Here is a 72089-nt window from a genome sequence, read left to right as displayed (position 1 = left end):
ACAGTACACTAAGTCTCTATCAAGCGAGACGAACCCATTGTGATACTAATCACTTCCCACGTACCCGAAGTATTCGAACCCGGTACGCTCTGATACCAAGTTGTAACGCCCTCAAAATAAACCCATAATATATAACATTAACATGCATTAATAAAATAAAACAAATCATTAAATTATCCATCAGAGTACTTTTATTGAAAGACATCACATGTAACATCAAAAGTAAATGCCCTAAGAGCTTACATCTTTCCAAGCCAACACTTGGACACAAAATGGTGAGTACTAACTAAATTACAAATTTAGCCCTTGGCTTGAATATTTACATGTAATCTCAAATAAAAACAAACAACTAAAGACAAGTCTTCAAAGTCAAAATCCTTCCAAGCTAAGTCCTTAGAGGTAGCATATCACCTGGACCTGAAAATGATGTTCCCGTATAGGGTGAACCACAGCCCAGTAGAAATATACTAAACCAACCATAAGCATTGAATAAAGCAATAGCATTCAATAGATGGTTGAAACACAATATCAGTTTCACTTTCCATTATTTGTTCAACTTTCCATTATTTGTTCAACTTTCCATTTTTATCAATATGGCTCAGAACCTGGCCAAACTATAACGGTGAACTACATGTCACACTAACATTATTTCCAATATCAACAAAACAAATGAGACTAAGGCTCATATCAAAACACTTCGATACTTCTCATTTGATACACATTTTAGTGCTGTATCAACAACATGTAAAAACACTTCCATAAATCAATAAGCACACATAATAGTGATGCTAATGGAGTCCATCCCCTATCTCCTCCCAAACAATATCCGGTTTAGAGGTCCATCCCCTATCTTCCCCTAAACCGTGGAGTATATCCCCTATCTCCTCCCAAACAAAATGCATATGCAATGAATCAAACACTTGTCATATACAACACACAATCAATACACGTATTTTCTGTATTAATTCAACAGTCAAAATCAATGACTTAACCAATATGGTTAGTTTCAGTTTTCCCTAATCCACATGCAATGTCTACAACAATCACGATTATTCTCCACCGATAGCCTAAAACAGTTATTTCTAAACAGGAAATAAATGTATTAACTAATACAATTTCAACATTTTCATAAGTGAGTAATTAAACTAACCAACTACACCATTAAATCAAGAAATTCCTCAATTCCATGAATTCAACTAATTTCCCCAATTTTCCTTAAATTAATTATACAAATTAATTTATTAAAACGATTAGGGTTTTCCAAAATTACCAAATAACCCCCAACATATCAAAGTACCAAAACTTAGAACAAAACTTATAATATGGAGTAGGAAATCCCTACCTCGAAGAAAATAACCCAGATGGAGAAGACTGAGATGATGACCCAAAAACCAAAGTGCTCCAAATCCACAAACTCTCAGATTAAAACGAAGCTCTCGACTCACTCTATCTTTTTAATAAAGCAACTAGGGTAGAAACACTCTACAAGGTGATGAAACCTAAGAGAGAAGGTGAGTAGAGGAAGAGAGAATTCGGAACTAGGGTTTTAGGATCAAAAGAATGTGAAAAAACGTTTTAAAAACCGTTGCTGCGTATTTAAACCCGACAGGCTCGCTCGAGCGAAGGACTGGTCGCTCGAGCGACCAGAAACAAGAAATACTCGCTCGAGCGAAGAAAGTCCCGCTCGAGCCAAAAACTCGATGCTTCAGGTCTGCAACCCAGAAGCTTGCTCGAGCTACATAATTCTCGCTCGAGCGAAGAACTTGAAAACATACACCTCGCTCGCTCGAGCGAAGAAAATCTTGCTCGAGCGAAGAAACACAGCTCTCAGGTCTACACCAGACGCAATCTCTCGCTCGAGCGAAGAAACCCTGGCTCGAGCCACCAGACACAAAACTCAAATCTCGCTCGAGCGACCAAACCCTGGCTCGAGCGAAGGTCCAAAAATCTGGACAGCAACACTTGGTTTCTAAACCCAACCAACCTGCAACAAACCTGCCCAACACATCCTATAACTCAAAAATAAGAAATTAAAGGACGACAACAACAATTGTATAACAACGGCATCTATGGAACATAAGTCCGAATACAACAACCGAATGGGAAAAGACCAGGTCGCTATAGATTCTGCCCAAATAATAAGAGAAAATGCATAACCCAAATAAATCATAGACAAATCCAAAGCTCAAGAAAACACAAAATATTCAATATATCAGATATACATATACACGCACTTCAGCATTGAGGGGATCTTTGCCGTAGGCGATTGCGGCAATCTTGCGAGCATATTGGAAAAAGAGCATTGAATCGAAATCGTTTGATTACAGACACAATATTGAAATTTTTGCAGTGTAAACACACTACGAATAAGGGGTTTAGGGTTTCGATGAGACAAGAGAATGTAACGAAATCAGGGAGGCAAGTGAGAGGCGGTTCTTCCCGTAAGAAAGAAATAAAAGACCGAACTGGTTGTGACAGCCCACCTAGGCTGTTTTCATTTACCAATAGTATTCACTTTTGATTTCAGTTTTTTGAATTTAATTTTCTAAAAATTGAGTTTTTGATTTTTTATAATATTTTGTTTTTAGTGAATATTTTTAAAATTTTAAATATTTTTTTTATATTTTTTTTACATACATCTTACCTAGATGTATCTACATAGTAAAATATTTGTAAAAAAATATTTTAAAAAATTAATAAATACACAAAAATATGATAAATATACTGAATTTTCGTATTTTTTTTGTATTATTGATATTTAGTGAATTTTTTAAAGATTTTTTTTACAAATATTATACTTTTTAAGTGTATTTATATTAGGCATATGTAAAAATTAAAAAAATTGCTGAAAATATTAAAAAAACTCAATGAAAAAAAATACGAAAAACGAAAAAGTGAAAATTTCTGAAATGTGAATTTTGAAAACTGAAACCAAACAGAATGATTATTTTCAAGAATTTTTTAACTTAAAATTTTATTTGATAAAAATTTAAATACGAAAGCTAAATTTTCAAGAGATATTTACCAATAAATCTCATCTTACAAACAAGTACTCTAATTAGTTTCAAATTTTTTCTATTGATCTGTTAAGTTTTATTAGTGGAGAGTTTTGTTCAGTGTGGTCCTATTTTCGATTTTGGTAGTGTTTTGGTGGACAAATGTACTCCTTTATTTTTGTAACAGGTATGATATGACACTCCAATGTGACGAATATGATATGACACTCCAAAAAATTAAAAAAACTCCTTAGTCTACTTTTTCTAAATGTAACGTGGTGAGTATGAAGTGACATCCTAAAAAAATAAAAATAAAAATTTAGTATACTTTTTTTTCCAAATATAACATGTGACACTCTAACTTAGTGAGTATAATGCGACACTCCAAAAAAATTAAAAATTTCTCAATATACTTTTCCTAAGTTTGACGACGTGACGGGTATGATGTGACAACTAAAAATTCCTTAGTGTATTTTTTTCAAATATGACGATGTGACGAGTATGGTGTGATACTCCAAAAAAATTAAAAACACTTTAGTATAATTTTCCAAATGTAACATGTGATACTCTAACGTGGCAGGTATAATATAACACTCTAAAAAAACATGTGATACTCCAAAAAAACTAACAACTCCCTAGTATACTTTTTTCAAATGTGACAACATGGCAGATATAATGTGACACTCTAAAAAATTAAAAATTTCTTAGTGTATTTTTTCCAAATGTAGCATGTGGCACTCCAACGTGACGTGTATGATGTGACACTCCAAAAAAATTAAAAACTCATTAGTGTACTTTTTTCAAATGTGACACTAAAAAATTCCTTAGTATACTTTTTTCAAATGTGACACTCCATTATGGCAGGCAAATGAGTTATTACACATTCAAAAGGATTAAATAAATTATAAGAAAAAATATGACACTAAACTTATTTTTTTGTCATTTAATGTAGTAGTTCTATTTTTTCAAAGGGAAATATACAGCATGAGTGAGAATACTAGATTGCAATTATGGTGGTTACATTCCAATAGGGTTCCTCAGGAACTATACTTATCTTCCTCTTCTTATCCAAAAATACAACATAAAATGCAAGTAATATTAACCAAAAAAAAAAAGAAAAAGAAGTGGATCTCACATAATTGAAATTCTAGTTTATTTATTATGAAACCGTAAAAATTAAATTTGAGAGAAAAAATATTATTGACTTATTTATTGATTACGTACAATTGGACTTTCTGAATAGCAAATTGAAGGGTGGGTTAGTGTGATAATTTATTAATTAATATTTCATTGCATGTGAATGAATTTTATGTTAAAAATAAATGCAAGGAATTGCATAAGATATTTAATTTTTATGTGAAAAATTAAATAACAAAAAGTTAATTTTTAGTTGAATGCACTCGTTAAGTCCACAAAATGACTAAGGCATAACTAACTAAGCCTAGTTAACCATGCTAGCTTTATTGACCATTTTTTTTTAATCAGGATCCCCTCCTTACCTACCCTCTTTGACTTCCTACTTGCTGGGTAATTGGGTCCACTTTTATGCCTAATTTCGATGATCCAAACCGTTTTAAACTTGTAAAAAATCAAGTTGATCGGATATCAAAAAATATGTTTTCGAAAAATTGTTTATTAAATTTTTTAAAAAATGATTTTTAATTCGATGATCGGAACACATACTTTCTGATATCTGATTAATTTGATTTTTTACAGGTATGATATAATTAACAAATCTTAAAATATAACGGTTCGAATTATAAAAATTGGGCCTAAAAGTGGACCCAATAGCCCCGCAAGTAGGAAGTCAAGGAGAAAAGTTAAGGTGAGGATCTTCACTCATTTTTTTCACACTTCTATTTAGAAAATTAGGGGGTTAATTTTTATCAAAAACTAGTGTTGTTTCTATCATGGGTTTTTTATTATGATATTTGTTGAGCTCGAGTCGTTTTGCATATATCAAATAGACTATCAGCCTAACAAGAACTAGACAATCAACAACTACCAAACCTAACACAACCAATCCCAAGCTCAACAACTACTGTCTACATTCAACTCCTATAATAGAGGACAAACAAACACCATCACAAAAGATTTCAAACTCCTCTCCATAAGAATTGAACCTGAAATCTCACACCACAAAAGATACCACATAATCACTAAGTAAAATGTTAATTAATCATTTATCAATTGGTAAAATATAAAATAAAATAACTAAGGTAAGCTAACTATTAGAGACTCGAAATTTTCCAATAAAATTGTCGGCGCAAAAATAAAACTAGACTTTTTTCTGCTTAATTCTATTTACCCATTTTTTATCACTCTATTTGTTTTAAGTTATTTGTTTATTTTCATTATTTCAGACATCATAAAAAAATCATATATATTTTTTAATCTATTTATTTTCAATAAATTTGAAAAATCTATCTACAAGAACTAATTGAGATATTTTAATTTGTGGGAAAAAAAATTACAAACCCACTTTGAGGCCCCGTTTGGTAATTTGACTTTTTTAGTAACTTTTTAATTTTTCAGTGCAGTGAAAAAATTATTAGTTTGGAATGATTTTTTAATTAAATAGATAATTGTAAATGAAAAAGTAAATAATTAATATGTATATTGTGACGTCTCAGCTTTTTTGGCTTTTATTTTTTTTCAACTTCTTTACCTTCTTAACTAAAAAAAATAGTAACCAATTAAGGAATTTAAAATAATAAAATTCATTAAATATTTCTCTACCAAGTTTATGCAAGTCATAGTGGAGATACTCATAGTAGTAACGGAATTGGGAGACATGCTAAAAAGATGCAATTAGGTTGATGAACTAGAAATTCGCGAAAATGCATGATAATAATATCAAGGGCAAATTACACAAGTAGTCTCTGTAGTTTACCCCGTGTGTCATTTTAGTTCCTATCATTTCAATTTGCTCGATTTTGCTCCTGAATTTAACGAGTTGTGTCAAATTCGTCCAATAATTGACGCCAGTTTGAAATTGTGGACGGAGCACACTCGTCGTTTCACTTTAAACCCTACATCAATTAATTGAGGTACTGGTTACAATCAATGCTCACACTCTTTCTCATATCTAGCCACATACAAAATCAATCAATCCATGGCTCATATCTATAGTTACACACACATACATAGTCCACATACAGTCCAAATTTAAAAGAATATATTACACCAAAACCCAGTTCCCATCAAGAACATCAGTGGCCTCTGTTGGCACCAGAGTTGGATTCGCTGCCTCCAACTGATTAATCAGCTCCAAAACCTCCGCTCTAACCTCTGCCAACGCCCGAAACCCTAAATCAGTCCCATAAACACTATCCGCAAAGCACCTCTTCAGCTCCATCAGCTTATCATCATCATCATCATCACCATCATCAATCACTTCAGCTTTTTCCCCACTCATCCTCATCCTTTAGCAGATCAAACTCTGACAACTTCGTCAACGGCTCGGTGTTCGGCTCGGCTCTCTCTCCCCACTCGTCCACGACCCCGGCTTAAGTCCCAATAGCGACTCTGCCCCACTCGTCTTCATTTTGGGGTGAATCGATGTCGAACAACTTCATCAACGACTTGGATTCTGGCTCGGAGATATCGCCCCACTCGTCGACGGAGAAGTTATAAAGGGTGTCGGAGGTGAGGGGTTCGCAAGAGAGAGGGTTGGGGGTAGAGAAGCGGGCGATGGTGATGGTTTTGGAGAGGAGAGAGAAAGAGAGAGAATGGGGATTGGTGGGGAGGAAGAGGAGAGTGGGGTTAGGATTTTTGGAAAGGAGAGTGCAACATCCCGAAATTTATAACATCATACAAGTACATCAACCAACATCCATTATAAGAAAAAGTGTAATTCTTCAACCTTTACATCATTGATCATTAAGGTTTATACAAGATAGTTTCACATGCGAATTATACATTCAACGATATCAGATACATGAATTTATAGCATGTAGAACATCAAATCCAAAAATAAATAAAATGCCTTCAAGGGCTAACAAATTCCAACGCTTAAGCCCGGTTACACAAAAATGGTCTGTCGAACCCAAACAGTCATAACCCTTGGGCAACAAAAATATACCACAACAAAAATAAGAGCCCTATGCTCTCAACACATACGTCCATGCCCTAACTTGGCGGGATCACTACGTCTTTTCCTCCACCAAAATCCCATAAGAGTGAGCATAAAGTCCAGTAGGAAATTCTTAACAAAGTATATACATTTTATACAAGCTTCACAAATACAATGTACATGCCATGCCATGCCTTTTTGAAGAAAATCACATTTTATATCTTTCGGGAAACAAAAATCATGCTCAATGATAACTTGAAATCTCAACAATTCAAAAATATTAATTTAATTCAAAGGACGGTAAATACAACACAGGTAATCCCTAAGTGTCTGCAAGTAGACATAACTATCACTACCAAAACCTCACTTTACCGATAGCTAACCGGAAGGCTCGTGGTACCTCCTCCGCGTGTGTTTTCTATTTTTCACCCCGGACACTCAAGCCAAAACTTAATCAATTTCATCTACACCTCCTATCTGGACTTACCAACGTATTTACCCAAAAACATTACAACAAAACCCATTTCACAATATTCCTTCTCAACGTAAAAAATTTCCAATTCTCAATTCAAAATGTGTAATAACCAATTGAATAGATATGCAATGCAACAATTATCAATGCCACATGATATTTCTCCACTTTCAAATGTCTCTAACAACAATTCCCTAATAATCAAAATTCACATTTCTCCTTTCAATGCTATTTTACAATATAGCCATATATTCGATTAAATCTATCAATAAATAACAACATTTTCATATTTCGCACATTTCTCAACAACTTAGTCATTTCAAGACTATATCAACATCTTTGTACAACATGTGACGCCCCGAATGTACACTATTGGTTGCAGTCAAGGGAAAGTTACTAATGAGTCCTAAGGTCAATAAACAAGTAAGATCCCAGATCGTTGGAGTTGTCAAATTAGTCTCCCTTCTAAGTCCGGCTTTCTTAGGCAGCGCACTACCCTTTTGACAGATCTTAAAAGGTATTGACACAAGGTCTCATAAGCAACGGTAAGGTGTATACATATAAATATTAGAATATAAGTACATAACAACCACGAATATTCTTAATTTCAAAAGCTTGTTCCATTACATTACATCCCAAAACAAAATTTAATCTTCACATGAACCTTGCAAAAAATCAAAAGGGAAATTTCTAATTTTTCTAAGACAGCCAAAAGTCTTCGAAGGTTTCAGGCTCGTCGTCTCTAGCTATAAGTTCCTCTTCGGCACTTGGCATGATACGCCGTGAGCTTTGAATGCCCAGTAAACACACACACACCCCGTCCCTTTTTCTCCAATCCAATACACAATCACAAATATAACATCAAGTAGTAAAACATGATACTCAAATAAATAAATAAAGGGTTACAAGTTAGATGTTAGTAAACTAAAAATTCCCCAAAGAGATTTCGTCCTCTCAACCACAAGAATCGGACGCGGATTATTCGGTATGACCCCTCCTTTGCTGCTTTATTGCAGAACTAACTTCGGATGCCTACCAATGATTATATACCGCATAGCGCCAACCGCAGGGCCTCAAAAGATACGGTAATAATGGACCTTGCCCAAATCCCTCCTCACACCAAACCACCTAGGGTCCGAATACAACCGCTCCGTTCAAGGGTTCTGAAAACCACTTGCGCAAGACTTAGCTTCCAAATAGGGAACGCATCCCAATAATCCATACGTCACACATTATCATCTTTTCATTACTCAAGTGATCGAAAACCCAATACCATCCCAATTAAGTTTTCCATTGAGTTAAATGTTTTAAATCAGGGTTAGACCAACTTAACAAGATAATAATATCCACATAAGCATGCATCATTAAGATGAAGAAGATAAAAAACATAACCATAACACATATAATATCATGCCAAGATATGATCATAAGCTAATAAGCATTGTCATGAATACAGGAGCATAAAACATCCATGCACAACAGAATTTCCAGATTCAAAATCACATAAGGATTAGAATAAAAAGGGCTATTTTAGAATTTTTACCGGACTCGGCCTTCCTATGGTTCGTAGAGAATTTAATCTAGTTTCCAGAACATATTTCAGAAATTGGATAGCTTTTCTAGACTTAAGTTATTTAGAAAACACTCCAGCTCTGTCCAGATTCGTCAACCGTTACGAAAATTTGATTTTCTTGCAAACCGCTGACTATTTTTCCATGAAACCAATTTTAGTTGAAAGCTAACTCCTTAAGGAAGATTTTGACATAAAATAGATATCCAGAATAATTTTCTACATTTTTCTAGAATTTTTTAAGTTGGCTGCGAAACAGATTCTAAGGCACAATACCCAAAACAAAAAGATTTGTGAGAAAAGGGATCCACTAAGGGAAAATTTTTGTTTCTTTTGTGATGAAAACATGCTAACTAACATATATTAAACTCAGAAAATTTGCTTGAATGTGTGTCTTTGGAAAGTTTGAGAGATTGGTATGAAAATGATAGTTTTGTACCGAAATAAGGAAAACTACAAGAGAGGTAGAATCATGGCTCAACCCTTATCAATTTTAACACAAGTAACTCATCAATAACACATCTGAAAACATTGCTTAGAACCCTTAAGAACATGTATTTGAAAAAGGAAAATGAAAGAGAAGGTTGTGTTGTGGCTTACTTGCTAAGCTTTGAACAAGATGGCTCTCCTTTTCCTTCCTCTTCCTCTCAAGACTTCTCTCTTGCTCTCCTTCCTCTCCTCTAGGCCGAATGTGTGTGTGAGTATGTTGTTTGTGTTTGCCATGCTAGGGAGTGGTGGTATTTATAGGCAAATTTTGGTGTAAAAAGACATAAAGGCCCACTAGTTGGAATTGGATGGAAAAGTTAGGATTTACTTGGAGCCTAATGGAATAGGAGTGATTAGGGAGCTTAATCATGGGATTAGGCAATATCTAGTTGGTCCCTAGTTGAAATAAAACTAGTATTGGAAACAAAACCCTAGGTTTAGGGGTACTAGGTGCTAGGATCATAATTGCAATTCTTGAAAATAGGTTCCTCACATCTTCCTAGGGTGGCCGGCCACTGGGAAGGGTGATGGGGCTTATTTTTTATTCAATTTAGGTACTAGGGACACATCTCTTAATGTATATATATATATATAGATCTCAATTTGATTGATGGTACCTATAATATAAAAGTACATGTACTAGTTTTTGGGGTAATTCTTGAATTTGAATAAAAAGTGAGGGCTTGGAATTAAACCCATGTATTGGAATTTTACTTATGTAGAATTTAATTAAATTAGGCTAAGGAACCTAATTTGGCTAGGATATTCCTGTTTCAATTTAAAAAAAAAAAATGCTTAACCGACAAGATTCGAAATAATTCAAGAAACTGAGGGGCTTTAAGAAAATAATTCAAACATTAGAGTTTTTAAAGAGAATACATTTTTCAGGGGCTTCACACAACAATTTCCAACATTTAACACTTCTCATTATTTCATGAGATTCATCATTTATATATAGAGATGAAAATTTCCTCCATCACTTATTCATTTTGGCACAAAAGAATAATATAATATTTAATGTCAACCATGAGTTCTCAACAACTTTTTAAAACCCCCAAATCTCTAGGTTTTCTCACCACAACTATACACACCCAAATCATTTGAAAAGATTTCTTCAAAAACATTCTTTTTCTCAATCAATGTAGTTCAAAACTCTCAAGAAATTATTTTTAAAGGAGCTAGGAGGAAAACCCCTCTCAACTACCCACAATCTTGAGTTAACTATCAAGTTTCAAAGCTATCAAAAGGGATTTCGAAATTTAACTAAATCTCGCAAAAATATATATATAACTCTAAGAAGATCCCTACCTCAAGTTCTTGGAAGAAAAAGAGATGAAAGCCCAAATCCAATGGTGTTAAAATTCGATCTCCACCGCACACAATGTAGCCCTCGAAAAGTTCTTCAACTTTGATGAAGGAACTATGGGCAAAACTCTAATAGATTTAAAGAAATCAAAGTTTTGATCTTGTTTGGTGTAGGAAAATGTAGAGAGGAGGAGAAAAGGGTTTGCAGAGAGAGAGAGAGTGATACAAAAAGTGATATACACAGCCCTAGAAGAGAAAAAATACAGAATTTTCGAACTCAGCGTCTTCCGCACGTGCGGCACTCACCCCCGCACCTCCTTCCGCTCGTGCCTTTTATGTAGTAGCCAACCCTCGACCTCCCTTGCCCCCACATATGCGGTTCTGCCTCCCAGCTCGAAATCACCCCAACTCGACTCGAGACATCCCGGCTTCAACCCCGTACCTTCCGAAACATGTGAAACTTGACACGAAAATAAACAAGGACAAGGATTTTGAGAAAAACTTTCAAATGCAACGAACTCGAACCGTTAACAAGACTCCCAACAAAACCCGACACTCTTACAAGGCAAACCCAAGGATAAATAAGAGGAACGAGACGAATAACGCACCTGGTCATCACAGAGAGAAAGAGGTGGAGGAGGAGATGTGAAAAGACGTGTGCCCCTCAGTAATTGCTAGAGGGCACGTGAGAGGCACATGATGGCTTTCCGTCCATAATTTCAAACGGGCGTCAATTATTGGACAAATTTGACACACCTTGTTAAATTCAGAGACAAAATCGAGCAAATTGAAATGACAGTGACTAAAATAACACACGGGATAAACTACGGGAACTATTTATGTAATTTTTCCTAATATCAATAAATTGTCCATCTCGCAACTGACTAGAAATTCAAATGTACCTTTTTATGTGAAAAATTCTATTGAGAGAGAGAGAGAGAGAGAGAGAGAGAGAGAGAGAGAGAGAGAGATGATACTCACTCTTGCATTCATCTGTGGTCCTCATTAGACAAAGGATTTTAACACTTTCAAAGGGCGACAAGTTCTCATTTGTTTGTTTGGTTATAGATTGTAATTAAGCAAAAATCAAATCAGTTCTATTTTTGGTTGTGGTCAATGAGTGGAAAGTAAAAAAAAATTAAACTGTCATTAACAATTTTTTTACAACTTGTTTGAGAGATCGAAGCTCTTCTTTTTTATTTGTCTTTTCTTTTTAATAGAAGTTAATTGATTTTTCTTTATTCCTTATGTTATAATCAATAATACAGGTTGTGTTTCCTTGCTTGAAAGAATTGTATATTTGGGACGTGAACAACATTAAACAGATATGGATTAGAACACATCCAATCAACTCCTTCAACAAACTAACAAGTTTGTCTGTGGCACCTTTAGAACTATTTGGAAGTATGCAAAATTTACAATTCCTCGAGATACAATATTTTGAGTCCATAAAAGAGGTATTGAAGATCAAAGAATCAAATGCAGGGGAAGGAATAGTTTCAAGAGATGAAACAACAAGCAAACAAGTTGAAACCAGTCCTATGCCCTGGGTGTAAGTTACCACCATCAGTACAATTGTCAATAAAAGAATGTCCCTCCTTGAGACCCCTAATGTGAGAGAAAATCAATAAATCTTTCCACACCAATGAAGAGGTATGCCATTGATTCTTATTTATAGTTTATCCAAAACCTTCATATTCATTACTACTAACTTTGCCTAACACATACTTATTGATTAATGTTAGTAATGTGCAGTAGTAATTCGAACTTGTAATTCTAATGGTGAAATATAATTTGAAAGGATTTCTACTAATTTATAAAATTTGAAATAGCACAAGAATTTAATTACATGAAGTTCGGCGTTCGAGACTAGTTCACACTATAATATTGGCCACCGACACATTGAAGTATTGTGATTTTAATGATTTGTTAGCAGTGTTTGCTACTGTTTGTCAACCTTTGTGATTTTAGTGATTTGTTAGAAGTGTTTGTTACTTTTTCTCAACCTTATGTCACATGAACTCAAGTATAAGTTTCCGATATAGGTATACGTCTAAGTATCATATTCATGTAAATCTTATATCCATAGACACTGGATAGATTTCATATGTTTTAAACATTAATATTTATATTATTAGAGTAAAATGGTATTTAAAAATTAACATAGACCATGTCTTATACATAGTCATATAATCAAATCAAGGGAAATGCTAATTAGGTATTTTTTTAGTAAATGTTACGGAATTTTGTAACAAATGTTACATAATTAATTGGTAGTGTTACAACAATTTGTAATTTTTAAAATGAAGTTAACAATAATTTGTGATACAGTTAGGTAATTTATGGTAATGTGTTTTCTTATCGAAATGTTACAAAAAATTTGAAATATAATATAATCTATTATTGTTGAGTAACATTTGGATGAGAAAGTGTAAACACACTATAAAAATATGTAATTGTATAGTTATTGACTTGGTGTAGTTCAAATTGCCTACAGGTGATTCAATATTGTGACCTGTTCAACCAAGATTAGCTTTGGCTTTACGTGGAAGTTCAGATTATCAAAGAAAATTTGGCTCATTATCATCTTATGTTAGCTAGCATGTCACAAATATGCTGAATGGTGGTTATTTGCTCATTTGGATGTGTCAAAAATGATTTTATTTTTTTAATTTAAGATTTGCTTGGTTTTGGTTTTTGTGTTTTTTTGTTTTTTTAATTTAAGATTTGCTTGATTTTATTTCTAAGAGACCATTCCATTATGTGTACTACTATATATTGTTATGAAACCATGGTTTCTCTGCTCTGTTGTTTTGGATGTATTGGGTGTTTTTTTTAAGGCTGTCTCTGTAGGTTTCTCACCAACTCTTGGTGTTGTATTGGGCTTGTGGTTCAATGCCAACTTAGTTGAGATCGTTCCGTCTTGCTATAATGCAGTTCTGTGCACTCAGCTTTGTTTCACTTTATTGCTTTATCATCAATAAAGTTTCTTTTTTTGCCGATCAAAAAAATATATTGTTATGAACCATGTTTGTGTATACTGCAGTTGGATTTGAAAAATATTCTTATGTGGACTAATATCTATATATAATTGTTTTTAGGGCAAAATTCACTTTCCCATTTTGTGATTTTGTCTGAGAACACTTTACCTCCTTATATTTCAAATATAGGCAAAGAACCCCCTTATGATTTTGAACTAAAGTGCAAAGTTAACTCTAATAAACATAAGGGCAAAATTACCTAAATACTCCTATGGTATATTCTCTTTCTCTCTTCTTTAATACGTATAGTTTTCTATTTTAATCACATATTTAACAAATAAAATGATAGTAAACTAAACACCCTAATTTATTATTATAAAATTACTTTAATTTAATTTTTAATTTTTAACGCAATTTCTTGTTTAATAACATTTTAAATTAAACATAAAATTACCATAAGATTTGCCTAAACACCTTAATTTATTACCATAAAATTATCCTAATCTAATTTATAATTTTTAATCTAATTTCTTATTTAATAAAATTTTAAAATAAGCACATATATATAACTAATTAAATCATAAATTAAACTAAAAACCACAATTTATTACCATAAAATTACCTTATTTAATAATGTTTTTAATTAAACATATGAATATATATTTTTAAAAAATTAAACAATAAAATAAACTAAACACCCTAATTATAAAAATTACCTTATTTAATAATATTTTAAATTAAACATATAAATATATTTAACAACTTAAATTAGAAATTAACCTAAATACCTTAAGTTATTACCACAGAATTAAATCATAAAATTACCTCAATCTAATTTTTAATTTTAATGTTTACACACACACACACACACACACATATATATATATATATTAAATCAAACCATAAATTAACCCAATTACTCTAATTTATTACCATAAAATTACCTTAATCTACTATTTAATCTTCAACCAAATTTCTTATTTAATAACATTTTAAATTTAATTTAATTCAAATATTTTTTTTTAAATAAAAGATGCAATTAGGATTAAGGTTTGGTTAGGATTAAGATTTAATTTGGAGAATAGGATAAATATGAGGGTATTATTGACATTTGATTCAATTTTTGACTTTGACTTTGACTTTAAGTTAGGACTTTTGAATTGCACCACTCTCAATTTGAGTGAGTGTGACACACCTTCCGTTATATTTAACGAAAAAACTAACAGTAGCACTTTAGTCCAAAATCATAAGGAAGGTCTCTGCTTATATTTGAACCATAGGGATGTAAAGTATTTTGAAGCAAAACTATAAAGAGTAAAGTGAATTTTGCCCTTATTTCTAATAGTTGGATGTCATGTCTTTTCCTTTGGTAAGGTTGTGATTGATTTTGAATTAGTGCATATACAATAGGATATATATATATACACTGTTTAGAAGCAGAAATATATATAGAAAAACTTACTCATAAATCTCATATGGAGGAACGATAATATATTTAGTTCTAAAAGTTTTCTTACGAACCAATTAGTCCTTTTTGTTTTGACAAATTGTATTTATTTGATTTGTTGCCATTTGAGTTTAAGTGAATATGTTTTGTGATTCATTTTTTCAATTTTCTGATTCGTTTTTAGGATGAGAATGGAAATGTGAGGTGTAAAAAATTCTTTTTGGGGCAATTGGTGGCTAAAGTATTGATTGTCGAGCGTGAAAATCTATCACTGTGTTTGGTTTGAGTTTTTTGAGTTAAGTTTTTTGAAAATTGAGTTTTTTTATTTTTGTATTTTTTTGTTTTTAGTGAATTTTTTTAAAATTTTAAATATTTTTTTTACTTTTTTAGATGCACCTTATTTAGATATATCCAAAAAGTAAAAAATTTGTGAAAAAATATTTTTAAAAATTAATAAATACATAAAAATACAAAAAATGTACTGAATTCTCGTATTTTTTTTATATTTTTGATATTTAGTGAATTTTTAAAAGGTTTCTTTTACAAATTTTTTACTTTTTAGGTATATTTATGTTAGGTATGTCTAAAAAGTAAAAAAAAAAAATTGCTTAAAATATTAAAAAAATCAGTAAAAACAAAAAAACACGGAAAATAAGAAAGTAGAATTTTCTGAAAACAGTTTTTGAAAAACTAAAACCAAGCATGGTGTATATTTTTGGTAGTGTGTTTTTTTGGTGTTACATTAAAATGTTACATTAGGGTGCTATGTTTGGAAAAAATGCATTAAAGAGTTTTTGTGTGTTATATCGATCTACGTTTAGGAAAAGTGCACAAATGAGTTTTTTTGGAATATTATGTTATTACGTTTGAGAAAAATACACTAAGAAATTTTTTAATGTATTACATTAGAGTGTTATGTTTGAGAAAAACACACAATAAATTTTTGTGTGTTACATTAATGGACGGTTATATTTGAGAAAAGCACACTAATTTTTTTTTAGAATGTTACATTATTACGTTTAAGAAAAATATACTAAAGAGTTTTTTTTTGTGTGTTATATTAGAGTGTTATGTTTTTAGAGTGTTATATTAGAGTGTTACGTTTGGAAAAAGTACACTAAAGAGTTTTTTAAAACGTTACGTTTAGGTAGCGTTTGGTAACGTTTACGTTTTTTGTTTATGTTTATAAAAATTTTATAAATTGATTTTTGCTTATTTTTAGGAAAACATAAATTACAAATGTGTTTGGTTTGAACAAAATGTTTGAAAAATTTTAAAAACATAAAATAAAAAATATGCTTGTTTAGGCCTAAAATATTTATATTTATTATTTATGACAATGGAATCATACACATTATAATTGAAAAAAATTTTATTTGGAAAAAAATTATTTGAAAAAAAAATAATTGAAAAAAAAAAATCGTTAGTCAAATTTTTAAATTTCTGTTTAAAAATCAACGTAAATTTATTTTTTTAGTTTACATTTTTTTCTCAAATTTATAAACTGAGACAACCATTTATAAACTAAAAAAAAAAATTATCAAACAAGTTTTATGACAGATTTTTAAATTTTTGTAAAAAAAAATTGAAAACGAAATGATTACCAAACAAACCCTTAATAATTTCAACATTATGAAAAAAAAAACCCACATTTGTACCTGAATATATAACACGTGTTTATATTTGGCCATTTATGTAATTCACACTATAATGGGATCTTTGGGTCTATAAGAAAACATGGAAGATCAAATAGTTCAATTATTTTTTTTTTTTTTTTTTTTTTTTTTTTTCATAAGATCACTATTTGGGATTTATTAATACTTCACCCATATATATATTCTTTTTCATGTTAATAATTTAATTAAAATCCTTAAACTAGTAAAGGCCTTATTCTTGACATAGAAAGCAAGAATTCTTATAAAATATGGACCTATTTCAGAGCCTTGGCTTTGGAAGGCTGAAGGATAAAAGCACAAAACTTACCTATCGTTTGTTTTTGGACAATAATTTTCATTCTCTCATTTGTGTTAAGTATACAGACATAAACTATTTTACTAATAAATCACGGTCAATAGTTGGGGGATTTGCCAGCCATCTTTGTAAGAGAGACAATGATTTATGCATTAAAATAATTAATATGTCTAACACTATTATGCAAGGTTATACGATTATATTTGCTTATTTGTAATGTGATACGATATATTTAGATCTTGTTTGACAATTCACTGTTTTAGTCTAAAAATCAAAAAGTCACTAAAAAAAATTAAAAAGTCAACAACCTATATTAAAAAGTCAAAATTTTCATTTTATGTCTACTTTTTGCACATTTTTTCTTAAAAAATTAAAAAATCATTCTAAACCTACTAATTTTTTTTATCTCATATTTTAACTAAAAAACTAAAAAATTACTAAAATAACATATTCTCCGAGCCTTAGACTTATTTCACTCCATTACGCTAGCTTATTCAGCAAATGGAGATATTTTAGTGAAAGAGGGATGTTATACATAAATATATTTTATTATCACTACTCACAGAGACGTAGAAATCACATTAGACACACAAAACCCATTACCTTTGTATTTAATGATACCAAAATCTAACAAAATATGTTTATATGTAGCATTTTCTTTAGTAAAATTAATTTAGAATACCTGCAACTTACTCTAGCAGATAAGGCCAAGGAATTGAATGTCAAAATAATCGATTTCCTTTCGGCATTCTTTTTCTTACACTATCATAATTAATTTATGGATTTAACTTGCGATCGTTTAATTATTAATACTAAGGAAAACGATGTCTAATCTGAAGATTAAACTGATTTCAACCAGCAGTTAGATTATGATTAGTCATGATTATGTGGGCTCTATGTGTTTGTTTGCATCCAGTTCTAGAACTAAAATTTACCTCAGCTGCAGCAGCTTGCTGAAAGTAACCCCTAGCCTCTCATATCTTGACCAGGGGCCAAAATTGCATTACAAGCACCAGATAGCATATCGTCAGATTCTGCACAAATTACCAGAAAAAAATGCATAAATCAAACAAATCACAGACAAATCCAAGTTCAAGAGATCACAAAAACGTATTCAATCTAAATCTATCAGATATATATATATATATATATATATATATACGCACTTCGGCATTGAGGGGATCTTTGGCGTGGGCGATTTCGGCAATCTTGCGAGCGTGTTGGAAGAAGAGCATTACAATCGAAATCGTTTGACTACAGACAGACACAATATTGCGATTTTTGCAGTGTATAAGGTCTAGGGTTTCGGCAAGACATGAGACATGTAACGAAATCAGGCAAGCAAGTGAGGCGGTTCTTCGAATAGAGATAAATAAAAGACCGAAACGACGGTGACGGCCCGCTGAGGCTGTTCTCGTTTAGCCAATGTATTTTTTTTTTTTTTTTTTTGATGCCCAGAACACCCCCAAAGCCGGCCCCTGTGGAGGGAGCCGACTCTACAAGCCAAACTGGGAGGAGCTAGCCGCGCCACCTTAACCAGCGGACTCCCACTTGAGCAGCTAGGGGATTCGAAACCAGGTCCGTATGGAAGGGAGCAAACCTCCTTACCAACCCAGCTGGCCCCTCGGTGGTAGCCAATGTATTTGATAAACCTGAAAATTAAAAATTAAAAATTAAAAAGTGGAAATTATATACTCAATGCTAATTTTTTAAGTAAAAAATTTATTTGATGAAAACTTAAGTGCTGCAGATAAATTTTCAATTCTAAAAAATTATTTGCTAAAAATTAAGTGTTGAATTAATATAATTTTTTTGATACGTTGAAAATAATCTTTTTATTTTCAAGTTTTTTCTTACAATTTTTCATGTTTTTTTTTAATTATTTATTTCCACATCTTTATATACAAAGATGTGCAAAATTGAAAGGGAATGAGGAGATAACAATAAGCCTCCCGTCTTCCCTAAACTGTGTTCTATAGAACTTAATAAGTTGAAGAATCGCAAAAGTTTATATGACAGTTGTGGATCTGAAGAAGAAAAAGAAGATGACATTATTTCTTATCTCTAAATTTTGGATAATTTTATTTTCACACACTAATTATCTTCATTCCACACACTTAATAAAATATTTCTTTAATACAAATTTGTCCTAGAATAAATATATTATAATATCAGGGTTGGCTATGGGAAGCTGGCAAAGCCGTCGCCTTGGACCCCAGATTTGAGCTAAAAATTAGGGTCTCAATTTAGGAAATGTTTTTATAATATTATTAGACCTCAATTAAATGAAGGCGCCCAAATTTTTAATATCAAATCTCACCTAACTCCAACCCTCAACACCAAACTCAAAAACAAAATTATTTTTATAAGTGGAGGATTCTCATTACTTTGATTTCAACTTACCAAAACCAAACTAATTTAGCACTCCATATTAAACCAAAGAACAACACAATTTTATTAGTGAAGGGTCCAAAATAATTGATTTCACTTTACCAAATTTCTCTTCAACTTAATTCATCATTATGAGATTGAACTTTTTTAAATCTTAATATTCTCTCTAAATACCTTTAGATTTTGTATCATTTCAAGTTTTATTTCAATTGTTTGTTAGCTTTACTTGAAAATTGAAATCTCTAGAATCGAATTGATTGTTGTTTGTTGAATAATGGAATGCATTGTTCATTTAATCATACTCCAAGAAAGTATAGAAGAATTAATTGAATCACAATTACGAGCTCTTTGTTCAATTTTGTAACTAAAAATGCAATAATCATTATGCTTAAGTGATATAATGATATAATTCATTTAGTTTTTTTTTTTTTTTTGATATCGTAGTTCTAGATTTTTGTATAGTATTTTTTTTTTTTCTATGTAAATGGTTAGATATAAACAATAATACTAAATTTCATCCTTCAAAATTTTTGTAATAATTTTTTAAGTTGATTTTTAATTTTTTAATTTTTTTTGAGTGACATGAAGAAATATAGAGCCACATGTTGAGTGGTCACTTTAGGCTCCTGAATATTTAGAGCTGGCCCTGCATAATATCATCATCTTCTTCCATCCAAACCCTAATTCTAAAACACCACAACCATCCTCCATCACCATTGCCACCTCTCTCCTCCGCCATTCCTCTTGTCATCTCCTTCCCTCTCCACCTACGATCACCTTCCGCCATAAAACCATACATTCCCACAAGCTCCTCGCCACGAACCACCCACTTTTGAGGTTTGACTGTGGAGATCTAGGATGAAAGGGAGTTATGAGTGGCAATGATGGAGGTCTAAGAGTGGCGACAACAGCAACGAAGGAGGATGGGTGGATGAAAAAATAGGATTTCAAAATTGAAGATGAGAGTATATTAAAATCAAGAGATGTGTATTGAGATTTTTTTTTATGTGTGTACTGAGAAAATGTTTATTAAGTGTGTGTACTAAGAGAAATTGGTACGTGGAAATAGAATTACTCCCAAATCCTAATCACAGACTTACGAACTCTAACACTATGTTTGTTCACTTGCTTAAGAAATTGAAACTCTACCTTTTTATCTGTCTTTTTTAGGTTAATCATTTTCTCATTATTTCTTTTGTTATTATCAATAATACAGGTTGTGTTTCCTTGAAAGTCTTGGAATTTTGGAGTTTGGGAAACATCAAAAAGATTTGGCATAGAACACCTTACCTCCAACCAACTCCTTCAACAACCTAAGATATTTTGTTGTGTTTGATTGTCAAAACTTATTGCTTATTGCTCCTTCAGAACTACATGGAAGTTTGCAAAACCTACAATTCCTCCATGTCGATGATTCTGCCTCCCTAAAAGACGTATTCAAAACTAGAGGATCAAATGTTGAAGTCAATCTAGTGCTCCATCAATTAAAGGAAGTTATGCTATTAAATTTACCACCCCTGATAAGATTTTGCTTTGGGAGTACATTGCCATCCTTGGTAAAATGGATAATAAAAGATTACCATCCCCTTTCTGGAGACCCTCTATAGATCCCAGCATACAAGAAATTAATTTGAAGGAAGATTGGTGAATTTTTTTCCATTTCAATGAAGAGGTATGCATTTGATTGATATTGTAGTTATGCAAAATCTTCTGTTCATTATTATTTTACATTTGGTAGCATATACTTATTGATTAATGCTAATAATGTGCAATAGTAATTCGATCAAGGTTGTACTTCTAATGGTGCAATATAATACTTATCAATGTAGTAGTTTCAATTTTTTTTTATTGATTTTTTTATTTATGTTTGACTCCCTGTAGTTGTTACCCATAATTGCATACAAGTGATTCAATATTGTGCTTTGTTCCATTATTGTTTGCTCTGCATTTGTGTGAAACTCAGATTACCATAGAAAGATGGGTCCTGTGGAGGTACAAAAGATGGTGGAAGGCCAAAAATATGTAGGATGATGATTTCTTTTTATTTGTATAATTAGAATCAATAAAAAGTGAGAAGTTCTATTTTTATTTTTTTGGAAATTATACTAGTAATTCCTACATTTTGTTCTTTATGTTATTTTGGTCTACATACTTTTAATTCACTAATTTTTTTTTTTTAGATTGGAAAGAAAATTTTCATTGCAAAATCGATAAAAGATCGAATCAATATGGTACAGTAGTATCACAAGATTTCAAAAAGAGATGAGAACCTCCATAAAAGGAAAGGATCCAACCCTTCAAAGAGGAGGAGAAAAGGTTCCCACAAAGGAGGACACAAACCTCCACACAAGAAGGATTATCGCATTAACAAATTAAAAATTAAAAAAAATCAAAATCCAAATCCAAGTCATCATCGAATTCATCAAAAACTCCACTACTGCACAACCTTTAACTTGGAATCTGAAGACCCCACTTCCAGTAGTCAAAAATATAGCATTGAGGTTGAGGTGGTCTCTTAGCGTGAAGCAAATGCATTATCCAGCATCAGCCTTCGAACTATGAGAGTATATGAAACCAGATCTTAAAATTTTGGGCTCGATGATGGATAAGGTAAAGTAATAATGACCGGACTAGTGAGGAAAACATCAGAGCAAGTCTGGAGAAAGATCAGAGAAAAGGAGATCGAAAAAGTGAGGGAACCACTACCGTCGTCAATTCACTCAATTTTGATCCTTAAATTTAGATGGTGTATCAATTTAACCAACTAGGCCTAGCCTAGTTGGCCACCATGCCTTCCTTATGGATTAGTCCCAAAGAGGTCATGGATTCAATTTCCCTTAGGGGAGTTGAATTAAGGGAGTGCAAGCACTGTTGGGAGATTTTCTCCCATAGGTGCTAATCTAACAACTAACATTTGCCGATCAAAAACAATTTGTGATCCAATTGACTATATACCATTACGGTTTTTTTATGACAAATAATCACTAAATTTGTTGAAGTTAACTCAATAAGTTAATCAAGTTTATAATTTTACCTCTTAGACTATGACCTATGTCGCGCATTTGCATATTTTTTGTAAAATAATATTAGCAGTTATAATTAATTTGACTAAAACCACACGCGTGCGCCGCCGCCGTCATCCGTCCGGGCAGGCTAGAAAACATTTGTAAATTATTTATTTATTTTTTATTTTGGTTTCAAAATTCAAAATAATTTGGTTCAAAATTTTTCCTTTCATCCAAACAGATCCTAAACCCACCCGAATAGGTTTGAACCTGTTGAACCCTTTTTCGGACAGATCTGTTACTGTCCAAACAGTTCAAACTGATTCTCTATCTGTTGAAATTTGTCCAAATAGTTGCCTATTTATTGGCACTTGTTCGAACAACCATCATTCTGCCTATATAAAGCCTGCCTCCAGCAATTCATTTCATTCAATTTTTCCCTCAAAATTTCGTCATTCTTCTTCTGTTCTTCCTGTGCTCTTGCATCTATTTCTGCATTTATTTTTAGGAAGAAAAAGAGAGAGTTACAACAGAGTGTTCATTCGCCAGACTTGAATTTGTAGTGCTGCAAATTTAAGTGTTAGTCGTTGCATCCTAGGAAGTAGATGCCGGTAAAATTTGAAGCACCGGAGCGAGAGCGAAATCTATTTTAAGGAGATTGTGTCCAACATAAGCCTCGACGTTTAAAAATTTCTGTAAGCATTTAATTCAGAATTTAATTTATTAAATTATTTTCTAAATTAATTTATTTTGTTGTTTATTTTATTTTCACAATTAATTTACACACACACCCTTTGTGGATATAACAATCTTAAAGTAGATTTCTAGTTTTATTTATTTCTATGTTAGACAAGCAAATATTTTGTTTTGAAAAATTAAATAGTAGTCATATACTGTTTAATTTCTTAAATAGTAGTAATATGATGTTTAATGATTTCTTTGATAACATAGTAGTAATATACTGTTTATTATTGGAATTTTGTTACAAAATATTTTTTCTGTATATTTTGTGTATAAATTTGTGATTGGTACATTTTTATTTCATCAGAATTATGACAACTGAAATTAACAATACTGAGACTGTTATTACTTAAACCCCCACACCTGTTGTGCCAGTGATGACTCTGGCAATACCGGTAAATCATGGGGAGAAGCTAAAAAAATTCAATGGAAATGATTTTAAAAGATGGCAACAAAAGATGATGTTTTATCTTTCGACATTAAATTTGGATCACTTCACTCATGAAAAAGCATCGGCACTGAGCGAGGGAGAAACTAACCGACAAGTGGTTGCCGCAGTCGATGTATGGAAACATGGTGATTTTCTCTGTTGGAATTATTTCCTCAACGGGTTGGACAATACACTGTACAATGTGTATAGTGTCAAAAGCACTGCTAAAGAACTGTAGGAATCTCTATATCATAAGTATAAGACAGAGGATGCCGATACAAAGAAATTTGTTGTCGGTCGTTTTCGGGATTTTAAAATGATGGATTCTAAGACGGTTATTAGCCAGGTTTAAGATCTGCAATTAATTCTCCATGACATACATACGGAAGGGATGGTTGTTACTGAATCTTTCCAAGTAGCGACAATCATTGAAAAATTGTCACCATCTTGGAAAGAATTCAAGAATTATTTGAAGTATAAGCACAAGGAAATGAAATTAGAGGAACTGATAATGCGGCTCAAGATTGAGGAGGACAACCGTGGTTCCGACAAGAAGTCAGGAAACCATGTCATGTAGTGTCACGACCCAAATCCGCCCCTATGGGTTTAGCATCGTAACCGACCAGTAATCCGTGATTACCGAAGGCCTGCTTGACAGTAATAACAGTAATACAAAGTACAGGGGCTGGCCGAAGCCAAAACAATAATTAAAAGATGTCCAATGAGCTGTGACAGTCAGTATGCAAAAAGACTTTTCCTAACATATTTACATTCAGAACAAAAATAGTGTATACATACAACATATACAATCATTCAGGTTAGGGACCAAATCCCTACCAAAACAATACAGTAACAGTCTATACAGTCTATACATAACAAAGACAGATAGGGTGAATCTGAGACACCCCAGAAGCAGCCTTAGCTTGAACAGATCTGGAACCTCGAAATGAGGCACAAAGGTTGGCTTGACAAAACAAGGGCTGAGCCTGACGCTCCTAGCAACGGTCCGGTGTCTGAACACCTACATATATATATGAGCAGTGAGCTAAAGCCCAGTGAATAACATATGCATAAAGAGGTTAAGAATGAATGTCCTTTCAGTATTTAAAACAGTCATTTGAACAGTATATCAGTTATTCAATCATAGCAGTCATAAGTGGTACATCCAATAGCAAACAGTACAGTAGGTCTTATCAGACCGAACAGTCAATTAATGGCCATCATATCAGTAAACAGTAGTGGTTCCAACATGGGAACCGACAAAGGTCTCTGTAACAGTAGCAGTTACAGTTCAGTAACAGTAAATTGCCATGGATGTCACGAATACAGTTCACAAATAAGACAAACATTCATTCAGTAAACATTGTAGTTTCATAAAGTAGTACAGTCATTTATTCAGAAAAAAATCTCAATTGAACATATCTTTACAACATAGTTACTCGCAAAGTTCTGGGCTGCAGATAAGCTAGTGCGCATACTCGGATGCCAACCCTACACAGTTACAGGATGAACACACACTAAGCTACACAGTTGGAAAATAATAACTTAATCCTTAATTTTCCTTGGTGTGGTTCTACATCAATATCCTTATTAAGATGCCTTAAACTAGGTCTAGGAGTGCCTAGGATGGAATGAGAATGCAAAGATGCACTTAAAAACACTTTTCAAAATTTGCTGAAACAGGGGTCCACGCTCGAGTGTGGCTTTCTACGCTTGAGCGGACATGCAGAACAAAGGAGCTCCGCTCGAGCGTGGTTTCCCCTGCTCGAGCGGAGTGTAAAATCATGCAAAACTACTGGATGCATGCAATTTACGCTCGACAGACGCTAGATCCCCGCTTGAGTGTGAGACACAAGTCCTCGCTCGAGCGTGAGACACAAGTCCTCGCTCGAGCGTGCATTCCCTCACTCCACGCTCGAGCGGACTGTAAACATGGGCAAAGTACTGGATACACGCATTTCCCACTCGAGCGTCACTTTCCCTGCTCGAGCGGACTACATGAACTCAGGTTGTACGCTCGAGCGTGGAATTCCCCACTCGAGCGTTAGTCCAAATTCTAGAAATTCCAGATTGAACCATCAAGCTCAAAATCAACTTTAAATGTACCAAAATCGATCCTTTTGGGCTAATTTTCTGGAAAAGATTTGTAAACTCATAGTATAACATGTTTCAAAGATCAATTTGAGAAATCAAAGCCCAAAGGTAGTTCAATTGAGCACAATTTTTATCCAAAGTTCAAAAACATAATTTAAATGTGACATGCAAGTGCTCAACCAAATTCAAAGCTTCAATGCAAGCTCAATTGAGTCTAAACTTCCAAAAACGTGATAAATTCTTGTACTAGAACTATAATATGAACATGCATGTAACAATTTCCATGAACATAACCTCAAAACTTCCATATAAGGACATGCATGCATGATTCAAGCTTCAATTCAACAATCTTAAACCAATTCTTGACTTTAAAACTCTAACCGTCCAAGAACCATGCAAGAACTAACTTAACTCACAATTAAGAGGATAAATTCCATACCTAGGTTCCTCAATTATAAGAATGAGAGCTCAATTATGCAATCAACCTTCAATTTCTTCAAGTCTCCAAGTTAAGTTTGATGAATTCAAACCTATCCTCCTACTCTCTCTCTCAATCGGTTTTGGCTTAAGAAATGTTGTACCAACATGTATGAGGTATAAGGAGTGTAGGTCTAGGATTGGCCACTAAGTGGCAAAGATGCAATTAAGTCAAGTTGATGTATTTTAACTTTATTTAACCTAATTTAATCATACCAAATCATATTTCAATTAAATATATCATAAAATTGCATAAATTCTAGTCAACACATAACACTAATCATTTTTAGATTCGGCCGCCGATAAAGCCTTCAATTTGCAGTTTAAAACATAACATATGAACAAATCATTTAACAATCAAACAGATAGACATGCATTTAAACTAACACACCCAATCAATTAGCTCAGAATTTTAACCAATTCAATTACTTATCATGATCAGTCTTAGTTTAGCAGTAATCAGTCGTGTTATCAGTAAACAGTAGTGAGGGTTGTCACAGTCTCCCCTCTTTATAAAGAGTTTGGTCCTCCAAACTCGAATTACCTTCATTTTGGAAGAAAACAGGATTCAGTGGGAATAATTCAGGATATCTCTTCATCATATCATCTTCCCTCACCCAAGTGGCATACACGCCACCATGGTTTTGCCAGTCAATTTTCACTAACGGAATTTCTTTGTTCCTTAACTTCTTGATCCGTCGGTTTACAATCTGAATAGGCCGTTCTTCGTAAGTGTAGTCATCACTTAGTACTACACGGGTAGGCTCAATCACATGGAAGGGATCCCGAGGTAATCCCTCAACATTGAAATATGGAACACGTTATGCATATTTCCATTTCAGGAGGAAGCGCTACTTGATAGGCCACCGGATTAATCTTTTCGATAATCTCATACGGTCCGACATATCGTGGCGCTAACTTGCCTTTAACCCTAAAACGGGTCTGCCCTTTCATCGGTGTCACTTTAACAAAAACATGATCACCTACTTCATATTCTCTGTCTCGCCTTTGGACACCCGCATAACTTTTTTGTCGGCTTTGTGTGGTTTTTAGTCTCTGTTGAATCAGTTTCACTTTTTTCGTAGTTTCTTGAACAATTTCGGGCCCAAGCAAAGGCCCATCTCTAACTTCTGCCCAGCAAATCGGAGATCGGTATTTTCTGCCATATAAAGCCTTGAAAGGCGCCATACCAATGCTCGAGTGAAAACTGTTGTTGTAGGCGAATTCAGCCAACGGTAAATGGCTTTCCCAATTTCCCTGGAAATCAAGGACACACATTCTCAGTAAATCCTCCAGAGTTTGGATGGTTCTTTCTGATTGGCCATCTGTCTGAGGGTGGTATGCACTACTCAGTCTCAGTTCAGTACCCAATGCTGTCTGCAAACTTTGCCAAAATCTCGATGTAAACTTCGAGTCCCTATCAGAAACAATGGACACAGGCACTCCATGCAATCTAACAATCTCATCAATATAGAGTATAGCCAATTTGTCCGCATTATAAATTGTTTTGACAGGTAAGAAATGAGCAGATTTAGTTAGTCTATCAACAATAACCCAAATTGAATCCATACCTTTATTGGAGCGAGGTAAACCAACAATAAAATCCATAGTGATATGTTCCCATTTCCACTCCGGTATCGGTAAGGGTTGCAATAAACCTGCGGGTCGTTGATGTTCGGCTTTAACTTGTTGGCAATGAAGACATTTCGACACAAAATTGGCAATTTCTTTCTTTATTCCCGGCCACCAGAGATTCAGTTACAAGTCTTGGTATATTTTTGTATTTCCTGGATGGATAGACAGTTTTGAATTGTAGCCTTCTTGCAGAATTCTCCTTTTCAGTTCAGAATTGCTTGGTACCCACAATCTTCCCTGAAATTTCAACACATTATTCACAAATTTGAAATTCGGCCTAGGTTTGGAGTCCCGTTCTTCGATGATCTTCCTCAAGAAGTCATCTTGCTGCTGTTTCTCTTTAATCTCTTCAATTAGTGCCGATTGAGCAGAAATAACGGCTATGGTTCCACCTTGTTCACGCAAAACAATCTCAATTTCAAGTCTTTCAAGGTCACATAGCAATTCTTCCTACCCGGTGAGCAAACAGGCTAAATTTCCAATCGATTTCTGACTCAGTGCATCAGCAACGGTATTAGCTTTTCCTGGATGGTACAAAATTTGCAGGTCATAGTCTTTTATCAGCTCTAACCATCTCCGCTGTCTCATGTTCTGTTCTTTCTGGGTGAAGAAGTATTTCAAACTCTTGTGGTTTGTATACACCTCACATGTTGCCCCATAAAGGTAGTGACGCCAGATTTTCAGTGCAAACACCACTGCAGCAAGTTCTAAATCATGGGTCGGGTAGTTCTTTTCATGTGGTCTCAGTTGACACGAAGCATACGCAATAACTTTCCCATTCTACATTAAAACACACCCCAAACCCTTATGAGAAGCATCACTAAATATAGTATAACCATCCGTACTTGAGGGTAGGGTAAGAATTGGTGCAGTCACCAGTCGAGTCTTCAACTCTTGAAAAGCTGATTCCCTCAGATCGGTCCAGTCAAATGATATCCCCTTCTGAGTCAGCTGTGTCAGTGGTAGGGCAATTTTGGAAAAATCTTTGACAAACCTTCTGTAATACCCGGCTAAGCCTAGAAAACTTCGGACTTCGGTAATATTTGTCGGTCTAGGCCAGTTCACTACTGCTTCAATTTTCTGTGGATCAACTGAAATTCCATCCTTACTGATCACATACCCCAAAAACATAACATTGTCAAGCCAAAATTCACATTTAGTCAGTTTAGCATACAGTTTCTGTTCTCTTAGGGTATGTAGGGCAATTTTCAAATAATGTTCATGTTCCTCCGTGCTTTTGGAATAAATTAAAATGTCATCTATGAATACAACAATAAATTCATCAAGGAATGGTTTAAAAATTCGGTTCATAAGGTCCATAAATGCAGCAGGTGCATTGGTAACTCCGAAAGGCATAACAAGAAATTCGTAGTGTCCATACCTCGTTCGAAATGCAGTCTTTTCAATGTCCCCTGTCTTGACTTTCAACTGGTAATATCCAGATCTAAGATCAATTTTGGAGAACACTAGGGCACCTAGAACTGCTCAAACAAATCATCAATGCGAGGCAATGGATATTTATTTTTCACTGTTACCTTGTTCAGTTCACGGTAGTCAATGCAAAGTCTCAATGAGCCATCTTTCTTTTTCACAAATAAGATTGGCGCGCCCCACGGTGAAGTACTGGGCCTGATGAACTTCTTATCTAATAGCTCTTGTAACTGAACTTTCAACTCCTTTAATTCAGTCAGTGCCATTCTGTAAGGAGCTTTAGATACTGGCTGTATACCCGGAATCACATCAATGGTGAACTTAATCTCTCTATCAATCAAATCCCCTGGCAGATCATCTAGAAAAACATCTAGGAATTCTATGACTATAGGAATACTGTTCACATTAGTTTTATCATCAGTAGGTACCGTTAATACAGAACATAGATATCCTTTACATCCTTTTCTAATCAATTTAAAAGCTTTCATGGATGAAATTAGATACGGGGGACGTACTACTCCAACTCCGTTAAACACAAATTCAGGCAGTCCGGGTGGACGGAAAACAACTTGTTTTGTTACATAGTCTATGGTAGCATAATATTTCGTTAACCAGTCCATTCCTAATATCACATCAAAATGATCTATATTCAATGGCAGTAAATCAATATACAGATGAACATCCCCAACAATAATTTCAAATGCAGGGTACATATAAGCACAAGTCATGGATCCCGCAACAGGTGAAGATACAGCTAACAGATAGTTCATAGGTTCCAATGGTCTATTCAATTTTCGCGAAAAAGCATGCGATACATATGAATGTGTAGACCCCGAATCAATCAGAACATATGCATTTTGAGCACAAATTGAGAGTATACCTGACACAACGGTCTCGGTATTCTGCACATCGCCTGGTACGAGTGCGAACACTTGACCTTGCCTTATAGGCTCTTTTCCGGTAGCTTTGGGGTTGGGTTTCGGTAGGGCAGTCGATGCTGCTACACTTGGTGCAGCTTTGCTATTGCCTTGGGAAGTGGAAGGGCAATCTTTAACCATGTGGCCCATCTTGCCACACTTGTAACAAGCACCAGAGATTTTGTAACAAATCCCCTTATGTTTCTTACCACATTCAGAACAGAGCAGTATAGGACCACTTCCCTGACTGGAAATGGTTGTTGACCCTGTATTCTGCTTTTTGTTCGATGAATTATTTATGCCTTTCTTAAACTTGAAGCCTCGCCTCTTACCACGCCACTCGGTTCCCGGTGTTTCAGTCTGTTTCAGTGCCTCGATGTTCGACTTAGCCATTATTGTTTGTCAAGAACATCCACATGCTTAATTAGTTTCAAAATATTGATTCTGTCAAGAATTTCCACATTAAGGCCGCCTTCAAACTTTCTGGCCTTCCTGTAGTCAGTGTCCACCATGTGTGGTGCATATCGGGCAAGCTTAGTAAACTTTGATTCATACTCTGCTACCGACATGGTGCCTTGTTTCAATTGTTCAAATTCAGTCACCTTTCGGTCCCTGACACACTGTGGAAAGTATTTCTCAAAGAAGGCTCCCTTAAACTGAGCCCAAGTCATAGCGGTGTCGGTGTCACGGACAAGCATCCACCACCTTCTGGCCTCTTCTTGTAAGGTAAAGGTAGCCAGTAGCACTTTGTGTGTTTCAAAACACGGAAAGACTTCAAACAATTTCTCGGTCTCTATGCCTCGACCTTTAAGGGTTCGAGGCCTCCCTGAAATGATGGCGGTTTCATCTTACTGAACTTCTATGTTAGAGCTATTATATCATCATTAACATTCTATTCCGGTTGAATTGGAGGAGGTGGGGGCTGTTGGTTCTGTTGTTGTAGCCTTAAGGCCTCCGTCAACATTTCAACTGTTCTTTCTAGCCTTGCCATTCTGGCCTCAGATGATTCAGTTTCATCGGTATTTCTTGCGTTATCCATTTCACTATAGACAATGGTAGCAATTATAAACGTAGACAGTTGCATACTGTAAACATATTAACACGTTAACACATATAATCATGTCATGGCCACACACACTTTTCATGCTCATACAATGCCCTAATTACGTTTCTAGGACATCCTATAGCTCATTTGGACACGTGTGTGTGGTATAACTTGTGGTTTAAGCATTGCTCTGATACCACTCTGTCACGACCCAAACTCGCCCTTATGGGTTTAGCATCGTAATCGGCCAGTAATCTGTGATTACCAAAGGCCTGCTTGACAGTAATAACAGTAATACAAAGTACAGGGGCTGGCCGAAGCCAAAACAGTAATTAAAAGATGTCCAATGAGCTGTGACAGTCAGTATGCAAAAAGACTTTTCCTAACATATTTACATTCAGAACAAAAATAGTGTATACATACAACATATACAATCATTCAGGTTAGGGACCAAATCCCTACCAAAACAATACAGTAACAGTCTATACAGTCTATACATAACAAAGACAGATAGGGTGAATCTGAGACACCCCAGAAGCAGCCTTAGCTTGAACAGATCTAGAACCTCGAAGTGAGGCACAAAGGTTGGCTTGACAAAACAAGGGCTGAGCCTGATGCTCCTAGCAATGGTCCGGTGTCTGAACACTTACATATATATATAAGCAGTGAGCTAAAGCCCAGTGAATAACATATGCATAAAGAGGTTAAGAATGAATGTCCTTTCAGTATTTAAAACAGTCATTTGAACAGTATATCAGTTATTCAATTGTAGCAGTCATAAGTGGTACATCCAATAGCAAACAGTACAGTAGGTCTTATCAGACCGAACAGTCAATTGATGGCCATCATATCAGTAAACAGTAGTGGTTCCAACATGGGAACCGACAGAGATCTCTGTAACAGTAGCAGTAACAGTTCAGTAACAGTAAATTGCCATGGATGCCACGAATACAGTTCACAAATAAGACAACCATTCATTCAATAAACAGTGTCATTTCATAAAGTAGTACAGTCATTTATTCAGAAAATAATCTCAATTGAACATATCTTTACAACATAGTTACTCACAGAGTTCTGGGCTACAGATGAGCTAGTGCACATCCTCGGATGCTAACCCTACACAGTTACAGGATGAACACACACTAAGCTACACAGTTGGGAAATAATAACTTAATCCCTAATTTGCCTCGGTGTGGTTCTACGTCAATATCCTCATTAAGATGCCTTAAACTAGGCCTAGGAGTGCCTAGGATGGAATGAGGATGCAAAGATGCACTTAAAAACACTTTTCAAAATTTGCTGAAACAGGGGTCCACGCTCGAGCGTGGCTTTCTACGTTCGAGCAAACATGTAAAACAAAGGAACTCCGCTTGAGCATGGTTTCCCCCGCTCAAGCGGACTGTAAAATCATGCAAAAGTACTTGATGCATGCAATTCACGCTCGACGGACGCTCGATCCCCGCTCGAGCGTGAGACACAAGTCCTCGCTCGAGCGTGCATTCCCTCGCTCGAGCAGACTATAAACATGGGCAAAGTACTGGATACACGTATTTCCCGCTCAAGCATCACTTTCCCCGCTCGAGCAGACTGCATGAACTCAAGTTGTACGCTCGAGTGTGGAATTCCCTGCTCAAGCGTCAGTCCAAATTCTGGAAATTCCAGACTGAACCTTCAAGCTCAAAATCAACTTTAAATGTACCAAAATCGATCCTTTTGGGCTAATTTTCTGGAAAACATTTGTAAACTCATAGTAGAACATGTTTCAAAGATCAATTTGAGAAATCAAAGCCCAAAGGTAGTTCAATTGAGCACAATTTTTATCCAAAGTTCAAAAACATAATTTAAATGTGACATGCAAGTGCTCAACCAAATTCAAAGCTTCAATGCAAGCTCAATTGAGTCTAAACTTCCAAAAACATGATGAATTCTTGTACTAGAACTATAATATGAACATGCATGTAACAATTTCCATGAACATAACCTCAAAACTTCCATATAAGGACATTCATGCATGATTCAAGCTTCAATTCAACAATCTTAAACCAATTCTGGACTTTAAAACTCTAACCTTCCAAGAACCATGCAAGAACTAACTTAACTCACATTTAAGAGGATAAATTCCATACCTAGGTTCCTCAATTACAAGAATGAGAGCTCAATTATGCAATCAACCTTCAATTTCTTCAAGTCTTCAAGTTAAGTTTGATGAATTCAAGCCTATCCTCCTACTCTCTCTCTCAATCGGTTTTGGCTTAAGAAATGGGCTGAAGAAATGTTGTACCAACATGTATGAGGTATAAGGAGTGTAGGTCTAGGATTGGCCACTAAGTGGCAAAGATGCAATTAAGTCAAGTTGATGTATTTTAACTTTAATTAACCTAATTTAATCATACCAAATCACATTTCAATTAAAAATATCATAAAATTGCATAAATTCTAGTCAACACATAACACTAATCATTTTTAGATTCGACCGCCGATAAAGCCTTCAATTTGCTGTTTAAAACATAACATATGAACAGATCATTTAACAATCAAACAGATAGACATGCATTTAAACTAACACACTCAATCAATTAGCTCAGAATTTCAACCAATTTAATTACTCATCATGATCAGTCTTAGTTTAGCAGTAATCAGTGGTGTTATCAGCAAACAGTTGTGGCGGTTATCACATGTAGGCTAAAGCAAATGTTGTGGAACATGGACAAGGGTCAAAGTTCAACAACAAGAAGCGGAAGTATGATGACAATGGTCCCAAACAAGGATCCACGAATAAGATCAATAAAGCGATCAACAACGGGTTCAATAAGAGGTTCAAAGGCAAGTGTTTTGTGTGTGGCAAAGATGGACATCGTGCTAAGGATTGTCATGTTCGCATGGACGGTGCGAGTTCAAGCAAAAAGCCAGCACAAGCCAACATAGCCGAGGATTTTATCTTTTCGATGGAGTGGTAGGCATCAATCTTGCTGCAATAGTCTCTCAAGCAAAATTGGTGGGCAATCCCAAGGAGTGGTGGGTGGATACTAGAGCAACCCGCCATATCTGTGCAAATAAGATGATGTTCACAACCTACAAAGTGATGGAAAGTGGGGAACAACTTTTTATGGAAAATTCCTCCACTTCAACTGTGGAAGGACAAGGAAAGATTGTGCTGAAAATGACCTCAAGGAAAAAACTCACTCTTAACAATGTACTCCATTTGCTAGAAATTCGTAAAAATTTGATTTCTGGGTCATTATTGATCAAGAATGGGTTTAAATTGGTCTTTGAATCTGATAAAGTTGTACTCTCCAAGAGTGGCATGTATGTGGGGCGAGGTTATATGAGTGATGGGCTTTTCCAACTCAATGTAAATATTGTTGTAATGACCCAAACCCGTCCTTGTAGGTTTAGCATCGTAACCGGCCAGTAATCCGTGGATTACCAAAGGCCTCTAAACAGATAAGCACATAATAAGGGGGCTGTGGAAGCAATTATACAAAATAGAAAAGGTCCAATGAGCTGTGATAACATACACGAGATAGAAATTTCAAAACTTGCTTATACATAAGTGTCTCGGTCGAAGGACATCAATATTTACAAAACATTTGCAAAAGTGTAATCCCCAGGACCCGACTTCACAAAACATTCAGAGACTAGCGTAAGTACAAAAACAGCCATGTAACTAGACTTCGATCGGAACCTTCTCGGGAGGCACAACGGTTGGCTGACAAAAATAGAAATGAAGACCGTCAACTCTGGCCCTGATCATGCGTCGGCTCATCTACATACATAATATAAACTGTGAGCGAAAGCTCAGTGAACAATAACAGAGTAAAGGGGTTTCAATGAATGAGTCCGTACAGATTCAGAAATCATAATTCAGTTTCGTTTCAAATTCGTAATTTATCCAGATCATATACAGAAATCATGAGGTACGCTTAAGTTTACGTGATACATCCATTAGCATTAACAGAGCAGATACAGAACAGATATAGACACGTAAAGATTACGAATAACCAGTTCCATAAAGGAACCTCCGGATCTGGGTAACAGAGAATAAACACACTGAGCCCCCATGACGGGGCCTCCGGTACGGGTAATAGAGTGTAGACAGATTAAGTTCCATGATGGAACCTCCGATATCGGGTAACAGCCAACAGATATCATATGATGCTAAGGATGTCACGAATATGTATATCAGAAATTGGACAGTCATACATTGTACAGAACATATCATTTCAGAAACAGATCTTAATTCATCACGCAGAAAATAAGTAAAGTTGAACATAGCTTTACTATGTTATTACTCACAGTTGGCCTTGAGACAAATAGACGGAGCAGATTGGTCAAACAGTACACGGCACGTGACCTACATAACACATAACAGACACACACTTGAAACACACGTTCTAATTGTACATAACTTACTTCATTGGCTCTTAGTGTGTTTCTAGCCTTTAATCCTCATTATGAAATCTTAAACATGGCCTAGGAATGCTTAGGATGGAATGAGGATGCAAGAATGCATTGGAAAACATTTCTTGAAACTTGCTGAAAATAAGGTCCACGCTCAAGCGTGGCTTTCCCCGCTCGAGTGGACATGCAAACAATGAAGCTACACTCGAGCGTGACTTTCCCCGCTCGAGCGGACTGTAAACTCTAGAAAAAGTACTGGATGCAAGATTTTCACACTCGACGGACGCTCGACCTATGCTCGAGCGTGAGACTCAGAACCTCGCTCGAACGTGAATTCCCTCGCTCGAGCAGACTGTAAAACACACAAACTTCTGGATATATGCATTTCACGCTCAAGCGTAAACATCGACGCTCAAGCGGAGGTGCATGTACTCAGAGTACACGTTCGAACGTGAAGTTCCCCGCTCGAGCGTGGATCAAATTTCTGGAATTTCCAGATTTGATCACCAAGCTCCAAATCAACCTTTGAAGCATCAAAAACTCATTTTTCTGGGCCAAAGCTTGAGGAAATACATGAAAACTCATAAAACAACATGTTTTGAAGATCATTTTACAAGATCAAAGCCCAGAAGTATGCCAATTGAACAACACTCAACTTGAAACTTGAAATTAATTCATGAACATAACATGCATGTACATTTTTGAGCTAAGGCTCTCCAAAACATGATCAAATGCTACTAAATAACATGAAACTCATTGTGTTTCCAAAATTGGAGTGAACACAACACATGCATGAAGGAATTCTTGAAAATCAATCTTCAAAATGCTATGAAACATGCATGCATGCATGGATTGATCTACTTCCCTACTCCTTAAGCTTGATTCTCACATCCTATAGCTCAAATTACTTGAATTCATGCATGAACAACTTAAATCCCCAATTATAAGGATGAGTTTCCTACCTTAGATGTTTAATTGGGCTCTAGGTACTAGAATCTTGAACAAGATGAGCAAACTTCAATTTTTCTTCTAGTAATTCTCTCCTTGAATTCAATTCTTAAGCCTAGGACCCAAATCCCTCAAGTCTCCCTCATTCTCACGTTTTCTCTCTCTGAAGGCTCAAGTATGATCAAATGAATAAAGGGGGTGAGTGGGGCTCAAAATAGCCTATTAAGTAACAATTGATCAAAAGTAATCAAATAGCATTATTTTAATCGAATTTAATCGCCTCGAACCGAATTTTAATTAAACCCACCATAAAATTTTATAAATCTTAATTAGCACATAAATCAAGTCAATTTCTGATTCGAACGCCGATAAGGCTTTCAATTCGCAAACTGAAACTAAAACGTGAACAGATCTTCCTATACCTAACAGATATAAACACAACAATACAACACACACATGCATTTTAATTCAGAATTTCTCCTTAATTACTAATTAGGCATACATAATCATAGATCAACGTTAATCAGATGTCGGGGTTGTTACAATTGCTGTACCTAATTTGGCTTTTAATAATAAGAACACATCTTCTATTTATATTGCTGAGTCTTCTTTTTTATGGCATAGTAGATTAGGACATGTCAATTTTAATTCTTTGTGTAGACTTGTTTCTTTAGAATGTTTACCAAACTTAGAATTTGATCATAATCATAAATGTGAGATTTGTGTTGAGACAAAACTCACTAAGGCACCATTTAATAAAGTGGACAGAAGTACTAAACCTCTAAGTTTAATTCACACAGATATCTGTGATTTAAAATTTGTTCAAACTAGAGGAGGTAAGAAGTACTTTATTAGTTTTATTGATGATTGCACTCGATATTGCTATGTTTACTTATTGAGTAGTAAAGATGAATCTGTAGAAGCTTTTAGGCAATATAAACTTGAGGTTGAAAATCAACTTGGCAAAACTATAAAGATAATGAGGAGTAACAAAGGTGGTGAGTATGATACACCATTTGAAGAATTTTGTTCTGAACATGGTATCATTCACCAAACCACTGCACCCTATTCTCCTCAGTCAAATAGAGTTACTGAGAGAAAGAATCGAACTCTTAAAGAGATGACGAATGCCATGTTGATTAGTTCAGGGTTACCTCAGAACTTGTGGGGGAAGGAAATTTTGTCTGCTAACTTTATCCTTAACAGGGTACCCCACAAGAAACTAAATCAAACACCTTATGAATTATGGAAAGGTCGACGACCTACCTACAATTACCTCAAAGTGTGGGGGTGTTTGGCCAAAGTAGCAGTCCCTAGTCCCAAAACGACTAAGATAGGACCAAAAACCATTGATTGTGTGTTCATTGGTTATGCAAATAATAGTAGTGCATATAGATTTTTAGTTCGTAGATCTAAAAATCTTAATATGCATGTAAACATTATTATTGAGTCAAGGAATGCGTCATTTTTTGAACACATTTTTCCTTGCAAAGAAACTGAAAAGAGAAGTTCAAATAAAAGAACTTGTGATACTACTATGGATGGCAGTAAAGACCACAATGATAATGAAACAGATGAACCTAGACGTAGCAAGAGGGCTAGGATCTCTAAATCATTTGGTCTAGATTTTCTAACATACTTGTTAGAAAATGAGCCTCAAAACTTCAAGGAAGCAATGCCAAGTCCTGAAGCTCCATTGTGGAGAGAGCCTCTGAATAGTAAAAGTGAATCAATACTGCAAAATCATACTTGGGAACTGGTGGATCTTCCACCATGATGTATATCTCTTGGATATAAGTGGATATTCAAAAGAAAAATGAAAGCAGATGGTTCAATAGATAAATACAAGAGGCTTGTTGTTAAGGGATACAGGTGGAAGGAAGGCCTTGATTATTTTGACACATATTCACCAGTGATAAGAATAACATCCATTTGCATGTTGATTACAATTGCAGCTTTGTATAATTTGAAAATGCATCAAATGCATGTTAAAACAGCTTTTTTGAATGGCGAGTTAGATGAAGAAATCTATATAGAATAACCGGAAGGGTTTCAAGTTCCTGGCCAAGAGAAAAAAGTTTGTAAACTTGTCAAATCCCTTTATGGATTAAAATAAGCTCCGAAACAATGGCATGAAAAATTTGATTACGCTATGCTTTCGGATGGTTTTAAGATAAACGAATGTGACAAATGCGTCCATGTTAAAAGCACAGACAAAGGCTATGTCATAGTTTGTCTTTATGTGGATGACATGCTCATTATTGGAAGCAATAATGACATGATTAAATCCACAAAGAAAATGTTGAACAAAAAGTTTGACATAAAAGATCTGGGAGTAGCAGATGTAATTCTTGGAATAAAAATTACTAGAACATCTAAAGGATATGCTTTATCTCAATCTCACTATGTTAAGAAGATTCTGGAGAAATTTGGAAGCATGACGACTGTCCTGCTAAAACACCTGTTGACATTAGTCTTCATTTGTCAAAAAAATACAAGTGTAGGAATATCACAATTAGAGTACTCTCGGATAATTAGAAACTTGATGTACTTAATGAATTGCACTAGGCCAGATATAGCTTATGCTGTAAGCAAATTGAGTAAGTACACAAGTAATCTAGGGTCTGATCATTGGAAAGCAATAATTAGGGTACTTAGGTATCTAAGACATACCTAGAATTATGGCTTACATTATACCAAATATCCAGCAGTACTCGAAGGGTACAGTGATGCAAATTGGATATCGATACTAAAGACTCAAAATCCACTAGTGGATACGTCTTTACCTTAGGAGGTGCTGTAGTCTCTTGAAAATCTTCTAAGCAGACATACATAGCAAGGTCAACAATGGAATTTGAGTTTATCGCATTGGATAAAACAGGAAAAGAAACAGAATGGCTTCGTAATTTCTTAGAAGATATTCCAATGTGCCTAAACCTGTGCCAGCTATATGCATTCATTGTGATAGTGAAGCAGCAATAGGACGGGCACAAAATCATATATATAATGATAAGTCTTAACACATTCATCGAAGACATAATATCGTTAGGCATTTGCTCTCACATGGAATAATTTCCATAGAATATGTAAAGTTAAAGGAGAATATTGCGGATCCATTGACTATAAGGCTAGCTAGAGAGCAAGTGTACCATTCATCAAAGGGAATGAGATTAAAGCCTATTACTTAAAAGTTGCTATAATGGCAACCCAACCTAATTGACTGGAGATCCCAAGATCTAGGTTCAAAGGGACAATCAAATTATGGATAACTTCACGTATCACTAAGGAGGTTTACTTCTACCCATTTCTATGATAAGAAGAGTGATACCTGCAGCATTAATAGGATAAGCTTTGCTTTTAATGATTTTTATAGCTTGAACATCCAAGTGGGGTATAGCAGGATACTCTTAATAATAAGTCACCTATATAAGTATGAACTGTGCTGGTTCTTTGAGAATTGAGAAGGCTAAATTCTCTAGAGCACTCATGAATTACAAGGCGTTGTTCAGGGCCAAAATGAACACAATCGTAAGAACCAAACTATGTCTGCGGATACACTATGTATAGTCTATTGTCTTGACTTACACAAACAGCTGAACAGTTCAAGGTATCGCGTCCACTGGTTAGCCAGTAAGTCCGATAGGCTTTCACTAGAGGAGGTTCAAAACCAAAAGCTACCTATCTCGATGTGGTGTATCTTCTTAATATACTATTTCTTTTTCTACATCTTGTTGCATGTCCGTTATCGTGAATTCCATTCATGTGGGGGATTGTTGGAAAAATGGTTTTTGAAACTTTCGAAAAACCTTATTTTTTGCTAACTTTGGGCATTAATTAAGATGGGACCCAAGCGTTATTTCTAACGCTTTTCATTGGGTTCATGTTTAATGCTGCGTAGTGAATAAAACCGTGTATTTGGTTGCTCAAAACTATTTCCGGATAAATGAGAATTCAACGTGCGTTTTTGAGTTCGTAGAATTGGCTGTTGGTGGGTTTCCTACATATTTGTGATATGTGCTTATCCCACATTGGAAAGGCTTATGGATTTGTGTGGGTTTATATACCTTAGCTTAGGATACTTTGAATGGGCCCCAAGGGGTACCCAAGTTTGTGGAAGGGTGAGGTTATGGGTGAAGTTGGCTAGACCTATTGGACCCAAAACTAAAACCACATGCGGGCGCCGCCATCCGTTCGGTTGGGCACGGGTATTGGGTTGGGCTTGTCTTTTTGGGCCAAAAACAGTTGTAAATTATTTTTTTATTTTTTATTTTGGTTTCAAAATTCAAAGTAATTTGGTCCAAAATTTTTCCTTTCACCCAAACAGATCCTAAACCTACCCGAATAGGTTTGAACATGTTGAACCCTTTCTCAGACAGATTTGTTACTGTCCAAACAGTTCAAACAGATTCTCTATTTGTTGAAATCTATCCGAACAATTACCTATTTATTGGCACCTGTTCGAACAACCATCATTTTGCCTATATAAATCCTGCTTCCAACAATTCATTTCATTCCATTTTTCCCTCAAAATTTCGTCCTTCTTCTTCTGTTCTTCCTGTGCTCTTGCATCTGTTTCTGCATTTATTTTTAGAAAGAAAAAAAAGAGAGTTACAACAGAGTGTTCGTTTGCCAGACTTGAATTTGTAGTGTTGCAAATTTAAGTGTTAATCGTTGCATCCTGAGAAGTAGACGCCAGTAAAACTCGAAGCACCGGAGCGAGGGCGAAATCTAGTTTAAGGAGATTGTGTCCAATAGAAGTCTCGACGTTTAAAAATTTCTGTAAGCATTTAATTCAGAATTTAATTTATTAAATTATTTTCTGAATTAATTTATTTTGCTGTTTATTTTATTAACACAATTAATTTACACACACACCCTTTGTGGGTATAACATAAATTCAACCACACCAAAAAAAATTTTAAAAAATATATTAAATTAAAAAAAAAAACCCAAATTCAAACCAAAAATAAAAAATTACAAACCAAGATCAAGAGACAGATCTTCCATTATTAAACAGGATTGCTATCACAAATGTAGATTCAAACAAACAGGAAAAAAAAAAAAAAAAGGTTCGCTCAAATTCAAATTGAAAGCAAAGAATAAACAAATCTTAGACTAACATCAAATAATTTTTGGACTAATTTTGTTTCTGTAATTATTATTTTGACTTTTTATTTGTGTGTTTCGTAAAGTTGATCTTAGAGCATCTCTAACCATTATTGTTATAATGTCATTGTCATTGTTATTGTTATAATTTGGTAATGAGTAGTGCTATTTTGCCAAATTATAGCAATGGTGCTCTAAAGGTCATTTGCTATTTTGGCAAATCTTAACCAACTTTCCTTCCAAGTATGTAGGTGTTGTTTGGATGTAGATTTTTTTGTGATTTTATTTTTTGTCTTTTGTGACATTTTTTTACCTATTTGTAAAAAAAAAATTATATATTTATATTATTTCCAATTAGACAAATATAAAAAAGGAAAAATTTGAAAAAAAAATTAAATATAATTCACCCCACCAAAAAATATATCACTACATATTTAATAAATTTTTTTAACTACACATAAAAAATAAACAATCACCAATTACCCACCAACAATCATCCATCATTCACCCATCATTCATTCACTAACAACCAACCACCAACAACCATCCATTATTAACCCAGCATTCATTCACCAACAACTATCCACCCAACAACCATCCATTATTCATCCACTCACCCACCATCCATCCATTATTCATCTACCCACAATTTTCTCTATAAATATAACACAAGGTTTTCTACTATTTTCATATTCACCTACCCATCATTTTCATATCTTCTAAACTCTCTGTACCCACCCAGTAGATTTTCTATAATTTTCATATTCACCCACTCACCCAACCACCTACAATGAACAATTTGACTAAAGCTATATTCAATGGAGATTTTGATGAATCTTCATCATCTGATGATGATATCATCATGATGTAATTGTTCACAGTGCAACAACAAAAAATACAGACGTTAAGCCTAAACCAACCAACCAAACATGTTGGTTCCACAAGTGGTCGGCGATACATTAATCGTGAGAGGGTCAAAAGCGATGAACAAATTTATAGAGATTATTTTGCAAATAATCCTGTCTATCCAGAAGAATACTTCTGAAGACGTTTTCAAATAAGGCAGTCATTGTTTGTTAGAATCTTACATGATATTCAACAAGTGAATGAGTACTTCATCCAAATTCGTGATGCCACTGGTGCTCCTGGATTATCCAGTGTACAGAAGATGACTGCAGTACTTCGGATCTTGTAGTACAGCGTGCCTGCTGATGCTATAGACGAGTACATCCGATAAATGTTTTTTTTTTTTAAAACCAAACAGAGCACAACGGCTCTTTTTATACACAATGAGTGCATCTCCACTATCCACGTATAAAACATCAATGGTTGATATGCACCGTCTAGAATAATCCACCGATATCCACCATATTCCTCTCCTTCTCACTCTCGCTATGTTTTACCCTCCTCAAACCACTCTCCCTTCTTCTCTTCCATGATCGAAACCCCTCTCTCACTCTCTCACTCTGTCTCCCTCTCCCTCTCGCTCTGTCTCTGTCTCTGGTACGATCTCCATCTATATACATACTTATATATATATATATATATATATGCTTTGATTGTTTCTTTATTTTTCTGGTTGTTGATGTGGATCTGAGGTGATCGCGATTTTTGAAACTCAAATCTGGCGATGGATTCAAACCGGATATTCAAAGAACTCAACCATCTCCAGAAGGTTCTTCAGAGAACACAATCTAGTATGTTTTTTTTCAAATTTTCTTAATTATTTATTTTGATTTTTGGTTTAATTTTTTTTCATCCATCTATTTTTGTTCATCCATTTATTTTATTTTGATCTTCAAATAACTAAAGCCTATTTTGGTTTGGTTTATTGTGATAATATTCATCTGATTTGGTTTGGTTTATTGTGAATGCATACCATCTGATTTAGATTGACTGAGATTTGGTGATGAATGATTAAAAAAAAATTAAAAATTTAAGAGAAACCAAATTTGGATTTGTCAAATTCATTATGAAATTTGTTAATTTGGCTCCAAAATAGAAAATTGGGTTTGATTCTAAATTTTTTGTCATTCCCTATTGTTTCAATTCTATTGTTTCTAACTGAATTTGGTGTCAAATTTCTATTGATATTTGCTGATCTGGCAAGTTTGGGAGCTACTATTTTACTTGCCAAATTTGAGAACAGATATGGCATCTGTAATCTTTGGCAAATAGAATAGCAAGGCATTGAAGACCTTTTTTTTGTCATTCCTGTCAAATTTTAGTTTTGACAGGTTGAATAGCAGTTCCATTGGAGATGCTCTTATGAGTCAAACGGGCCAGCAGAGATCTTAATTTAGTAGAGCCTTTAACCTGTTCAATGTATCAAAAGAAAGTAGAAGACTGAGAGAAATTGAATGGAAGAAGAAAAGGAAGAAGATAGGAGGTTGATTGCTGTAAATATTAATAATTAAACTCTTGAATTTTTTAATGAATATGTAATAATTTTTTTAAAACCATGATTTGGTTTTCTAAAACCATGGGCTGGTTTGGTGGTTTGGTGGATGGGGACAGGATGTTTCTATTGGGCTTCTTTATATATCATAAATAAATTATACTATGTACCCATCATCTCGTATGTTAGATCCTATTTGGGATTTTTGGTGAAACCCCCTTTTTGGGGCTTTTTTTCAAGATAAAAGATTACTCAATTAATTCTCCTTCAAAAAGTCCCTGAGTAAGAGAAACCAAGCTCAATAAGGACATTTTATAATTTATGTATATATTTTTGACCATATTGTCCTCCTATATATATATATATATATATATCATATATTTGAACAATCTCAGCTCAAGATGATCTACGAAATCAGTGAAGATGAAGACGATCTCAAAATATTAAGATCTCACCGCCGACGATCTCGCCCTTAGTCAACAATACACGATCGAGATTTGTGAGTGTTAATGGAGTTTTAGAGATTTTGCTTCAATCACGTGTTTGATTATTGTTCGAGTTCAATCAAGTATGTTGATTAGTTTTGTTGTTTTTGTTTTTGTTTTTGTTTTTGATTTATTTTTGTTGATTTGTCGAGTTCAGTCAGGTGTGTGCTCTAGTTTTTGTTTGACAGAATGAGAGTAAAATTTTACTCTAATTTGTGTTCTGTTTTTGTTTGAGAGAATGAGAGTAAAATTTTACTCTGGTTTGTGCTTTGTTTTTGCTTGACAGAATGAGAGTAAAATTTTACTCTGGTTTGTGCTCTATTTTTGTTTGATAAAATGAGAGTAAAATTTTACTTTGATATGTATTCTGTTTTTGTTGATAAAATGAGAGTAAAATTTTACTCTTGTATGTGCTATGTTTTTGTTTGATAAAATGACTTTGACTTTGGTGTTATTTGTTCTTTTTTTAATTATTTTTTTATACAATGACAGTAAAATTTTACTCTGTTATTGTGTACTTCTGTTATTTGTTTTTGGACTTCTAGTGACAATAAAATTTTACTGTCAATTCATTGCCGGTTTGAATATGTTGTTATGCAAATATGGTGATCGTACCATTGTGTTTAAGGATGTGTCAAATTGCACGTTGAAGGACTTAATTGATTTCTTAAGTTGTATATTGAAGAAGTTTGACAGTAGTGGTTGCATACTGTTACCGTACTGTTTACCTGGACATTCGCAATGCATGATTGATGATGATTCTGATTTTCAGAACATGTTGTGTAACACCCTCAAAATAATAACAATAACCCATTAGATAAGACATGCATTTACATTTAAACTAACCGCATTCCTTTCATTCATTAGAATTCCAAGACATAAGTATTACATGTTAACCTCATAACAAAATGCCCTACGGGCTTACAGCTTTCCAAGTTAACACTTGGTTACAACAAAGAGTTCTAACTCGTTTACACATTAAGCCCTTGGCTTGAAATTACATGTAATACATCAAAAGTAAAACGACAAAACTATGCCCGCCACTAGCCTCCCAGCTATGTCCTTGGAGGTGGCATGCTTCCTGTACCTGAAAATGATATTCCCATATAGGGTGAGCCACAGCCCAGTAGAAATACACTAAACCAACCATGGACAATGACTAAAACATTAGCAATTGATAGTTGGTCACCACTGATACAATCACATAAATTACATATTTATGTCAACGACTTACAAGTCCCAATTACTTTTCATTTTCCCTTTTTCAACAGATAAGCATGCTAGCTCTATCATCATTTCCACAGATATGTATAAAAACTATATCTCACATTCAGATAAGCATAAAAGCTATATCCACATTCTCAAAGATAAGCATATGAGCTCTATCTTCACTTCTCTAGACAAGCATATGAGCTCTGTCTACGGAGTTCATCCCCTATCTCCTCCCAATACCTATCCGGTTTAGAGGTACATCCCCTATCTTCCCCTAAACCGCGGAGTACATCCCCTATCTCCTCCTCTACACATAACGTATATAAACACATTGGTTCTATATACAATCACACAATACACACAATTAATGTATTCTATCAACCGTCAAGTTCCATGACACATTCCATTGATTAGTTTCCGTTTACCTAATCATCATGCATTGTCTACAACAATCTCGACTATCCTCCACCGATAGCCCAAAGCAGTTATTTCTAAAACAGAAAATAAATGCACAAATGGATATTCAATCAACATTTCATTTCCTCATTTCTCACCAATTAATTATCCCAATTAATTAAACAATGTAATTAGGCCATTTTCCATAATTACCATTTCAACCCTTAGGTCCCATTTTCATCAATGATTCAACAATCATTCCACTTTTCTATGCCAAACATGCATCTAGGTTTATTATGAATAAAACCCCAACTTTTGTAAAATTACACAAAAGCCCCAAACTTTCACAAAATTACCAAACCAAGCCCAACATCTCAAAATACCAAAATTTAAAGACAAAACCCATAGAGAGGAGTAGGTTATCCCTACCTCAAATTCGGAGTCCCAAAGGAGAAGACGACAAAACCCAACGTGCTCCAAAACCCGAGATTTTCAGATTAAAATGAAGCCCTCGACGATCAACAACTTTTTTGTAAAGGCCAAAGGTGAGTAAATCACTCCTACTAGATCAAAACCTAGAGAGAAGGTAGAGTCTAGAGTGAGAGGCTCAACAATGGTGATTTTGGAAAAGTAAGAGAGAGAAGAGAAAGTGAAAAAGTGAATTAAAGAGTCACAAATTCGGGACTTTAACCCAGGTCTCCGCTCGAGCGTAAAACACCCCGCTCGAGCGGCCACTCTCAGACTTCCGCTCGAGCGGCCAACCTCCCGCTCGAGCGCAGAATGCACTCGCCCAGCACTTTTGCAGAACCAGGCCTCCGCTCGAGCTCCCAACCCTACGCTCGAGCGTACAACACTGCACAACAATTACTGAATGGGTGTAATCTACGCTCGAGCGCCAAAACCTCCGCTCGAGCTTACAGGCCAAAAATCTGGGCAACTAGTTTTGGTTTCTAAACTCAACCAACCTGAAACAAATCCGCCCAACACATCCTATAACTCGATATACAAGGTACAAAGGATGCAAACAAGATAATAAACAACTACCAACATCCACGGACACATGTCCGGATCACTATACAACAAGGGTAAACCCGGGATCGCTATAACCTCCCCCCCTTAAAGAATTTCGCCCCCGAAATTAAGCACAAGTTTTTAAAAACAAGTTTTTCTCCAATTTAGACAATGTTACACTTGAACATTCAACAATTCGACCCATTACCGGTCATCCCATCCCTTTAACAAGAGACATATGACAATATGTAAACAACATATGTATTTTCAACATGCATTAACATTATGCACTATCTTTCCAATTTTAACAATATATTCAACACATATAGTGTCACATTCAACTTCCATATGAGGCAAGTTCCAAACATACTTCCAATAATCAAAACATTTTCAATGTTTCACAACTTAAGACATATATAAAAGCTCTTAAGTTCAATAAAAAGTAAAATTTAAATACAAGATTACATATCAACAAACAAGTCCGGATATTTCTCACGGACTCCCGACTCACGTTCCCAAGTGGCTTCCTCCACTCCGTGATGTTTTCACAAGACTTTCACCAAAGGAATGGTCTTGCCACGCAGGACCTGATCCCGCCTATCCAAGACCCGAACCGGTCTCTCCTCATACGAGGCATCCTCATCTACCTCTAAATCAGTCCAATCCAACACATGTGATGGATCTGGCTCATATTTCCGAAGCATACTCACATGAAACACGTCATGTACCCCGGACAATTGCGGCGGTAAGGCTAACCGATAAGCAACCTCACCAATCCTCTCAAGGATCTCAAAAGGACCAATAAACCGAGGGGATAACTTCCCACTCTTCCCAAACCTCATCAGGCCTCGCCTAGGTGATATTTTCAAAAAGACATGATCACCTACCTCAAACGCCAAAGGCCTCCTCCTACGGTCGGCATAACTCTTTTGTCGACTCTGGGCTGTAACAAGCCTCTTACGGATAAGCTCAACTTTTTCCGTCGTCTCCCTAACTAACTCTGGACCTAACAAAGGTGCATCACCCACCTCGGCCCAACACACTGGAGACCTACACGGTCGGCCATACAAGGCCTCAAACGGTGCCATACCAATGCTAGACTGAAAACTGTTGTTGTAGGCAAACTCTACCAATGGCAAGTGCCTCTCCCACGTCCCACTGAAATCCAGGACACAACCCCGAAGCATATCCTCGAGAATCTGAATAGTACGCTCGGACTGCCCGTCAGTCTGAGGATGATAAGCCGTACTAAAGGTCAACTTAGTGCCCAAGGCACTCTGCAAACTCTGCCACAACCTAGCAGTAAAACGAGGATCTCTATCTGAGACGATCGTCACTGGGACCCCGTGCAATCTCACTACGTCCCGAATATACAAATCGGCAAGATGATCTACCGAATCTCTCACGCGCATAGGAATAAAGTGCGCCGACTTAGTCAACCGGTCTACAACCACCCAAATAGCATCACTACCCCGCTGAGTCCTCGGAAGACCCACAACGAAGTCCATAGTGACATGCTCCCACTTCCACTCGGCAATAGGCAAGGGTTGCAACAAACCCGCTGGCCTCTGATGCTCGGCCTTCACTTGCTGGCAAGTAAGGCACTTCGATACGAAAACAGCCACATCTCTCTTCATACCCCGCCACCAAAACTGGCGACCCAAATCCTAATACATCTTAGTACCTCCCGGATGCACCGCAAGGCGCGAATGATGAAACTCTCGGAGTACCTCCTCTCGGCAAGCCTCCGGTACAAACAAACGGTCTCGGTATCTCACACTCAGGTCGGGATACACCGTCAAACCCTTCTCAACTTTCCCACTGGAGATCTTCTCTCGGAGGGATTCTACCTCAAGGTCACCTCTCTGTGCCTCTAACACTCTAGTCACAAGTGTAGGCTGCGCAACAACAGAAAACAAGGCCGCAGCCTCAACAGATTCGCCCAGTAGCAAATCAAACTCGCCAAGTGCTCCCAACATCACCCATTCCCGGATGGCTATACAAGCTACATCACTAATGGTTTTCCTACTAAGGGCATCGGCCACAACATTGGCCTTTCCCGGATGATAATGCAACTCAAAATCATAATCCTCGATGAACTCCATCCATCTCCTCTGCCTCAGATTCAAGTCTCTCTGTGTAAACAGATACTTCAAACTCTTGTGATCCGAGAATACCTCGAACCTCTCACCATAAAGGTAGTGCCTCCAGATTTTCAAGGCAAAGATCACAGCTGCTAACTCTAGGTCGTGTGTGGGGTAATTCTTCTCGTGTATTTTCAACTGACGTGAGCCATAAGCTACCACTTTTCCCTCTTGCATCAACACACAACCCAAACCCTCTCGTGAAGCATCACAATAAACCGCATAACCCAACCCTCTCTCCGGAATAATCAACACCGGAGCGGTGGTCAATCTAACTTTCATCTCTTGGAATGACTTTTCACAAGTCTCACTCCACACAAACTTGACTCCCTTCTGAGTCAGCCTAGTCAACGGTGACGCTAACCTGGAGAAATCTTTCACAAACCGACGGTAATACCCAGCCAATCCCAGAAAACTGCGGATCTCAAACCCACTCTTAGGCTGTGCCCAATCTTGCACTGCCTCAACCTTGGATGTATCAACAGACACCCCTTCCCCGGATACCACGTGGCCTAAGAATTTGACTTCCCCCAGCCAGAACTCACACTTCCCAAACTTGGCATACAGCCTATGGGCTCTAAGTAACTCAAGCACCACTCTCAAGTGTGCCTCGTGCTCCTCCTCAGAAGACGAATAGATAAGGATATCGTCCACGAAAACAACCACAAATCGGTCTAAGAACTCCCGGAAAATCCGGTTCATCAAGTCCATAAAGACTGCCGGTGCATTGGTAAGTCCGAATGGCATCACCAAAAACTCGTAATGGCCATACCGCGTACGGAATGCCGTCTTAGGAATATCTTCCTCCCTGACCCTCAACTGGTGGTAACCCGATCTCAAGTCTATCTTAGAGAAACAACGGGAACCCTTCAACTGGTCAAACAAATCATCTATACGGGGCATAGGGTACTTATTCTTAACCGTAGCCCGATTCAACTTCCGGTAGTCTATACACAATCTCAAGGCACCATCTTTCTTTTTAACAAAGAGTGCCGGTGCTCCCCACGGTGAAACACTAGGGCGAACAAAGCCCTTATCGAGCAATTCCTGGAGTTGAACTTTCAACTCAACCAACTCTGCTGGAGCAAAACGGTAAGGTGCCATAGAAATCGGCGCCGTACCAGGCACTAAATCAATAGAGAACTCTATCTCTCGGTGAGGTGGCAAACTAACAAGATCTTCGGGAAAGACATCCGAATACTCACAAACCACCCTCGGTAATACAACCTGGGTCTCACCACTCTCACCACTCTCAAAGCTGGCAAGTAGACTACTAAGCGCACTTCGCCCTCGCGAATCATACCCCGGTGGCAAAACACTACCAACCCGGTCTCCCAAGAAATGGAACCACTCCCCGCTCAAGGTACATAATGTAACCCTCTGGCGGTAGCAATCAATAACAGCCCGGTATGACGATAACCAGTCCATACCCAAAATAACATCAAAACCCTTCATGGGCATGACAACAAACGGAAAAGGAAGCCTATAGTCGGCGACCTCTATATCACATCCTCTAACACCCTGTTTCAGAATCAACTCACCACCCAAAGGCGATACCACACAAATAGGAGATGCTAATTGTGCTAACTCCAATTCCAAAATAGATGCAAATGCAGCAGATACAAAAGAATGAGATGCACCCGTGTCTATCAACACATTAGCAACTGAGTTGCAAAACAGAAAAGTACCTCTCACTACTGATGGAGCCGGTACTAAATCCTGCGCGGTAACAGCATACACGCGCCCCGTAGGCCCCTGGTCTACCTGCTCACCTCTCGGAGCAAAAGACTGCTGCACAGACTGGGATGTCGAAGCTCCCGGATTGGCCCTCGAGGCCTGCAAAGACTGAGCTGGCTGAAAACCCTGCGTCTGCCTAGAACCAGACGCTCCCGAAGTGGTACTCAACTGTGGGCAAAACCTCTTCATGTGCCCAGGTTGTCCACACTGATAACAAGTCAAAAGCTGCCCCCTACCCAAACTCTGACTCTGCGGTCTAGCTGAAGAAGAAGCAGCTTTCTGACCCCCACCCTTCTGCGGGCAAACAGATACCTTGTGACCCAGCTGGCCACACTTGTAACAAGAGAATTCCCCCTGACTGCCTCTCCCCGAGCCTACACTCGGCACTGGAAAGGTCGATCTAGAGACTGCACCCTGAGACTGCTGAGGGTTATAACCCTTCTGTCTCCAGCCATCACCCTGACTATCCTGGCTCCTCTTGGAGCCTCTCTGACCCTCATCCTCCTCCTGCATCATAAGCTCCATATGAGCTGCAGCATCTACCAGGTGTCTATACTCTCGAATATAAGACCCACCAATTCTTAACTTGAGGCCCCGCCTCAACTTCCGCTCAAACTCATAGCAACGGCGTTCCTCAGACGCCACCAGTTCAGGTGCAAACCTAGACATAGTGGTAAAAGTAGCCTCAAACTCGGCCACTGACAAGCCCTGCTGATTAAGCCGGCTAAACTGATCCCTCAGCTTCTCCCTAGCTGCTGCTGATAAAAACCTCTCCTGAAAAGCATTTACAAACGCCTCCCAAGTACCACCAACACGAGCTTTCTCGTACTTCCACCATTGACCCGCATCTCCCTTCAGTTGGAAGGATGCCAAGGTCACTTTCAGTGCTCCGTCCTCGATGCCAAGCATCTCAAACGTCTTCGTTGTCTGTTCGAGCCATTCATCTGCCTTAAGCGGCTCTTTAGGATCCCCGATAAATTCGTCCGGATTACACCGGAAGAACTCCCTCTTCAAGAAGGAAGGCCCTGTCTCAGCTGCCTGATTCCCAGCTCTAAGAATACCCAAAGCTCCCGCTATCTCTCTGGCCAAGGCACCCATAGCCTGCTGACCTACTGGCTCGGCCACATTGGCCTGCCCAACTCCCTCCTGCACTGCCGGAATCTCACCCTGTAACGGTACTTCCTGCCTCGCAGGTCTACCACGCCTAGCACCTCTTCCTCGTCCTGACATCCTAATAAAGGCAACACAGAACGTTAGCACATTCATAAATGTGCCGAAACTAAACACTCACGTCCTAATGCCTGGACAACTGTAATTCACTCCACATAAGCACATAAACACATAAGCACTTACGAACTTCATTTCCGGATAATGATAGTCCCGAGGCGTTACTAGAGTTCCGGTTAGAAACAGCGTTGATCAAGTGCTTTTCCAACAAGACTCCCAGAAACTCAAGGATCCAATCAACATCCTAGAAATTAAATCCCATACCCACATAGTCACATAAACATGTTATCAAATAAACACATAGCATATGGTACTACATCTACGTCTCTATCAAGCGAGACAAACCCATTGTGATCCTAATCACTTCCCACGTACCCAAAGTATTCAAACCCGGTACGCTCTGATACCAAGTTGTAACACCCTCAAAATAATAACAATAACCCATCAGATAAGACATGCATTTACATTTAAACTAACCGCATTCCTTTCATTCATTAGAATTCCAAGACATAAGTATTACATGTTAACCTCATAACAAAATGCCCTACGGGCTTACAGCTTTCCAAGTTAACACTTGGTTACAACAAAGAGTTCTAACTCGTTTACACATTAAGCCCTTGGCTTGAAATTACATGTAATACATCAAAAGTAAAACGACAAAACTATGCCCGCCACTAGCCTCCCAGCTATGTCCTTGGAGGTGGCATGCTTCCTGTACCTGAAAATGATATTCCCATATAGGGTGAGCCACAGCCCAGTAGAAATACACTAAACCAACCATGGACAATGACTAAAACATTAGCAATTGATAGTTGGTCACCACTGATACAATCACATAAATTACATATTTATGTCAACGACTTACAAGTCCCAATTACTTTTCATTTTCCCTTTTTCAACAGATAAGCATGCTAGCTCTATCATCATTTCCACAGATATGTATAAAAACTATATCTCACATTCAGATAAGCATAAAAGCTATATCCACATTCTCAAAGATAAGCATATGAGCTCTATCTTCACTTCTCTAGACAAGCATATGAGCTCTGTCTACGGAGTTCATCCCCTATCTCCTCCCAATACCTATCCGGTTTAGAGGTACATCCCCTATCTTCCCCTAAACCGCGGAGTACATCCCCTATCTCCTCCTCTACACATAACGTATATAAACACATTGGTTCTATATACAATCACACAATACACACAATTAATGTATTCTATCAACCGTCAAGTTCCATGACACATTCCATTGATTAGTTTCCGTTTACCTAATCATCATGCATTGTCTACAACAATCTCGACTATCCTCCACCGATAGCCCAAAGCAGTTATTTCTAAAACAGAAAATAAATGCACAAATGGATATTCAATCAACATTTCATTTCCTCATTTCTCACCAATTAATTATCCCAATTAATTAAACAATGTAATTAGGCCATTTTCCATAATTACCATTTCAACCCTTAGGTCCCATTTTCATCAATGATTCAACAATCATTCCACTTTTCTATGCCAAACATGCATCTAGGTTTATTATGAATAAAACCCCAACTTTTGTAAAATTACACAAAAGCCCCAAACTTTCACAAAATTACCAAACCAAGCCCAACATCTCAAAATACCAAAATTTAAAGACAAAACCCATAGAGAGGAGTAGGTTATCCCTACCTCAAATTCGGAGTCCCAAAGGAGAAGACGACAAAACCCAACGTGCTCCAAAACCCGAGATTTTCAGATTAAAATGAAGCCCTCGACGATCAACAACTTTTTTGTAAAGGCCAAAGGTGAGTAAATCACTCCTACTAGATCAAAACCTAGAGAGAAGGTAGAGTCTAGAGTGAGAGGCTCAACAATGGTGATTTTGGAAAAGTAAGAGAGAGAAGAGAAAGTGAAAAAGTGAATTAAAGAGTCACAAATTCGGGACTTTAACCCAGGTCTCCGCTCGAGCGTAAAACACCCCGCTCGAGCGGCCACTCTCAGACTTCCGCTCGAGCGGCCAACCTCCCGCTCGAGCGCAGAATGCACTCGCCCAGCACTTTTGCAGAACCAGGCCTCCGCTCGAGCTCCCAACCCTACGCTCGAGCGTACAACACTGCACAACAATTACTGAATGGGTGTAATCTACGCTCGAGCGCCAAAACCTCCGCTCGAGCTTACAGGCCAAAAATCTGGGCAACTAGTTTTGGTTTCTAAACTCAACCAACCTGAAACAAATCCGCCCAACACATCCTATAACTCGATATACAAGGTACAAAGGATGCAAACAAGATAATAAACAACTACCAACATCCACGGACACATGTCCGGATCACTATACAACAAGGGTAAACCCGGGATCGCTATATGTTGTCGCTTATTTATCCCCTTGGTGTTGACCGGGTTGATGTGATTATTATTGAAATGCGCATTTCAAAAGAAAAACATGGAATTAGAGAATTGGGTGAGGCGAATGGATCCAACATTATTGATGATGAAATGGATTTACTTCCTATGTTTTGTCACAATGAAAAAAGGACTTTTGTTGTCTTCTGGATAGGTGAATGAAATTACTCATGTAGGTCAAAGATTTGTTAGAGGTGCAAAGGATTTCAGGTCTACGTTATGTAAATATGCCATTGAGATAGGATTTGAGTTTGTGTATGTAAAGAATGACAAGTGTGGGGTTGCTACTGTGTGTTCAATAAAAGATATTTTTACTACATTGATGAATGGTTGTCTATCTAAATTTATGATTTGCTTTGTGGTTGAATTTGACATTTTAATATATATTTTGTTTCATGTGGTTGGACTAGTTTCATGTAAAAGAACTTATAATGGAGTCTATTAACATGAAGATTTTGAGTAAAATTCTAGTCTTAAAAATAGTAAACATTACTTTTCTTAACATGAAAGTAAATTTTTACTCCCATTCAGAATAAACTGTTACTGTATTTCAGAGTAAAATTTACTTTGAATTGAAAGTAAAATTTTACTATGTTGGAGCTTGTTTAATATGAGTGAAATTCTAGTCTAAAAGATAGTAAAACGTTAGTTTTCTTAACATGAAAGTAAAATTTTACTGTATTTCAGAGTAAAATTTACTCTAAATAGAAAGTAAAATTTTACTGTGTTGTTGAATGTTTGTCTATGAAGTTTCTGATTTGTTTTTTGAATTGAAAGTAAAATTTTATTCTATTGCAAAGTAAAATTTTACTTTAAAGTATGTGAGTTCTATAGGAAAACATTTTCAACCTGCACCAAAATTTACAACAATACACAAAGTCCCTGCTGCTCATAACGCAATCTTTGTGCAAAAATAATATAACACCACAACTACATATATTATCAAGAGACACAAATATGAATTGTATCATTGTATTTTACCCATAAAAATGTTCTACAACAATGTTCCATCTTAATCCATAACAAGTATAACATGTATCATTGTTACTCTTTTAGCACTCTTTCACCTTTAATTACTCCTTCAACATTCTTTCATTTACAAAAAAGCAAAATTACATTCAACATTCACATCAGATACAAAAAAGTAGTTCTCAAAAGTTGTCCACATCGCCGTCCATGAGGTCTTATCACTTGGCTATTTTTCTTTTGAGGTTGAATTGTTCCTCACTCCATGCCTTTGAAGAATTATTCAAAAATTAATGCACTATTGATGCTTGAAAATTGTTAATTTCATCTTCTTCCATGGACTTCGCAATAGGCTCATCTCTCATGATTTGACGCATGATATAACATACAATAATTCCATAATCAATATTGTTAATAGAAATCAAAGAAAAAAAAGAGTAGGGAAAAATGAACAAACATTGTAATGAAACAGTAAATTTTACTGTGAAAGTAAAATTTTACTTTGTTTAGAAGTAAAATATTATTCTCACTGAAAGTAAAATTTTACCCTGATTGATTAGTAGTTTTGTTTGTAACATAAGTCAATAAAGCAGCAAACAACCAGGCAAGCATCTACACTATCACTTACTTTCGAAATTAATGCAATTAAATCACATAAAAGCAACAAGAAAACAACAAGAAAAGTAAAATCAAAATCAACCAAACACACCAAATTGCATCAAAATCGACCTTTTATAGGGCTTCAATTCAGGTCAAAAGCAACAGAAGAGAAAATGAATATCGAACAAACTCGCATTATAATCCATACATGGTAATAAAAAAAAATTATCCATTATTACCAACACAAAACATAGATAAAATCCATTCATCTGACATTTAAGCAAATTAAAACATCACAATGCCAAAAAAAAAAAAAAAACATACAAAGAGCATAAGAGAGCAAACTTTATTTTTCATTAACCAGAGTAAAATTTTACTGTTACAAAAACAGAGTACATACTAGATAAGGAAATTATAGTCGAATTTTACTTTAGATCTATGAACAAATAAACAAAAAACTCTCGATTTTTCATTGTAATATATCAATTTATCATTTTTTTGACATATATGAGGTCATTTTATATCAAATATGAAGTTATTGATCTCAAACATGAGTTCATAGGCAACAAATCTGAAATATGATAGATTTCAATGGACAATTTCAAAATTTTAATTTTGTGAGATGGATCGAAGATGGAGATCAAAAGGGTTTAGAGTTTAGCAAGAGAGAAAATAAAGGAAAAAGATATAGGATACTAATAATGTGGAGATAGAAAAGAAGAGAAATGGTTCAACAAGGGTTTCAGATTATATGGAAGGGTATTTCAGCCTTTTCACCATATTTTTTCATTTGAGGGACTTTTGAAACCATTATTTTATTTGATAGATTTCACACAAAAAAGGCCCTATAGGAAAGACTTTTCACCAAAAATCCTATTCACTGTGTTTGGTTTGCGTTTTCTGGATTAAGTTTTTTGAAAATTGACTTTTTTGGTTTTTGTGTTTTTTTATTTTTAGTGAATATTTTTTAAATTTTAAACATTTTTTTTACTTTTTTAAATGCACCTTACTTAGATGTATCTAAAAAGTAAAAAATTTATGAAAAAATATTTTAAAAAATTAATAAATACATAAAAAAAAATATACTGAATTCTTGTATTTTTTTTGTATTTTTGGTGTTTAGTGAATTTTTAAAAGATTTTTTTTACAATTTTTTTATTTTTTAGGTGTATTTATGTTAGGTGTGTCTAAAAAGTAAAAAAATTGCTCAAAATATTAAAAAAATTCAGTAAAAATAAAAAAATACAAAAAATAAAATAGTAGAATTTTTTGAAAAGTGTTTTGAAAAACCCTAAACCAAGCAAGATGAATCATAATAATATTTTGCGTAAAAGTTACAGTGTTTTGCGTAAAAGTTAAGAGTGGTTGCGTTGTCCTTGACGTGTAGGTGTAATGCGTTTTAATATAATATTAAATTTTTAATATAAAATTGGTGACTTTACCTACTTAAATAATAATAATAATAATAATATATGGTTGAATGATTCCAAGATGATTTCCACATCACATTATATATATATATATCATTAAAAATAATATTTATTTTTAATTTTTTTTCTCTTATGTGATATATTTCTCATTTTTTTTTATTTTTTATTAAACTGTCAAATCAATATACTTTTTATCAATTTTTTTAAAAATTAAATATTTAAAAGATTTCTACTTAATCTAAATTATATTTAAACAAAATCTTTGGTTTCAGTTTTCTAAAAATTGAATTTTTTATTTTTCGTATTTTTTTATTTTTACTGAATATTTTTTAAATTTTAAGTAATTTTTTTACCTTTTTAGATGCACCTTACTTAGACATATACACAATTTTTTAGATGCACTTTACTTAAATTTTAAGTAATTTTTTTTACTTTATTTGTGAAAATATTTTAAAAAATTAATAAATACACAAAAATATGAAAAATATATTGAATTTTCATATATATATTTTTTGTATTTTTTGGTATTTAGTGTATTTTTTTAAAAAAAATTCACAAATATTATACTTTTTAAGTGTATTTATGTTAGATGTGTTTAAAAATTAAAAAAGTTGCTTAAAATATTAAGAACAATTAATGAAAACATTAAAATACGGAAAATAAAAAAGTAAAATTTTATGGAAACTGTTTTTTAAAAACCAAAACCAAACAAGCAGAATTATACATACTAAAAGTGCTTTAACAATTAATTTTATTATACTTTTTTCAAATTTTTAAATAAATATTAAAATTATTTCTTATTTTTATGTCTACCTTAGTTATAATATTAATTACATTGAATTTCTTAAATAATTATAATCACTTTTAATTTTATAACAATTATTTCTAATATCAAGGTATAATTTAATATCATATAAATTTATTATATATATTTATTTAAGTAATATTTTTGTTGCACGAAAAGTTAAAATTGAAAAAAGAAAATTTGTTCTAATTTAAAACTATTTTATATATTTATTTAATTTATATTTTTATAATATCATAGAGTTAAAATTATTAAAATATACACAAATAATTTATTTAAAATTATTATATGTGTTGATTTAAATAAGATTTTTATAAAACAATAGAACTAAGATTAACAAAATAAATAAATAAAAATACTACTTGCCTTTAACTTTTTTTTTTCTTTTTCCTATGTAACGCATCTCTTTTTTTTCTTTTCTTTTTTTTTTTTAATTAAAATTCCAGATCAATACCCTTACCAAATTTTTTTCTAAAATTTAATATTTAAAACACTTCTACCTAATTTAAGTACTCATAAAAAAATAGAAATAAAAACTTAATAGAATTATACATACTAAAAATATTTTATCAATTATTTTATTCTACCTATTTCACTTTTTTTTTAAAATTAAATATTACAAATATTTATTTTTATGAAATTTATTATATATATTTATGTAAGTTACATTTTATATCATGGTAGGGTTAAAATTATTAAAATACACATAAATAATTTATTTAAAATTAGTATATGTGTGGATTTAAGTAACGCTTTTATGGAATGATACAACCAAAATTATTAAAATAAATAATTAGAATCATTATTTAAATTTTAAATTATTACTTTTTTTCTTCAATTTAATGATTATTTTAAATATTTTATTATTAAAAAATATAAATAATTTAACTAAATTTTATTAAAAAAATATTTTAAAATAAATTTGTTTAGTTAATCTATCTATCTATCTATCTATCTATCTATCTATCTATTATATAAGCAAAAGAGGTTTTCATGAGGAGTATTGTGGGAGTTCCAAAACCTCATAATAAATTTGTGGATTTATTAAATTAAAAAATAAATTTAAAAAGTAGTATTGGATTATCCATTAAAGTAATAGTTTTCAAAATATTAATAATACCATAATTTGTAGTTTTTAAAAGGAAAGATAAAAAAAATATTCCATATTTTTCAAACCTAATCCTCTCCCACTGATTTTTATTACCTTTAAAATAATTAAAACTTGCTTCTTATTATATAACTATATTATTCATACCATATATAACTACTCTCAAATCTTTAAAATTCATGATAAAAATTAGAAACCTTCAAAATATTTTGATTTAATTACACACATTTAATTTCTTTTGTACACTTTATTTTTTTTTTTTTTAAATTTGTTTTGTACACTTATATTTACTAATATCTATGCCTAAATTGTAAATTTTTGAATACATGCGATGGGTGTGAAAAGAAATTGTGTATGATTATAAGCACCCTTCATATTAGCCTCATTCATTGATTTGTTTTCAAAGAAAAAAAAAATTATGTCTCTCATCTATTTAATTCTTTAGTTAATGATTTTTACACTACTAAAAGACAATTTTTTAGTGGTTTTTTTTATAATGGCAACTTCAATTCACAAATAATTAATTACTTTTAAAATATTAAAACATTTTACGTGAAAATTTGTATTAAGTAAAAATTTAATAAAATTTAAATTGAAAATTATGATTTGTTTTAAGACTTCACTTCTTTGATCAAGTTTTATGCTAAAAATAAAATCTATGAATTAGTTTAATTTAGTCTTAAATAATTCTTTCAGATGTAAATATAAATTAAAGAATAAATATATAATTTATTAATTGAAGCCTTAGAATATTAATAAATATGCCAAATATATATTTATATTTTTTTTATTTTGGTTATAAAAAAATTTTCAATACTTTTACTATTTTAAAAAATAAATAAGTGGGCAATGTGATGATTGGTCATGAACCAAAACAATTATCTAAAAATTGGATTGATATATAGCATAAAAACCAACCAAATCCAATACTTTAGTATTAGATCCAGTATTAGCTCATAACTTAACAAATTATTAAACATAAGCATAAATTGATTATTATTAACTGTTTTCAGTAGTTGACTGATTAATTTTTAAATTGAGCCCAAGGTAAGACTAGAACAAACTTCATATTTTAGGTCAACCTAGTATTATATAATTTTTTTATACATAAATATACTTAATTATTTGTGTAAGAATTTTTAATATAAATATATAATTTTTTTATAATAAATAAATAAATAAATATGCCAAAAATATACATATGTTTTCTTATTTTGGTTATAAAAAATAATCATAATATATTTACCAATTTTAAAAACAAAAAAATAAGTGCATTAAATGATCATAAATTGGGTATGAATGAAGATAATTCTCCAAAAATTTAATTGTTGGCATAAACATTGATCTTAATCTAACTTCTAAACTATTTTTAATGTTTAATGCAAGTACTATCCCTCAAATTAGTTCATACTATTAAAACTTGAGAAATTATAATATAATTTAAACATAAAATTTAAATTGATTATTACCAATTATTTCTATTAATTGACTGGTCAAATTTTAAATTAGGTCCAAAGTATGGTTGGAACAATACTCATATTTTAGGTTGACCTTAGATAGTTTTTTCACACATAAATATACTTAACTATTCGTGTAATAATTTTAAATATAAATATAAAATTTTATCAAATTTTGAATTTTTTTAATAACTATGCATAAACATGTATATATTTCATATTTTATTATAAAAAATACTAACATATATTTATTCACCAATTTAATAAATAAATGAGTTAAGTGGTTCATGCTTAGACATAGTCTAAGACAATTCTCTAATGATTAGGTTATGGCTAAATTGAAATAAATGTTGAGTCAATTAAATTATGTCGTTTTTAGTATTTAACACAACTATAAATCCTCAAGCCAGCTCTTATTCTTTTGTATTCGTGAACTCTAACATAGGAGAAACTATAATTTTATGCCCAAGTAGACATATTTTTAAACTTTTACAAAGCTGACAATAGGTGGTTAATAAATTGACAAATATAATTTATTATATGATTAGGCTATCTCTAACATAAAATAAACTAAATTGCAAAACTTATAAGACAAAATGCATTTATATTTCATTGGAAATATAGTTTTTGTAGTTTTATTATACTTTTTTAAAAATACATTCTACCGTAGTTTATTTATTACTTATAAATAAACTTTATGTTATTATTTAATTTCAAAATTAATTTTTAATTATTTATTTAAACCTGTGCATAGCACGGGTATTATGGTTTATAAAATAATTTTAAAAAATTACACCCGTGCTATGAAGATCTATTAAGAAAATGTGAGTGAGAGAAAAATAAAAAAAATGATCCGATGTGAAATGTCGAAACTAGCGAGTGTGAGAAAATCTAAAAGTTGTACTTTGTAGATAGATGTTGATTTCAGGAAAAATAAAAAGATAAGGGTCACTGGTAATTCATTATTTATCATTTTCATTTTATTGTTAAATTTTTTGATTTAAACAATTTTTTGCTAGATTGGTTTTCATAAAAAATTATTATTGTTGACATGGATAGGCCCATAATACTTACAGCCCACAGCAAACCCCAAACCCATCGCTTGGGACCCATAGCATAACCCGGCTGGCAAAGCCCAGGACAGCCGGAGGCCATCTGGACATGGAGGGCCAATGACATTCGGACACGTGGCAGGTGAGACACAGGCCACATCAGCAGACAAAGATCTGCAGAGTTATTGCCACAACACATCACCATTAATGCAACCCATCACAGCATTTATTACGACAACACCTCCCCGTCGGAACAGAGCCCCCTCACCCTGAACAAGGTAAGCTACGGCACAGGCTTTCAGCAGAAGGGGGGCATGTCGCAAGGGACAGTGAAATGATTACCAAAGGATATAAGCAAGAATCGAAGACAAGAAGAAGGTTAAGCTTTTCTATCTCTCTCTCTCTCTCTCTCTATACTTCCTTCTTCCTTTACTGATTTGCTCGCCGGAGGGTTCACTGGTGGACTACCCCGTTCCCCTTTGGACTTGCTTGCAGGTCATCTGGTGGAACCATCCGTCCGGATTGGAACTTGGAGAACTTGGACCAGCCCGATCCATCCACCCAGGACGAATCGCATCAACAGTTGGCGCCGTCTGTGGGAACTTGTGGTTTATTCGTGCGCTAGTTGTGTTCACTATCGCCAGAGCCCTCCTTTTCTCCCCGTTACCTTTTCCTCTCACCTATCCAGGTGTATGGTCACGACTAGATCCATGACTTCTCACCATAATACCGCCGATCATCAAACAGACCCTCTCCATCCAAACAACCCACCACAGTACATCATCGAGCTTACCAACAGCATTAACCGCATGGCCGAGCAAAACCAGGCCGTGATCAATGCTTTACTCCAAAGAAACCTCCCCGCTCCACCTCCCGATATTCCACCCAATCCAGAAGGAACCCCGGTCCACACTGCTCCACAACCCCCTCCGCTCAACCCAGAAGGTTTACAACCTCCTCCTCCTCCACATATGAGCCTACCACCTCCACCCCCACCCCCACGCCCGTCAGTCGTGGCTGTAGACACCCCATTTTTGACCGTCCTCAAGACTTGGATGTCACCGTTTGAACACTCGGTGATCATCCATGTTTGTGTTCGTTTGGAGCTCCCGGAGGTCTCGGCTACGCGCCTTGCCTCAGGATCTCCGAACTCGACCGTTTAGTGTCTGGTTTTGCACCAAACACTTGCATTTTGCCTTGGAGGGGCAGGGAATGCCTTGTGAGACATCCCCACACACCACCGGCCATGGCCAGAGGCCACCGTCTGGTTTTTGCTGCCACCAGCAATGTATATTCCCGGTCGGCACTCCATTTTGCCAAAATGGCATCTTTGGCCGGCCGACTACTGTGCATCTGCTTTTGCAGATATTTTATCACAGCTGTCTTGCATTTGGCTCCCCTCCATACACGTGTATGGAGGGATGAACCCCTTGTTAGCTTACCTTGTAAGCTTTACAAGATTGGCTCCTGTATAAGAGGAGCCCTCCTCTCCCTTGCTTAAGGTTGGAGAGACTTTAGACATTTTAGAGATAGAAAACACAGAGGAGAGCTCTGGTTTTAGGGTTAGGGTTTGATACATATTCTATCTCTCTTTCCCTCTTTTGAGTGTTCTAGGTGTTTTAGTCCATACTATTGCACACAAACACCTAGTGTTTCACCTTCCTTTGGTTACTGAGGTTCTAAGGGGCTGGTTTTGGTGTTTTGGGGCTGGATTCAAGCCAAGGAGGGCTGTTGGAGCACCATTGTTGAAGGGGTCTTCAAGGGTAAGAAACTAGTCCCTTTATTCCCCATTTTTGCATTGTATTTTTACCCATCTTTGAACTATTTTTGTGCTTAGTGTATAACATAAAAAAGTTCTGTTTTTAGCCCTCTTGATTGTTTATTAAGAGTGTTTTGTGGTTTGGGTTTGTTTGACCACTCCTAAGCCTTGTAAGGCTCCTTTTTGTGCTATTTTGTGTAAGTTTTGAGACTTTGGTGTTTGGGCCTCTTCACCACTGAAATCTTGAGGGATTTCAGTGGCGAAGATGGTGCCTTGAAGTCTCCAAAAGGGGAGGGCCACCCCCTCTCCTTGTTGTCCTTGAAAGGGACCCTTTTTGGACTCTTGAGGGAGCATCATGTTAGAGTGTGTATTGATCATGTCTTGGCTGTTTTCCATGCTTATTATGCCATGATATAATCTTGTTGTGTGTTGGTTTTGGTACACCATGCATGCTTAGCATACCTACCATGTAATTCCTTGTTATTGCCTTAATATGCCTTAGGTTGTTAGCCTTTGCTCTAGCATGTATTAGGCTTAGTCTTGTGAAGGTTTTTTGCTCATCTTGCCATGCTTTAGGTCTGTCCTAGGTTGTTTGGGTCGGATTTGGCATGCTTAGTATAGCCCCTTTGCATTCCGGCTTGTTGGCCTTAAGTATGTGAATGTATAGCATGACATTTTTGCATTGATTTGGTGATTTGGAACCATCCATCATGTCATTTCAGTCCCCTTTGCATGCCTATATGTTTGCCTTGGATGGCTCTTTAATGCTTTGAAAGCTTGTGTAGTATGCTACATGTTTTGGCATTTGTGCATGCCTTTGAATTTGAGCCACTTAGATGCCATCTAAGAGTCCCCTTTGCATGGTCTAGATCTATCTTGAACCTATTTTAAGCCCTCTTAGCCTTGTGAGGCTTGGTTGGCTTAGCCATGGTTCAAGTCCCTTTGACTTGCTTCAAGTACTTGAGCCATTCATTGCATGCTTGGTCTATTTTGTTTGCTTGGTTTGACACCATCCTAACATGATTTTCAATGCTTACCTTGCATGCCATATGTCCATGATTGCCTCATTCAAATGTGCTTCAGAGTTGCCTCATTTAATGCCTAAGTGTTGGTCCAACCTACTTGCATGTGTGTATGTATGTTTGATTCCAATTCCTTGACTTTTGGCCACTGTTTTAGGCTTATTTAGAGTTGCCTAAATCATGTATAAGTCCACCTTTTCATCAGTTTGCATTGCCTCATGTTTGCTTGTATGCTTGCATAAGTGTCTTGCCATGCCATGTTGCATCCTTAGCTTGCATGCCTAGGTTGCATTGCATCTTGCATGCATGCCTTGTTCCTTGACTTGGTGATAGGAATTGGGCCTTGGTTCGTTTGTTTGGTTTGCATTTCATTTGACATAAAAGTTGCACACTTGATTCTTTGGGCCATCATGCATGGAAATGCGTGATTGGCGGTCCGAGAATCGAGACACATGCCCTTTTGAGTCACAAACATGATAGGGGACATGATTGGTGCATACATTGCTTGAATTGTATTGCCATGCAAGTTCTGTCCTCTGCTGCTGTGAGTTGCAGGTTCTGCAGGCATTCTTTGCCGACCGGCAGTATACATTGCCGACCGGCACTCCTCTCTCTGCCGATAGCTTCACCAATGGCCGGTAGCCACATAGCATTGCCGGTGGTAATTCTACTCCGCCGGTGGTGATTCCCAGTATCCAGAGAGGCATTCTTGAGACTTTGGCAGTCTTCAGAGAGGCAGAGCAGGGAAAACAGAGACAGACTATGCATGGCGGTGCACTTCCGAGCAGGACCCGAGCATGCGCTGCATCTGGCTCCCTTCCCGAGGCGGTTTATTGCTTTTCCTGGTTTAAATTAGTTTGTTAACTGATTAGGCAATTTGTAATATTTAATTAGCTTGCGTAGTTAATTAATTTGTATTATTTATTTGGTCCCTCCGAGTGAGGGCAAATCTGTAATAAGTGTGTGTGAGTGGTGTGTATGTCTTCCAATCCCCACTTCTTTCTTCCCTTTTATTTACCTGCTTTGATGGTTAGTATTAGGGCACGTTTAATTTAGCATACCTTATGCTATGCATGCGTGCATTCATGCATTTGTATTGCATGCATCAGGCTCGATACATCACGCTAACTGCATTTGTACTTCAATTCTAAATTGAATACGTGCATCAATTGATTGCATTTCGCATGCCATGTTTAGGTTAGCCGAGCCTACTCGAATTGCATTTTTGCATGCGATGCATTAGCCATTTTTAACATGAACTAGGACATGCATGTTTGCTAACTAATTTATTGTTTTGGCACGGAGTACGATGTAAGTATTTTCGCTTTAGCATATTGCATGCGTGTGAACGTTGCCATGATAGCATGCTTACCATGCGGCTAAATGCTTATGTGATAAATTGTTTGAATGCCTGTGGGTGAAGGTTGGATTGTTTGAGTTGGAAAAACTCGTTGAAATCCGTGTCTTAGCCTACTTGCGAGTAGCAAATTCCAAAGCGCTTTCCAAAACAAACGGATATGCAACGCTTGTTTCCAAATTAGGCAATCTAATCTATACTTGTTTGCTGTGCGCATAACATAGTAATGCTAGGCTAATAAATGGAATAAGAACGCATAAGGTTTTCAAAACTAGATATCACGGTTAGTAGAGGCCGATCTTCGGATCGGGCGAGAGGGGGTGCTCATAACTGACCTTCCCCAATCGTACCCTAGCTCCCGAGCTGAGACAACTCCGGTGATGACGGACATGTGGCCTTCGGCACCGAGTCAAGGTTTCCTAAATTTTCCCATTAAAAAATATTTAGGTGGCGACTCTGTATCTGGCAAAGCAGTTCATGTTTGGCACTTCTTTCAAAAAATCTGTTTTTCTCAAAACGATTTGCCGGATTTGGACTCTTTGGTTCAAGATTAAGAACCGTGACGATTTGAGAGTCCGAGCTGTAGTAACCCCAAAATGAACGGAACGGGACTCACCCTCCTGGGGCGTTCGGGGATGTCTATAGTTTCTGGCGACTCTGCTGGGGATTTTTAGAGAGCTTGACTCGAACTCATGATATCCTGTTTTGATTTCATTTATGTGTCTCTTTGCATTGCATGTGCATCGGTGCGCCTAGGACACCGTGTTTGCCATCTGCCATTCCTGAACGGTTTGCCGGAGGCTTGTCTTGTCAAGGCATGACCATAAGGCTGACCGGTTATGGGCTCTGACAGCATGGGAACACAAACCCCGGTTTTATCGGGGCACCCTTTTCGACCATTCGACCTAGTGCATATCGAAATCCATAGTGACCATTCCGAACTAGGACAGGTTGCTTACCCGATATTAGGTTGTTTGAAACTGCTGCATGCATAGTGAAACCCTAGCTCTTGAGAAAATAGGACAGGGAAACCCTACCCCAACATAGGGGTGTTTTGGCTCTTTTTACTTGCTATGTGCTTTTAGAGTGTATCTCTACAGGAACGTACATACCAGTTTGCAAGTTTGAGTATCGGACCTAAAAACACCAGTATCCGTGCTGTTGAGAATCAGTCATCTGTGGGTATCAGGGTTCAGTTTTGGGGACAGTGATTTCTGGGGAACAGTGATCAGCAGTAGAGTACAGTTGTTCAGCTACACCCGTGTTTGATCCGTTTGGGCTGAAATGCTGCTTGTTTTCCCTTTCAGTTCAGAGAGTTGATACAGAATAGCTAGTGCTCCCCCTTTTGCTGAGGCAGGACTTATGGCGACGCAGAATTCAGAAGAGATCGTGGTTATGACAGCTGCATTAGATCAAGGGATCACCCTGCAAAGTGAGGCCAACATTGATATGTCACATCCACCCAGGTCGCCTGTTGCGCACCCGGTCTGGGCCCCCCCAGCTATATCAGGCTCGCGAGCCTACTACATTTGAACTAATGGGGATGATAGGTGATCTCCAAAGGTCTGTGGCGGATCTCGCCTACGGAATGTCAGCTTCACCTCCAGCCGCACCATATGCCGGGAGTTTTGAACCCCAAGAGCCCCCGCTGTTGGGGCGAATTGTGATCGAACTTAGCCAACTGGAGATGGCCTCCAGCTATGGCAATGACATGCCGACATCGACCCAAACCCTCAATCAGGCTGACGCCAGAGGAAAAGACAAAGTAAAGGCAGATGCCAATCCTATTGAACAACTGCTGTGGGCAGTCGAGGCTTTGAAAGCCGGGGGGATGAATAAGCAACAGATATCCGCAGTTGTGGCAAAAACTATGGAGGATGCTTTCCCCACTCCATCTGAGGGGAGTTCAAGTCAGTCAGAAAATCGGGATAGGCCCCGTCATGCCAGAACAGTTCCTCCTATTCCCAACCCTGCACCCGGGAAAGATCAGAAAGCCAAGGTGGCGCCTGCCGACCCTTTCGCTTGTGCGTCTAGTAAGAACACTCAGACTTCAAAATACCTGCCCTGAGGGCGCAGGGTCTTTCATGCTCTCTACATGCCTCTGTCTAAGGCACTTCAGATCCTTGCCGAGAAGGGACACCTTAAACCCTTGGAGCCTCGGCCTCTCCCGAAGAATCTCCCTGCCACGCATGATGCTGCTCAGTACTGCGCGTACCACCAGCAGACAGGCCATGCAACCGACAATTGCTTCCGCCTCCGCCATGAGGTGCAAGATTTGATTGACAACGAGGTTATCCTCTCGCCCACCTCAGCCAAGTCCGTTACCACCCAGTTACTGGATTTTGAGGACACAGATACTACAAGTATGTAAAGTGAACCACCTGCGGGCGGCATTCGGTATATTTTGGATGTAGCGTCTGGCACGCATTTTTGAGCATTGGTGAAACCGAGTTTTGTAAATTCTGGCTTGGGTATCGAGTCAGTCTTTTGTTTTGAGTCTGTCTCTTTGTTTTGAGTCAGTCTTTTTGCTTAAGGGTCTGTCTTCTTATATCGAGTCAGTCCCCTTTGTATAGAATACCAGGTGATTCTGGGGTTGTTGTCCTGAACACCATTTTGTCTTGTAATTACCTGTTTTGGTTTTTGAGTCTGTTTCTGCCCAGGGGCCAGTTACACCAACAAATTTGAATGAAACAGCTGTTGCTATCTCACTTTCGTGCTCGCTTTCAGTATAAGTGCCAGAGGATTTGAACGGGCTGACAGTACATCTCGCCTGCTCTCCCGCGCGCCAAGCTCATTGCATTAACGTAAGTTTTTCAAAAACCCCTTTTGAACACTGCAGTGATAAAAAAACAAAGAGAAAGGAATTTCTCGGGTTTTGCAAAATTTTGATCATTTTGAGAGAAAGAGAGATGCGCTAAGCTCTTAATGAATGAAACCATGCTTGTCAGCGTGAGTACTGGGAAGGACCCTGGCTTGATCCAGATTGGTTCCACACTATCTTCGGCGCGAGCGATTTGTCGCTTTCTTAAAAACTTTCAAAAACAAATATTTTACACGGCCCTGTGAAGACCTGTGTGGAACCGCTCTTGAGATTGTGCAACCTAGGATCGCTCTCAGCCTCAAGATTCAACTCGTCTATTTCGAACCTTGAACCCGTTCAGCAAGTTCAACGGTCGAACGTCATACAAGGTCTGTATGGCCAGATCAGAAGCAACCCTCGAACAGGAGGCACCAAAGCCGAATCAGAGAGATTAGATCTCACCAGAAGAAGCTCGTCGAGCAGCCATGATGGATTCTTCTGCAAATCATTGCAACAGCCGTTCTCCTAGACACAGAGAGGCTTCAACTTCAAAAACCGTTTGGTATGGACTTGTTACACTTTTTACCCTTCGAGAGGCTCGCTGGGCCGAAAATCCGGAAGGACGACCCAGGCAAAAGTTAGAGCAAGAGAAAAATACAAAAATACAAAAAATAATACAAAAAAGGAAAAGAAAAGAAAAGAAAAGAAAGAAAAAATACGGAGAAGAAAAGAAAAAGAAAAAAAGGAAATAAAAAAGAAGCTCGCAAGGTCGAAAACCCGCATCGGGCACCTTGGCAAAAGTTAGAGCCTGAAAAGTGAAGGTTAAAATACCCGAGTGTACCTTAACCGGAACTACGTAAGGCTTGATTCCCATGTTTGGGATACGTAGGCAACTTCATCCTGAAGTCCAGCCCCCAACGCTTTCATAGCATTTCAGTCCATGCAATGGTTTCGACTTCATCCTAAAGTCTAGTCGCCAACGCCTTCCAAGGTGATTGTGTCCATATATCTGTTATGACCGTCTTCGTCATCTCTGTGTCCAAGAGTTCGACCACCACCAATGAAGACTGTCTGCGGACTGCTGCGGCACCATCCAAACAAGGGGCAACTTTCCGTTGCCACGAGTCGTAGTGAGCCACCATTCAAACCAGGGGCAACTTTCCGTTGCCATCCACCCCCTTTAAGCCAGGGGCAATTTTCCATTGCCTCCGATCCGAGGTCGTGCATCTCAAAGAGTAAGTTCCATGCTCGTTGAGCATTGACTGTTTGTAAAATAGTTTTTGAAAATTTTTACTAAGGTTGACTATTTTCTCGAAAACTATTCCATTTTTCAAAACTGGACCATTTTCTTGGACCCAAAAAGGAAAATTTTCAATGCTCACAGCCTGACTTGCATGGTTTTCAAATCAAAAATCTAACAAGTACGTTAATTCGACTCTCATCTTGATCAAAATTGTTTTAGTAGAAAACCAAAACGAAAAAAGGTCAAAATGATGAACTAGGGGCGCAGTTGAGTCAGGTGTTCTGTCTTTCCCCCATTGTCAAACGTACTTGCCGGGAGGGCACTCTACCCACCAGAAGAAATAGCTGTGAGCTAACGACGTCGGGCATGAACCCGCAACTTCCTATTCATCCATTAATCACCTTGGGGAGGGACAAAAAATGATAGAATAAAGAACAGAGAGGTGTAAGTTGAGAGAAAAGTAAGAAAAAGGGTTTTGAGAGAAAAACCGAGCCTGAGGGCCGAGTGATGTGAGAATCACAAAATCAGAAAGGATGGGAAACAATACCTAGAGAAACCGGCTCCTCGTGATCTGAGGTCCCTCGTCTACATTGACGCGTCTGCGTGTTGTGTCTCTTCAATTCGCCGGTCTCGTCTTTTGTTTTAGTTTTTCCCGAGCGTGTCTCGTTGTGTTTAGGTCGTGTACCCTTTTGTTTGAGTCCTCCCCGCTGTGTTCAGTTGTAGGCTCGATGCCCCGGTTTGAAAAACCCTTATTTAAGTTCAAAAATCGTCTATACTCAGAATGCTGTGCCATTCTCTATATTTGAGCGTGCTTCAACTCCAACCGGTTCCATCTTTGAGCTCCGTCTTGTCAGATTGGGCCGTTCGCTCGGGATTTGCTGTGTGCAGAATGAACCGAATGCTGTGTTATGGGCTGTATGCAGATTAATCCCCAACAGAGTGAGGGCTGTGTGTCCAGAATCAGGCAGTGGGTTGCTTGGGTTATTTTGCTGTTGGCTGTTTAGTTATCTGATTATTACAGTGCAAGTGTTCAATTTTCAGACAACCAATCAATTTCATTTACATTGAGGTGTAATATGGTGTGATGCGATGCAAAGTTTGAAATGTAAAGATATGTAAATGTAACACTTTTTAAGATAAAAAGTTCATTTCATTATCTAGCTTTTTCAAATACACAAGTTTTGGAAACAAAAACCTGCCTGCGGCAGTACAAAGCATCCTGACTACCAACAAAAGGAAAAGTACAAGAAAAGAAAAAAAATAATAACAAAAATCTGTGTCGATGTCAAGCACTCCGACGGCTATCGGTCTGTCCTAGTCCTCTTCCTGGACGAAGGTCCAGGAGCATCATCAGCATCGTCATCAGAGCCCGAGCACGCCTCCAGTCTCCTCCTCCGATGACTCTGCCTCCGCCTCTGCCTCTGCCTCCGCCTCTGACTCCTCGTCATCATCATCATCAGGGACTGGAGCTCGCGAGCTACTCCCGATATGAGTGCGCCCCGCCTTGGTGCGGGGGAATGCTCTCCCTCCTCATCTCTCCCTCGGGCGGGGACGGAAGGTCCAGCTGGAGCGCC

The sequence above is a fragment of the Camellia sinensis genome, chromosome 8 (assembly GCF_055761805.1).
Source record: "Camellia sinensis isolate YWXY chromosome 8, ASM5576180v1, whole genome shotgun sequence".
Taxonomy (NCBI): domain Eukaryota; kingdom Viridiplantae; phylum Streptophyta; class Magnoliopsida; order Ericales; family Theaceae; genus Camellia; species Camellia sinensis.
This window is presented reverse-complemented; position numbering follows the sequence as displayed.